Source organism: Cajanus cajan, chromosome 8 (genome assembly GCF_000230855.2).
Source record: "Cajanus cajan strain Asha chromosome 8, NIPB_CcT2T_4, whole genome shotgun sequence".
Taxonomy (NCBI): Eukaryota; Viridiplantae; Streptophyta; class Magnoliopsida; order Fabales; family Fabaceae; genus Cajanus; species Cajanus cajan.
Genome location: NC_138524.1, coordinates 27,246,428 through 27,318,516, shown reverse-complemented (window position 1 = coordinate 27,318,516; position 72,089 = coordinate 27,246,428). Strand labels below are relative to the sequence as shown.

The 72,089-nt window shown below is 34.8% G+C and overlaps 3 protein-coding genes across 3 annotated transcripts; 1 reads left to right on the top strand and 2 right to left on the bottom strand.

Moving 5' to 3' along the window:
* Positions 1–4,022: 4,022 nt before the first annotated feature.
* On the top strand, positions 4,023–9,638 carry LOC109811746 (NADH--cytochrome b5 reductase 1). Its single transcript, XM_083062764.1, has 9 exons — positions 4,023–4,223; positions 5,183–5,324; positions 5,659–5,749; positions 6,061–6,138; positions 6,788–6,868; positions 7,642–7,731; positions 8,356–8,421; positions 8,802–8,888; positions 9,332–9,638. Exons 1-9 carry the CDS (start codon positions 4,058–4,060, stop codon positions 9,422–9,424), a joined length of 894 nt encoding a protein of 297 aa, XP_082918890.1. The 5' UTR covers positions 4,023–4,057; the 3' UTR covers positions 9,425–9,638.
* An 8,256-nt stretch (positions 9,639–17,894) lies between these two features.
* On the bottom strand, positions 17,895–24,083 carry LOC109811748 (LOB domain-containing protein 4). The gene is made up of 2 exons (XM_083062782.1): positions 23,631–24,083; positions 17,895–18,302 (listed from the first exon to the last, which is right to left on the bottom strand). Exons 1-2 carry the CDS (start codon positions 23,805–23,807, stop codon positions 17,973–17,975), a joined length of 507 nt encoding a protein of 168 aa, XP_082918908.1. The 5' UTR covers positions 23,808–24,083; the 3' UTR covers positions 17,895–17,972.
* Positions 24,084–29,490: 5,407 nt separating this feature from the next.
* LOC145950369 (uncharacterized) lies at positions 29,491–39,512 on the bottom strand. The gene is made up of 7 exons (XM_083061458.1): positions 38,819–39,512; positions 38,498–38,642; positions 38,251–38,402; positions 38,104–38,155; positions 37,520–38,021; positions 30,256–30,741; positions 29,491–29,661 (listed from the first exon to the last, which is right to left on the bottom strand). The coding sequence occupies exons 1-7, from the start codon at positions 39,510–39,512 to the stop codon at positions 29,491–29,493; spliced, it is 2,202 nt and encodes a 733-aa protein (XP_082917584.1).
* Positions 39,513–72,089: the final 32,577 nt, after the last annotated feature.

Below are 72,089 nucleotides of genomic sequence, written 5' to 3'. Positions count from 1 at the left end.
AATCACATTCATCTTCAAGCTCGTTGCACTGGTGATTGATAAGCCTGTGAGTTTTAGCATCCAGACAATGTTGACCATACAAAACAAGGGGGTGGAGTGAAGGTTCATGTTAGAGGATGGATGGTGATGGGTTTCTCATCCCTATAGAATATATGAAGGTATTATTACATGTTATAGTATGGGGATTTCCTTGTGGAATCATACATCGAGGGCTCCCAAGACTCCTCATTAATCATGGTCTCCTCCACTAGATAGTCATGCTTGGCTTCTTCCTCAAAATTAACCCTTAGGATTTCAACATCCTCTCCTGGTGGTACTATAGAAACAAAAGCATTAGGGGTACGATGATCAAGAAAAACCAAGGAGATGTCAACACTCAAAGGTATGACCAACGCAAATGGATGAATTTATTGTGGTGGTGAGGTTTTTAGTAGATAGACATAGTGCTTCCTTAAGCATTTAATTCCCTCTTCAATAACTAGATCCTCATTCTTCTTTCTTTATTCTTCTACCTCTAGTTGAGATAGAGTACCTTGACACACTTGAAGAGCCTTTTCTATTTTTTTCTATGTTTGAGGCTTAACAAGGCCTCAAATAAGATGAGGCTTCTTGGATTTTGGGGGAAGAGTGGCTTTTGTTGTATGCTGAGGTGGTGGTGGTGGTGATTTAGGCCTAAGACAAGAGAGAAAAAATGATAATGGTTTGTCATCCGAGTCAAATTAAGACTCATGTACTTAGATTTGAAGAATCTTAGATATAGAGGTTTTTAATTTTATGTGTTGATGGAGGAGAGGCTTGTATTTGAGTTTAAGGAGGATTTGGTGGTTGGGTGAGTGTTTGTGGTTGAGGGTGGCTTTTAGTGGTGTGATTATTGGTTGTAGGCTAGCTTCTTCAGTGGAGGCCCCTCCTTTAGCTCTATTTTGATTGTCATCAAGTTCTATTTCACTAGAGGAAATAGGTGAGCAATCCCCATCCACTTGAGGGTAGTGATAGACACATCTCCAACATCAGAATCTTTCTCCAAGGTTACTATCAATGTCGACTCTCTCAATCACCTTCGTGAAAAGCATCTCATAGGGAATGGGTGCCCTTTTACTCTTCTCTTAGTCTTTGTGGTTGAGACAAGACTTCTAGTGATTATAAATCAAACTAAGCAGATTTATCTTCACACCTAGACTAAGGTGGTATAGATAGAACCTATTGACATTTGAGACATTATCCTTGGAACCAGACCTAGGGATGAATGTGTTGAACAACAAATTGTAGAACAATTTGCACAGGGGCTTCAAGTTAGCAACCCTCAAGAATTTCTTCATCTCTATCTTCTCAATCGGTCTTGGTTTTGAGTAGAGTAGAGTATCCACAGTCTCTCAAGTAATAGCCTACTCCCAGAAAATAGAGTAGGATATATTGTCTTCTCGACATTCTGTCATAGTGGCGATGATCAAGGGAGTAACCCTAATCATTTGTTGGTCCACCAGGCCCACCATTGCATTAGGCTCCATTTTGATAGATGCCCAAAAGTAGGCATATAGAGCAGGGAACTAGTCACACTTTGTCTCTGTGAACTTTGTCCATCCAATCGTATCTACTTTGGTTATGCCTTAAAAGGAATGACCTAAATAGAACCAAATCATTTTGTCCTAGCTTATTAAGTCCGATAAGCCAAATGAGCCTAGGTTAAGTTGTTGCACAAGCTAACTTATAAGCCTATTAAACTACTAAGTGGAATAATCTAAACTACAATCAATCTATAAGTCTGAAATGTATTATAATATAATAGTATTTCACTATTTTGTGTTTTCTTATAGAATTGTAGTTACAAGCTTAGAGTTAGGGCTAATCAATGTGAGAGCTTCACTGTTCCCACTACGCCCCTGATAACTTGACCCTATGACTTGTCATCTTTGTTCATTTTGTCGAAAAAGATGAAGACATAGTCGTGCTCAAACCTGTTCTCAAAGAGTCACAATAAAAGTAAAAGTAAGGATATTAATGACAAACGCTAAGGTACTAAAAAGGCTAAGAAAACTAAGTCTAATATCTTTGAGGTATGGAATCATTATGAAAAGGTTGGTCTAGTTGATGGGGTGGATAAATACAAATGAAATGGTGAGAAATTGTATACATGTAAAACTATTAGGTGTTTCATGGTAGTATATAGTATCAATTAATCATGTTATATATATTTTTTTTTATTTTTTCATTGTAAAAAAAATATTATTTTTTTAATTAGGACAATTTGGCTTGATGACCCGATGGCTTAATGGCTTGACATGGGCTAGGTTGGGTCAAACAATGGCACCCAAAAAAAAAATAAGTCAAGTCAGTCTAACTTAAAAAATAGCATTTGACCCATGTAGATCAAGTTGGGTCAGGTCGACCCAACATATTTGACACCTCTATCTTCAAGCCCCCCTACAAAAAAAAATGGACACAAATAAGAACAAAAAAAATGTCAAACTATTGAAAGTAAATCAAATGCAAACAAACGAGGGAGCTCTTAATTCTACACCTAGAGCAAGATAATTCACTCTCATTACCTCAATAGATGGTTGAAAACAACAAGAAATCTCTGAGATGGTTCCTTCCTTCAATATTTGTATTCTCTTGGTGGGTTTTTAAGTTGAAAGAAAAGATGAAGAAGAAACATCCGTATAATGAACTAATGCTTAACCCCTCTCAAAATAACTTCCTAACCAGCATAAAACTAGAGTATAACATGATATAAAAATAGATTTAACCCAAAATAACTCTCATATTATACAGATTATATTTTTTTTACAAACTCTTCCTAATTTTTATAAAGTATATTTAATTAATTTTTAAAAATACATATATATTATTATTAATTATTTTAAAAAAAACTCACATTTAATTAATTTTCAAAAATACATATTACTATTTTATAAAACTTACAATGTTACAAGTTTCATATGTCACACATACAAAATTAGTTCTCCTTGTGACCGATTTTATATTCACATATAAAATCGGTTTTACGAGCAATTTTAAAAGTAATAGTCTTATTTATAAAAATATCCCAGCATGAATTTCAGTATAACCGATTTTAGAACCTGATTTGATATCTTAATTTTCCACTAATGTATGTATTTACCATTTTTTTTTCTTTAGTGTGAAAATATCGGTTTTTTTTCATATCTACGTACTTGTAACATTTTTGTTAGAATTAAAAGCTGACTAGCTATAACCACTTTTCAATTAAAAGCTGACTAGCTATAACCACTTTTCTTGAGGTTTTCTCCTCCAACAGACTTTTTGTTGAGATACAAACAAGTCCCACCGATAAAATAAAACAAGAAATAACAACTTATATAATACAAAAGGTTTTGCTTTTGGTCATTACCCAAAAGGCCTCTCAATCATTGAAGTATGTTGATGTTATATAAGTTGTTATTTCTTGTTTTATTTTATCGATGTGGGACTTGTTTGTATCCAACAATCCTCCCCTCAAACAAGGGACCTAACCTTTCACGCAGTGGAATCTGTCTTTATATAGCACATTATATGTTATGAGTTTTTATGGGGGTGCAGGCTCTGATACCAGAGATGAGGTTATTTTATGGTATTTGTCTTAAGGAATATTTTATGAAAGTTATTTTTTATAGTGTTATTTCACAAACATACTCCACAATGATGAGATATTGTCCGCTTTGGGCCTTAGCCTTCACGGTTTTGCTTTTGGTCGTTACCCAAGAGGCCTCTTAATCATTGAAGTATGTTTATGTTATATAAGTTGTTATTTCTTATTTTATTTTATCGATGTGAGACTTGTTTGTATCCCAGCACTTTTAAATCCAATTCTACTCAAATAAATGACCCATGGGTAAAGTATCATGATTTTAATTCAGAAACATTATCGCGTAGAATATCGTGTTAGCTGTACGTTTGTGATTATTCTTTGCTTCATTTGAAGAACAGTGATGAGAAGAAGAAAAGAATTAATTAGGTAGGAAAAAGCATAATATTATATTTATGCCTTTTGTAGTTTGCACATGCATAAAAGCATAGTTGCGATTTCCCAATTTCTTGCAAAATGTTAGAGCTACCATTCAACATGGCACTTCGGTTCCCCAATTTGGATTTCAAGTTTTTACCCTTTGGTGAGAATCTCAACCCTGAATTGCTAGGTGGTGTAGTTGCTCTTGTCGCCGTTGGCTTCTCAGCTGCTTATCTTTACTATCGCACAAAAAACCCCAAAGGTTAGCTCTACATATATACTTCTACACTTTATTTGTATCATTCTTCAACTTATTCTAATATCTCATTTCAGTTCCATTCTTAGATAAATCTTCTATTTATCACACAGATACCAATTTGCATGCTTTCCACCATCATCATCATAAAACAAATGACAACTTTATCATTACTCATTAGTAACTAAATACTTTTATGGGTATTTGTTATTACACAAAAATATTTTTTATTTTTTTTCGATAATTTGATGTTGAGAATGTTAACTTTTTGTGTTTGATTTATTATTTAAAAGGTAATATATTTAAGAAATGTTATTTTGTGAAAATGATTTTTACATGTTTCCCATGAAATCATTCCTATGAAAAAATGAGAAACTAATTTTTCTAAAGTAAAAATAAAATTTTAATACGGTAAAAATGTTATGTTACATTTATTTATTTATTTAATGTGATTAAAATCCTTATTTTTAGAAAATGTTTAAAAAAAATTTCAGAATTATTTGTGATCAATTAAACAAATTTTCATGATTTTCAAATTTAGTGACTTAATTAGTTTCACTCATCGTGTGTGTATATAGAGAATTGATTTGTATTATAAAGAGGGAATATTATCCATTATTATAGCTGATTCTTCAGTGAGCAACTCATTTTAGAGAATTTGTTGATGAAAAAAAATAATGATTGCTATTATTCATGTGATGAAATATCAACTCATTTTTTATATTAATTAAAAATAGTATCAAATATATATTATGCAAATAAAAACAATCATTAATGAATAATTTATATTAGCAATCAATAGTTTTCTTTTTATATATAAATTTGATTTTTTTCATATATACTAGACCCTAAAAGCAAATATCTACAGGATTTTTCAAGAAGCACACACGCATCGTATATTGAAAGTGTCATTATTAGACTCGTCTTTGCATGCAAATTTACTATGAAAATGTCAAAATTTTCAGGATGCTTGGACCCCAACAATTTCAAAGAATTTAAACTCATAAAGAAGACTCCACTCAGCCACAACGTTGCACGATTCAGATTTGCCCTTCCTACTCCTTCATCAGTATTGGGTCTTCCCGTTGGAAAAAACATACTTGCTAGGTTTGGAAGATTTACCATATATTAATATTGCTCTAATGTTATATATTTAACGTATTCCGTTGAATAAAACATATCATAAATTTCAAATACAATAAAAGGATAAAAGAGATCGTGTAATAAATCCATTTTATAGTGATTAATTAAGAGTTAATCATTCATATATTGTCAGTGTAAAGTTTTTTACACTGACAACTAATCATATCTTTTAAATTATTTTATTCTATTTTTATTTTATTAAATAAGCATTTGACATAACACTAATAAAATATATGATTGATTGTCACTAATAATATATAAGTGATTAACTCATTAATTAATTAACTTTTTTGAGCAGGGGAAAAGATAGCCAAGGAGAGGAAGTATTGAGATCATATACTCCAATCACATTAGATTCAGATATTGGCTACTTTGAATTGGTTGTGAAGGTACAATTTTTGCTGAATTTTTTTGCAAAAGGATAAACTAATTTACCTTTTTCAAATATATATAGTTATTGTTATTTTGTGATAATGGGTCCACTTGTTTAAACTTAAGAGAAGTGTTTTTAAAAAAATAATAATTCGTTTAGAAAATTATTTATTTTAAAAAGTTTAAATAAACATATAAAAAGTATATAAAAAAAATACTTATTTCATTTAGAAAGAAAAAACATTTTTATATGAAAAAAGCTTAAACAAATTGACCCAATAATAATAGCATATATATATACATTATCTAAATATTGTTTTCCAAACAGATGTACCCAAATGGAAAGATGTCCCACCATTTTAGACAAATGAAGGAAGGTGATTACTTGGCCGTGAAGGGCCCCAAGGTATTAATTACTTTCCTTAATTATGCAAAATAAAATTTAATTCAAAATAAATAAGCTTAATTTCTATGCATCATCAGTATATTTTGTTTAACAATATCAATCTATAAAAAAAAATCAGTAATTATATGAATTTTAAGATAATTATTATAAAAGTTACTTCTTTCATTTTATTATATTTAACTTTTTGACAATTTTAATATGTTTTAATTTAATTATCATTTTAAATTATCAGTATAACATTGCATATATTTTTTTCTATTATATCCTTAACTATTATTAACACATTATTTAATTGATTAATGAGTTGTTTATCTTTTTCAATACTTATTCTATTGGTAAGAATCCAAACATTTCATAAAATATATATTAGGAAGTTAATTATAGGAGTAATTTTACTGTATTAATTCAGACTTATATTTCTTAAGTATTATGCTAATGCCTTAAAAGTTAAATAAAATATAAACAAAGAGAAAAATAAACTTATTATATATGATAATTTGTGATTTAATGATAGTATAAAACAATTTTATTATACCATCAATACGAACACTATTTACTTACATTTTAATATGAAAAGGAAAAAAAAACCTAATCATATATAGTCACAAAAGCATAATGTAAGTGTAATGAATATACTTGCGAGTTGTAGGGACGTTTCAGTTACAAACCTGGCCAAGTTAGGGCATTTGGAATGCTTGCTGGAGGTTCAGGCATAACTCCAATGTTTCAGGTCCGTACATATATATATACTTTCACTCCTAGGAAAAGGTGTATGTATTAATGATAAAATTAACTTAGATATAATTTTTTTTAGGTATGATTAGTATTGTTTTTTTAATCATAATTAAAATTTTATCTTGACATTATATAAATTAATATCAAGATAAAATTTCAATTTCATTGGATAATAACATAAAATATATATAAGTAGCTCTACCTAAGTTTTGTGTAATATTCAATTGCGCGCATTCTCTACATGGACTGTTCAAACTCAAGGCATTTATATTCTCAAATATGGAGCTTATATTTTATTACATAACTAAGCATTCACATTAAAAAATATTTTTGGTTAAGTTTAAGAAAGTTGTTTAGCTTATTTTAAGAAGTTTTATGGTGAAACTTATTTATTAAATTAATGCAAATTTTGATCTCAACAAAAGCTTTATTAACATTTTATTCATGATTATTAGATATGTGAATCCTATAATTGTTTGAAATATCTCAATCTCATGTTGACTGTCATGTTAAAAGAAAAAATAAATTTTAAATAGTGTTATTTTAACTTTTCTTATTAAGTATTTTTATTTATATTTTGAATAATATTTTATTAAAATGCTATTGTTGTGTTCATCATTTTTACAAAATTATTTGTCTTCATCAAATTACTAATGTTTTAGTATCTGTAAATAAAATTAATAACTTAAAAAGACATTTATTATGTAAGGGTTCGACTAATGAATAGAAAATGAGCTTATGTTACTTTGTCCCAATCATTTATTGCAGCTCATAAGAGCCATTCTGGAAAACCCGAAGGACAAAACAAAGGTGCACCTCGTTTACGCCAATGTAACAGTGGACGACATTCTGCTAAAGGTAGCCTCGTTACGATTTGTTGCCATTGTTGTATGAGCAACATCGACTTATAAAAATAAAAATAATAATAAAAATCGTATGAGCAACTGAATAAAGAACCTACATAATCACATCTGCTTAATAAATCAGTTACAGCATTGTAGCATTTTTCCTATTTTTCTACATCGAGTGGAAAAATATGTTTCAGTACGTGTCTAATCTCTATATATTTTTGTCAAATATGATTAAAAATTGTATATGTTTATATCGATGAATTTTGTCTAAAATCTTTATTAAAAAGAATGGGTCCTCTTAACTTCAAAAGATGTGTAATATCTTATAATAATATAATATTTATCATTAAAACTCGATTATAAACATAATATATGTTATTATATTATTAAAAATATAGGTATAAATTATAATGTTCAATCTAATTCAAAATTATTATTAAAATTAGTTATATTTATATATATATATAGTGATATTTTTTTTATATTTTATGTATGTAACTCTATTGTAGTGGTAGATTTATAAACTTTAAAATTCAAGATGAATTCTTAGAGAAGAGGGATTGAATCCACTAATTTGAATTTAAAGCTAAGTGAGTTAAGTTGCTTTGGGCTGATCTGTTTGGTGCTGCAGGAAGAACTAGATAACTATGCGAACAAATTTCCTCAAAGATTTGAAGTCTATCATGTTCTTAATAAGGTTGGTTGCTCCATATCCAAATATATATATATATATATATATATATATATATATATATATATATTATATAACATATGCACAGGGCCATTATTTTATATAATATATAAGAATATAAGTTATTATACAAATAGACATGCTTTAGAATTAACTGCATGGTTTTTTTTTTTATAAAAAAAGTTAAAATAATAATTTTGCTACTGGAATTTTATCCTTAAAATGTAGAAGTAATTTTATTTTTAACAACTATTTTCTCTCGGCAGTAAGAAATAATAAAAACCTTCATTGATTATAATTAAGTTTCAGACAAAAAAAATTGAATTCATATCCATCAATATCTTTCTTTGTAGATTAAAATGTTTGATATTTTCCATATGTGGCAGCCTCCTAGAGAATGGAATGGTGGCATTGGTTTTATATCGAAGGAGATTATTAAATCACATTGTCCTGAACCAGCTCCAGATATTCAGGTTAAATATATTAAAATTACCAGCAACACTCTTTATCACTCATTTATTAATACTATTTTATTATTGATTATAAATTTTAATCAACAGTAAAAAAATAATAGAAAAAGAGTGTAACATTAATTCCTTTCCATATATTAACTATATACACACTATGAGAAATGTTACATATAGTGACACACAAAAAATGTCATTATAAATATAATATATGTAGGTATATATTTATTTAACATATAATTATATATAATTTTAGTGTTGATTATATTTTGAATGAGATTTAATATTTTTTGTATAAAATTATAGTGTATACTCATACTTTTTAACAAATATAAATAAAAGTACTTTTTAATGATACTTATGTTATTATAGAATATGTGTTATTATATGTCAATTTTTTTTATAGTGACTATTCAAACCTTATATTTAAAAGAAAAATGATTATGCAGATACTTAGGTGCGGTCCACCACCAATGAATAAGGCAATGACTACTCACCTTGACGCACTTGGCTACACATCAAAGATGCAGTTCGAGTTCTAATGCTTCAATTCTAATTCCTGTAATTCTTGCAACACCATTCATCGCTTGTATCATACATGTGTGTTAAACAAATTAATTTCATCATGATTCATTTCATAATTGATGGAAGTGACGTGAATGCTATTGTGATCTTATTGTTTCATTCCACGTGCCGAATAGGCAAATTTACATAATAATATGCCAAATGAAACATTAATAAAAATGTTCTTTTTTATCTCCTCCCTTTTGAATTTTTTTTTTATTAAGAATCAAGATTCAATTCTAATTATTTGATTAATCGAGGTGAGTCTTTTATCGCTCATGTCAATTCAAATTAGTTCATTAAACTATATTTATATTTATATATAAAAGTGATATTTTATTTTTGTGTACATAATTTTTTTTGAATATTTTTATCTTTATAAGTTATAAATTTCTATTCTACTTCAAACTTTCTCCTCCAACCGTCTATTCTAACATTTTTATTTTTAAATTATTTTTAAAATATATAGAGACATAAAGTATTTATTTTAGTTTGGCTTCCAAGTGAGACTTTTCCTTTGAAATGGTTATGAAATTAATAACGGAAATTGAACAGAAATCTTTTCCCACGAGCTCAATATGTATTGCGAATTGAGTCACGTTCCTTATTGTGTTAGTCATGACCAAGCTACGTTTTATAAATATTTAAATACTCAGTTAGTTTCAATAATTTTATTTAGTTTTTCTTTTAGTTCTTGTTGACGTGTGAATAATTGGGCCTAGTGGAATGAACTTCAACTACTTTAGTTTAAACAATTTTAAAATTTGAACTTCAGATAGAACAATTTGAATGTTGAGAGAAAATTTGTCTCCTAACCGAAAGATTGATTCATTCCGTGTAGCCTTCTTCCAAAATTCTTGTTGTAAGTCTCTTCTTTTTTGTAGTTCTCTAGTTGTTAATCTTGTACTCTCTTCCTTTTTGTTCAAATTGTTCATCCTTTACAATCCGATTATGGTTTGCAGCATGACTTCCAAGTTTTGTTGCATTCCACTCCTTTAGCCTACATTTGAGTAATTTTAGCTTTTCTTTAAGAACATAAGCTCCCCTACCCATGAACAGAAAGATCCTTCCATGTTTCTTTTACAAACACCTCAAAATCCTTATCCCTTGAACTAGTGATCTAGAGAACAAAAAGGTTTCAGCCCCCAATCAGAGTTTGCATTTTGCGTCTTGATTGGGCAATGATTAGATATGCTTTTATTCAGCACAAATTGTGAGGTTCTAGGTCATACAATGAACCAGTCTCTAGAAACCATGAACCTGTCAATCCTACTCTTTGTTGTTCCATTTGGCTTGTACCATGTGAAACCTCTGCCAATTAGAGGAAGATCCTTTATTTCCATATTGGATATGAAGTTATTGAAATTCCTGATATGTGAAGAGTCATAAATCCCACCATTTAGACTAATTATTTCCCTTACATTTCTCATGCTATTAAAATCCCTTGCTAGACACCATAAATTTGTAGTACTACTCTCATTTTCTTCAATTAGCTCTCTCCATAGACATGCCTTTTGAGATCTTTCACAAGGTGCGTATATATTAACTATGCACTTTCTTTCCATTATCTTTCCATTCCCCTTCCAAACCCAAATAGTCAGCCCCTTCAAAATGTGAGTTTATCTCGAATTTTTCTTTTCTCCATATGCATAGTAATCCACCTCCTAAGTTGACAATAGGTATCATCCTCCATTCAAAATCTCCTTCTCCCCATAACAAGTGGCATAATTTTACTGCGAATTTTTCTTTTTTAGTCTCCTACACACATAATAAATGAATATCCTCCTTGACTATCAATCTCCTTACATGACGTCATTTAATGTTTCCACCTAGCCCCCTAAAATTGAGAGATAAGATCTTCATTAATCACCATCTTGATTTCCCTTATGAGATTGGTTAATTAATTTTAAGCTCTCCTACTGATCTCCCTCTTTTAAATTCATAAGTTTCTCAATGATCTACCCCTCATCATGGTTATATATATGCCACACTGATTACTTTTCTGATCTCCCATAGTTTTTTGGCCTCTGCCATGTTGTGTTTCAACCAGAATACTCTATTGAAATTGATATTACAATCAAAGGTGGAGTTACTTAGAGAGTGAATGGTGTGTCTTACCTATTCTAAACACATCATTGTTGGAAGTGTCCCAATCCCCACAGACTCTAGGTTTGGAATTTGGGAGAAAACATTGATCAGTTCTATTCAGCTCCTGTGAATCATCTTTTGTGCATGTCTGGATGACTGTCGGTTGCATTTTAGTAACAAAATACAGATAGGTGTATGGCTATTTTCTCCAAAGGTGACTCAGCTTTTGCATCTTTATGCTTTGACTCTTGAGAGTTTGAAGAGGTCTTTGTTTCCAACTGTGTAGCGCCCAGACACAATCGTTGTATACCCTATTCTTTGCCTTGATTATGAGATTCTCCTGCTTTTCCAATTCGGTCACCATTCATTTGTGAATGGGGTGCTAGGTCTAGTACACGCATTTTCGACATTAGGCCGAATGCAATAGGCCCAGTATTAGAGAGGATTGTGTTATCCCGATCTTTGTTAGGCCCAATTAGCCCATTCTTAGAATTGTCAGCCCCACATAAGCCTTTAAGAGATTTCTTTCTGTTGTTGGAAGTGTAATTGGTCCCGTTACACCGACATTGATATGTCTTTAAGCCTGGCACATGTTGATCCTCCTACTCCTACCTGTCATTTCTTTTTGCCACCAAATCTTCCCCTTTATTTGTTTTGACAGACAAATCATACTCATTTGTTGCATGGCTTATTCTCTGGTTGCTCGTTCCCTCTATACCTCCCTTTAGTGTATGGTCAACTATAGTTGTTCCACATATTTGAATTTGATGTGACCTGTAGAGAAGAGGTTTTAATCAGTAGCCTCATGAAGTCGAATCTACTGAGTGTGGTTGTGTCATTATCTATAAAGACTAGTGTGCCTTGCGTACTGACAATTTTAGAGAGGCATTCTTGCCCCCATGTTTGAATTGGGATCCCACTACACCTAACCCATGTTAATCTATTTCCTGGAATGAGATGAGGTTCCCACTTCTAGATAGAATGGAAAAAGGACCATACACCCATGGAATGGGCCTCATACTCTTTGAGATTATTTTCTTCCACACTTGAGATGAGCACCATGTGTCGTCTCCCATATATCTTATCTTTGCATCTGGCATTTTGTTTAGAATTCTTGCTTCATGCAGCCTGTTGAAGATTGTTAGATCTTTGAGTCTTCCAATCCAACATTTACTTATCCACTCGGTGTTTTCTTCCTTAGCTGATAAGGTTAAACAAATCCAAGATTCATTTTCCTTTTTCTATTAGGGGACTTGTTTAGCCTTCCAAATTTGTAACGTTCCCAGTTTACCTTGTTGGATTGCTTCAACATATGACTCAGATTAATTCGCTATTCTCCTTTTTCCATCCCTGCACTGTTTGTTGTTGATCATGCCTTCAACTGCTTGTCTCCTTCTGTCTTGATTCTGCCAATCTCCTCTGTAGTATTTGGGAATATTTGCATGCATTTTGATACGCCTTTGGGAAATTTTGGAAGAAGAAGGTTGATACTTTTCCTGCTGTAGTGCCCTCACCGTGCCTTATCATGCTTCAACTCTAGTCTATTTGGTAGTGCCATGCCAATGTTGAGACATACGACTTTTTGACATTCGCTTGGATTTGGTATGGAAGTTGATCCTTTTAATTATCTAGGGGTCTTTATTTATAAAGGGATGCCTCGTGCATGTTTTTTGGAAGTCGCAATTGATAAGCCCAAAATGAAACTAGCTTCATGGAAGGGTAAGCTACTTTCTATCATAGGGCAAGTTCAACTAATCAGTTCAATTATTCAAGGCAGTTTTTTTGTACAACTTTCATGTCTATACCTAGCCCAAAAGTGTGATTAAACTTGTGGACAATATGCTTAGGAACTTCTTTTGGTCGAGAGACCTATATACTCGTAAACATGTTAATGTGTCATGGAAAACAGTGTGCTTGCCGCTCAAGGAAGGGGGCTGGGTCTTCAATCAAATATCTTGTTAAATGAAACAACTATTCTCAAGCTTACATGGACCTTTCTCCATGGCTTGTAGGGATGGACGACTTTCATGTGTGCCAGATTTTTATGTAATAGACAACCTTTGTAGTGCTTTAAATCTTCATCTATTTGGCCGTCAATATGGCATCACTGGGGTTCACTTCATCAATACACATGATGGATTCTAGGAGCTGGTAAACAAATGAATTTACAGGTAGATGTTTGGTGCATAAAGGTATCTATTACTAATTGCCTAGGTCTAAAGGAAAAGCATAATTGTGTTTTGTAGGCTAATGTTAGTGCCTTTATGGTAGATAACACTTGATGCATCCCTTCTTGTCTGTTGCACAAAATTCTAGAGCTGAAACAGGCATTGGTGGCCTACACCCTTCTTAGTAGAAAGACACACTAATATGGTTTTTTTGTGGTTTTAGTGAATTAACATTCAAAAAAGCTTATCTATTTTGTAGACAACAAATACAAGCTCTTTTTTGGGATGATGTCATTTGGTCACATTCCATACTGCCTTCAAGATCCTTTATCTTTTGAAGACTTCTACACTAGAAGCTTCCCATGGATTAAAACCTCCGTAAGCGTGGGATAACCATGGTCTTTATGTGTAGCCTATGTGGTGTTGTTGAGGAATCTTTAGAGCACCTATTTCTTCAATGTTATTTTGTTCAAGTTGTATGGTCTTAGCTTTAAAATGTGATCAACACTTGCATTGATAAAACATTTCCCGAGAGTCTTCTCGAGATCCTTTAGAAAAAAGTGGAGTAGTCAGATGAAGACATTTTTTCTTCTACCTTAATGCATGTTATCTCGGTTGCATGGTTCTATAGAAACATTCTTCACTTTCAAAACAAGCGTATTAACACTACATAGGCCATAACTTTGTTAATATCATTGAAATCCATTTCCGTTTCAATTTCATTAGGTTATTAACATGCATGGGCGGATATAAACATCATCCACAACTTGGGTTGTTCTTTCCATCTACCTAAGGAGTAGAAGATTATACAAGTAGATTGGCATCCACTGACATTGGGGCTCATTAAATGTAACACTAACAGAACAACACAAAGTTGTCCACGGTCATGTAGGTTGTGGAGGTATCATTCGTGATCACCATGGTGCATATTCCTTAGATATTTCTCTTATTATATTGGCATTTATTTAGCTCTCCATGCCAAACTTATGGTAGCTATGATGACTATATCCAAGGCTTATTACTCATCAAGGTGGCACAACATTTGGTTGGAATGTGATGCCAAACTGGTTATTTTGGTTTTATCCAACGAGCATGTTGTCTCCTATGACCTATAGAGTAATTAGCACCACACACTAGACATTACTTCTCAAATTCGTTTCTTTGCATCTCACATTTTTTGGGAAGGAAATATTTGTGCAGATAGGCTATAACTTCATATGGTTTGTCTGATAGAATATCATATGCTTGATAGGATTATCTCCTTAGGTTCTACAATGAGACCTTTTTACGTAATTGCAATTGTTTGCCTTATATTTTTCGAGGGGTTTGGCCTAGTCCCCCACACCAATGTATCTTTATTCTTTTTAACAATATTGGATATGCTACACATGATTGACAGGCCTAAGGGTGTCATAATTGTTGGGATGTCTAGTGTCTATAGTGATGCATGTCATCCCTATTTTTATTATTTAAAAAAAATATACAAATTACAATATTTCAAGTTGAAAACAATAGGTTGTTAGTTTCAATAAACAGAAACCCTGATTTAAAAGTGCTTGAAAACACTATTCATAGGTCTTCTACTTCACTTTGCGCTGCTCTTCCTTTTATTATTATGATACTTCTCCATACTATAAAAGAGGTTTGACCTACAGTTAGGTCAAAACTCATAGATGATTCCTTTAACTCACCTTCTTGATATTTCATCATCCTTCATGCAATCTCCCTTATAGGTGCAATGAGACATTCTAGTCTTTAGTGTGGACACTTCATCACATGTCCCATTGTACGCAAACATGCAAGATGTTCTAGAACTAATGAGAGAAATCATATGCTAAACATTTTTGTTATATGTACAGTCATGAGCATTGTAAATAATTTAGTTATTTTATTAAGTAATTTATTATTTTGTTATTATTTATGGTTTTTTTTATTTGTAACATCCAAGAATATATTGAATATGTGGCACTAGGGGTGCCACAGACCCAAAATTACAGTAAAATACAAATTAAGATATAAATAATGTATGAGCGAAGCTGGACAACAATCAAAAAGTTTTACATATTTAATCAGCTCCAGACAATAGAAATTGTGGCTATAGTTAAGCGCATTAGAGAATACGTGTAGCCTGGCAGGTTCGCTCAACCACCGCATCTAATCTCAAACTTGACTTTTCCAACCATTTTGCATGCATTGAGATGGACACACTATCCATTGATCAAAGGTAAAGTCCATGAGGTCATTAAGTTTCAGCCACAACCACACAGTAAGGTGTAAGTTGACTTTCAATTCCTCCAGTGCAGTTACCCTTCTTCTGAAAATCATGTTATTCCTCCCATTCCAAATACACCATGCAACAACACTCCTAATAATGTCCCATCTTCTGAAAATCTTGTTATTATTTATGGTTAACATTTATTTTATTCATTTTAGGTACTTGAATCAATTACAAGTCACGTATTAAGAAAAATACAGTTGTATGGATTCTTTGGGGAAAATGTAGATACTTAGACTTACATATAGGCATGCATGGATGAATACCAAAGGAAAACATATTTTCTCCTTACATCAACAAGTTAGTATAAGTTAAAATACATTAAGTAATTAATTATATCGATATTGCTACTAATTGGTTCGTTTTGTTTCAGATCTCATTGGAAACTCATTGTCATTACTCATAGGAAGTATGTTGTGGTTATGTTTCTTGCATAGGCAACCCACTAGTGAACCCTTATTACACTGGAAGGTTGAAATTCTTACAAGCTTATTTGATTCTATACATTATCATCTTTTAATAAATTGTCTATTTAATTTAACCAGTGTTGTTGGTAGCAATATTTTGGGTGGTAAGTCTAATGCAAGAGAATGAACATTACTTACATTTATCCTGATGTAAGTTATTTACATTATCGTGCATCTTTTAATACGTTAGTTAGTTTCTTAACAAAGTTTGTAATATAACTAAATTTAATTCTCATTTTAATGTAATGTACAAGATGACACTTATGTGTATGATTATTATATTATGCAATGTATATTAGATGAGAGTCATAATTAGAGAAAACATTATTAATTCTCGGGATTAGATAACATATTTTTTTTTACTTTGACAACATAATATTTATGATACATATTGTGCACTAAAATCTTTATTATGTTCCAATTGTTTCAAAATGTTCACCCATTATCTGAAATGACATTTTGAAAATACAACAAGATTGGGCATTTGTTCTTCAAGTTAATAAGAAATAATTAGGATAGTATCTATTTTCTTTTAATATGTCATGCTTTAGCTTGTTAAAGCTTAAATTATAGTAATTTAGTAGTAATGTATGAAATGAATAAGAGATCTGATATTACTTTTGATAGTAAATATTTCGTATTAATATTATAGTTAAAAAAAAAATACGATATTTTTAGTATGAAATGAATAATTAAGAAAGTTTAGTGGATAATTTAAAGCTGTTTGTGCTTAATTTGGGGGAACATTGGCAATTAGTTTGATTTTAATGATATTTAATTTTATCATTTTTGACGAAATGTTAATTTAGATGCTTCGTGATATCTGTCCATCTGTCCGGGGTATCATTTTGTATTACAGTACAAATAAAATATTTCACGTAGAAAGATCAAATTTACATTAATTAAGGTCAAAACTGACGTAGAAATGCACCAATTCTATTCAATCAAAAGGCCAACTTAGTAACCCCATTTTAACCTACTTAAAATCTCCCTTTCACACTTGTGAATTCCTTACTATAATGATGACATGATTACTCAAAATTACAAGTCGCAGACATTTACATTAAGGTTAGAGAACATAATCATCATCTCATGTAATGAGGAGATCATTTAAGTCTTCAAGTCCATAACAAAAAGAAATCATAAAGTGAGAGTCCATAGCAAAAAGGGTACCAGAGGCAGACAATAAAACGAGCCAAGCCCGTGATAGTAATAATAAGAAGAAAACAAATAAAGTGAAGATAGCTAGCTAGACATGCCCATTTTGTCCACTCCAATAATAATAATAATAATAATAACAAAATTTAAGTATAATTTCTTAAGTGCAAGTATAATTGGTGTTATTTTTTTTTATCAAAATTTGAGTTTTGCTTTGGTATTATACACTTGAATTTAATATAAAAATTTCATTAACATACACTTGTACATATTATTGAAACAAAACTCTAATTTTAATCGAAAAACAACACCAACTATATATATAAAGAATTATACTTAAGTTTTGTCATAATAATAATAAACTAATTACCTAACATGACCACAATGACTCCCCCATGTTTGGCTGATCAACGACCATGTCCATGTCAAATAGAGACTTGGCGAGCCTACTTGATGGGGACAAGTTCTCTGAGGATGTATTGGAGGCTGGTTTGTGTTGATCAGATGAAGTTGACACGTGGCACATTCTCATGTGCACAACCTCTGCTTGTGCTAGTGCCAACTGGGTTTGTAACTCATCAACTTGTTGCTGAAGAGAGGATATGGCTCCCACGCATCCATACACAGGGTCCATAACCCTTGCATTCGCTTCATAAACCATTGCACTAACAGCATCACTACGTTGTTGCTCAGGTAATTCCTGCCAATTTTCACATGGAAAACTTATTTAGAATCTCAAATTGATATTTTGTAAAAGTAGCTGAAAGAATTAAAACAACTTGTATAGAAGTTATAAACTAGTCTTATAGACGCAAAGAGATCGAAGTTTTGAGCGACTTCCCATAGGTAATGCATGTGTTAGGGACTTTAAGATAATAATCATATTACTTTTATATATTCTTATATGTTTATACATAAGAATGATAATAATAAAGTTTAAATTTAAAATGAGTATATAGTGTCTGAATCTTTATTACTAAGCTAATCTTAATGATTATGGATAATAATCTTTTGAACATATTGTGAGTAAGGATGACAAATAAACCCGTACCCGTGGGTAATACCCGAACCCGTCCCGACTTTGACGGGGAATACCCGCTTTGACCGGGTACGGGTACGGGTATGGGTAAAACCCGATAAAAAAAATCGGGTACGGGTACGGGGTCGGGTATATACTAACCCGCCCCGTCCCCGTCCCCGGTTAAATATCCATCCCCGGTTTAATTATTTTAAAAAAATTAACATTTTAAATATTATTGTAAAATCTAAACGTCACGATGAGCAAGCAAACACTTAGGTTAGGGTTTCAATTTTTCAAATCTGATTCGCAGTCCAGACAACAACCCCTTTCCGCTTCTCTCTCTTACTCTTCACATTCACAGTCACCTTCTCCCATTTCACCCCATCCGCCACCGCCGCACCCGACGCTTCCGACGACATCGACTTCATCCGCAACACCACGCTATACCCGGACCTTTGCCTCTCCTCCCTCCCACGCTTCGCCGCCGCGGTGCACCGCAGCCACGCTAACCTCGCCCGCGTGGCCGTCGCCGTTCAGGCAGATCCTTGCATCTTCAATCGGGGTTTTGCTTTTCGAATAGGATCCAGATTGTTGAATACTTCTAACTTTTATTTATTTGATTTTTAGTTTAACGAAAAACCTACCATGACATTTCCTCCTGTACCTATTTCTATATTATTTGCTTCTCAATGTTGTTTGTGTTCATGCCACTCTTATAGATTCAACATAGAGATGCATGTACCTATTTCTATATTATTTGCTTCTCAATGTTGTTTGTGTTCATGCCAATCTTATAGATTCAACATAGAGATGCATTGGATAATTTAAAAAAAAATTATTTTTTTTACGAGTACGGGTACGGGTACGGGTATACCCGATACCCGACGGGGACGGGGATGAGACAAAATTTACATACCCGACAGGTATGGGGACGGGAACGGGTATGGGTTTCAGTCGCGGGGACGGGGACGGGTATCATGAAACCCGTACCCGCCTGGCCCCGTTGCCATCCCTAATTGTGAGGTGAATATAGAATTACTAAAAGAAAAATTATCTTGTAGTAATAAATTCTAAAATGACATAATACTCGTCATTAAAAATTATTTTTATCTATATTATAAAATATAATATATATCAGTATATTATTAAAAAGTATTGATATAGACTATAATGATAAATAATTTATATTGTTGAATTTTATTACAAATCAACATTAAAATTATGTATAGATATATGTAAAATAAATTTATACTTGTAGATATTATATATATAGTAAACACTTTATATATGTCACCACCACATGTAACATTTATTTTATTGAATTTAATTTGTCTAAAAAAGTTATATATCACATTCTGTAAGTTATTATGATATGCGTGAATGTAAATGTGACTAAAATATTAATCGAGTATAATTGGGATAGATAATTAAAGTATGTGAGCTATTATAACTTTTTGATACGGGTTTGATGGATAAAACAAATTATGGAAAATCAACTAGCCATTTTATATCTTGAATAGTGAAAGTGAGACTCTCTCTCTCGACATAAAAAAAAGAGTAAAATAAAATATAAATGATAAAATTAAAAAAAATATATGTGGTTAGCTTTAGAGTAGTGAAGTAGTTAATTAAACAAATTAGTTAAATTATATAAAAGTTGTTAAATAAATTAATTAAGGAGTGAAAAGGTAAAAACAATATGGACACCGAAATATTATATAAATTAGTGTTTACCACCATCAATTTTATGAATATATAGTAGATAAATTTTGGTTATGCACTCTTACATTTAACATTTTTAACAAAATTTAATTATTTATATTTATTAAAATGTTACTATAAATGAAGTTAATAAGTTATTGTAATATATTTTTAAAAAAATATACTATAAATAAAGTAACATTTTTTTTATCTTAATATTATTTTTTTATAATTTTCTTTCAAAATTAAGTTATACATCGAGTAAAAGAATGATATATAAAAAATATATTTCTTTTATCTCTAATTATTTCGTAAATTAAAGTCTCACATAGAATAAAAAAGTGATATATAAAGAGTATATATAATTATACAATAAAATATAAGATAAATAAACTTTGATATATTATATAAATTTAGTGGTGACTAACTTATGATACCTTCTCTTCTTAAAAAAATTTAGAATATCTTAAGTCTTAAAAAACTTGTAGACAAATATTATAAAATATAAGTGACAATACAATCTAATTATCATTTTATAAAATTTACAAAAACTTAACAATATTATTAAAATATTACAAAATAATACTTTGATAACATTTTTTAAAATATTATCATTAATTTATAAAATGTTAAAATTCTTTAACAATATAAATTTTATTTAACATTTAATAAAATGTCACAAAAATATATTAAAAATATTTACTCGTAAGTTAACAATATTTTTCTAATATTGCTAAATTGACGAATATTATTTATATGTTATTATATATGCTATATGTATGTTTAATCAATTTTAATATTGTTCGATATTACATTTTTAGCAAAAATATAATATAATATTTAGTTTTAACATCAAAATTTTCAATCCAATTATGGAACATGAATGTTTTCTAATAATATATAATATCTTTTAATATGTATTGCAATTTTAAATAACAATATAAATGTAAAAATTTAATTAATGAACTAATTAATGAAAATGATATTAAGGACACGATAAATTTTATTTTATTTTTATATTTACTTTGATAGCATTTGGTATATGAATATAATGAAAAGAATTAGTTTATTTGATTCGATTCTCATTAATTTATAACAATAAAATCGAAATGTACTGCCTTTTTAATTTTAGTTGATTTTTTTAATGTGTATTAAAATAATAATAAAAATAATCTATATATTATATTCGATCCTATTATATTCTTAACTATCGAACTTCACCTTTATAAAATAATTTGCTAATATATGTTACACCAGCAAAGAAAGAGATGCTGCTATGTCATCAAGGTGTCATGCTTACAAAATAACATTCCATATATCATTAATTTAATTACTATTTGAAATATGTTGATCTGGGGAATCAACATCACTTTGGGACATAGAAGCCGTCTCTGTCAATGTAACCCATGATTTTAAAGATAAAAGAGAAAAGGTGAACGCAATGAACCTTTTTTTTCTTTCTAAAATAACATTGATTACCCGACTCAAGACTGAAAAAGCTAAAGAAGCTATACAAATTGCAGTACATGACCAATACTAATCATGTACCAGCAACATGTCTTTTCCCACTTTTATTATCTTCTTAACACCATGTGTGGCTTTCAATTACTATATGAAATATTAGATAAAAAAATAGATATAATATATAAATATAAATATATTTGATATATAATTGAGATAATTTTATTGTTGATTTTAAATAGATTCAACAATATATATTACATATATTATTATTATAATATATCAATACTTTTTTAATAATATATTAATATATTATATTTATAATATAGATAAAAAATATTTTTAACAATAAATATTGTATGATTATAAGATATATATTTTTGTATAATATATATTTTTTTAGTAGTAATTATAAATGAAATTTATATATACATAATACATTTTCTTCTATATATGTGCTAAGGGATCATATGATGTACTTCTAGCAGCCTATATAGGATCTTACTTTAATAAAGAAGATCAAGTATCATGCAGTTAAATTTAGGCCGAAGAAACCAATATTAGTCGACATTAATTGCAACCATGACTTAAGTCTTAATCAGATTTTTTTAGAATTTAAATTCTAACTTTAAATATAAAATAAATTATTAATTTTTATTTTTATTTTTATTTTTTTTTATCTTCTATGCATTAACAGCTTTTAATAATCATTAAATCTTAAACCCTAAATTTGATAATAACACCAAGGTTAAAAAATACTTTGAAGCTGGGACCGTGTGGTCTTCAACTGTAATTAGCCACTATTAAGCAAGTAAAGGTGGGAAAAGGAAACAAAAGAACAAAGAAGTCCTTTCATTATAATTGCTATATTTGTAAGGTTAACATGTCAAGGAAGGAACATATAAAGACTCTGGAATCTGGATCATTAAATCAGCCAGATGCTAAGGAAATAACAATAATTTATTAAACGATTAGAGGCCTTAAGCAAATAATAACAATTTATTAATTACTAGTGTCATTTGTGTTCTTATTTAATTACAGCAGCAGATAAATAAAAAACCCTAGACAGATTTTAGTTCTCTAATAGACGTTATATAATGAAAGTATATTGCATAAAATACATGAAAATAATCTGCTTGATGATGGGCCAGTGTTAGTGTCTATATGTTTTTTTTTTCCTCTCTTTTTCTGATTAGCATATGACATGTGTATGTTATGTTAACCGTGGTGATCAGATTCTTCCTAATATAATACCTACTTTTAGCAAAGCTGCTATGATCTTGCAAGTGGGACTTCTATGCCCATGATTTCTTTGTTTAATAGTGAAAGTGCTCAACGCCATTTTTCATCTCCCAAACTCACAAAATCATTTTTCAAATCAAAGATTCTAAATCCAAGTAAATTATATTTTTGTATCTTTTGCAAATTTCACCAAAACACAGACATGTTCCTCATGGGGTAAAGGGCAATGGTGATTAGTGTTTGAGACCAAATTTGTAGCTGCAGCTTCTTTGCCCAATTCTTTTTGTTTTTTTGTTATCATGTACTTTAGCTATTATGTTTTACCATATATAAATGTTGCATAAGTGAAGTCATTCAGAATTGTGTATAATGTTTTAATATAACACTTCTTTTAAAAAGTGTGTAACCTATCTTACTAACAAAAGCAGATAATTTGTAAGAAGGTTCAGACAAATCCAAGTTGCAACAACCAACCCTATTTTTCTCTAATGTAAGTGATTGGAAAATTTAATTTTCTGGATAGTATTTTACTATGATAAAATGACAAAAGTATATATCATGACCATATACTAAAAGCATATTAATGGGTTCTGAGAATTGAACCTGTAGCATTTTGTTGACATTGCTAGCCCCAAAAACCTTGTGAACAATAGCAAACTTATGAGGCTCATCTGCAGGGAAATAAGGAGCAAACACACAATCGTTTGCGCATCTCCTTCGAAGTAGCTTGCATGCTGCACATGGTGACGTTGCACCTTGTTTTCTACCACCCTCCTTCATTTCTTCAAGTTGAAGAATAGGTCAATGTGCGATTAGCCCTTTGAGCTGAAAGATTTTGTTGAAACTGAAGAAATTTAGTTGAGTAGGGTAGGTTATTGGACTGATAATGAACAAAGGAAAGCTTAAACCATTGGAGGGATCTTAAGGGAGTTTGGACATGATGTTATATAGAGACGTATTGGGACAGAAAATCTTGGAAGGGTCCCATGAAAGAAGAAGCTCCAGATTTTGCTAGACAAAATCATGGATGTTGATAAGATCTTTCGCCCCACCTGTATATTTTTAATTTTTGACACGTTATTTATTTTACATTTTATACTAACCATGTCTTTTTATAGATGGATTTGTAATTGTAAATGAAACTCTGACGTTAAATAGAATTGAGTATGTTAAATAATATATAAGTAAGAAAATCTTGTAAATCTGATGTTATAATATTTTAGGTTAATTATGGTGTGAAACTCACTTATGTACTTTATTTATACTTTTTTAATGAATTTTTTTTTTCTGATGTTTAATTCTATGTTCTCAACATTATATATTTTATTAAAACAATTTTTATTCAAAAGGGACATGTAATTCTCTTTCTTCGTAATTTTGATTTTTACAAGGTGAACAAAGAATATGGATCAATTTTGTAGCAGGATGCTAAAGAACATCACTATCATTCTGGTTTCTTATTTGGCGTTATTTGTGGGTCGGATACAAGAGTTGGCAGTGCAGGGTTACAACAGGGGATGCATCATTTTATAAGTAATGGGAATGTACTTTACTTTGTTTTTTTGTAAAGAGTTTCTGCACAAGATCATGATTTTTATCTCGTATTGGGTTTGAGTACCCTACTTAGATTTCATATTAATAAATATATTTTCTTATTAAATAAAAAGTGAAAAAATAAACAGAAACCAACTGACAAAAAACAAGAGAAAAGTGCATATGATCAGACTCAACTTATAATCAAAACAAATGAACATGTTCAGCGTGTTGGTATATATATATATATATATATATATATATATATATATATAAAATGGTGCACGGTACAAAGTAATGATATGTAAATAGGTAAATTCTCTTATGGACTATCAAACCAAGTGGTGTATGGGTACACCATGAACAATTACCACTAGATGCATCTAAGCTTACTGTTTACCAATGCACCTTATCACACTGGATTCAAATTTCAAATTTTTTACTAATTTTTTTTTAAAATTACCCAAAAAAAAAAACACGTGTTACGGAGTACTAATGGAGCTGCTGTCAATTTCGGAACGGGCCGTTCTGACCCGTTCTAAATGAAAAAATAACACATGAATAATGCACCAGAACGGGCCGTTCCAGAAGAAAAAAAAACACGTGATGACTGGACTAGAACGGGCCGTTCCGAAACCAGAACGGCCCGTTCCAGATTCAAAAATAACATATCATTACTTAAACCAAAACGGGCCGTTCTGAATTCGGAACGGCCCGTTCTAACTCATATTTGACATAAGCACTTTTTTTTTAAACAAAATAATATTTTTTTTTCATTCTACTAAATTATATTTAAAATTTAAGTATAGTTTTTCAATTGATAATATTTTTCTATTAAAATTAGATGTTTACATTAATTATATGCGTAAATTTATAATTATAATTAGAAAATAACACCAAACAAAATCTTCTATTATAAATATAATTTTCTCTCATATAAATTATTGCAAAAATTTGTTAGTTTTACTTTTATATCTCGATATTTTCCTCTTAAAAAATGATGTTACCAAATATTTTTGAATTTGATTTACATTAGTTTAATTGCTTTTAAGGTGCATAGACTTTCGTGGTTTTGTTGTCAATGCTACAAACAATAGGCGTTGATTAAATGTCACCTAGTGTGAGGAGAGATACTCATTTTCTGTTTGGATTTACATTGGGTGCTAATGTATGTGACGTTAAATATAAGTTAGACAAAGGCCTTCTGCCTAATTAGCAGACACGAGAGAATAGGAGACTCTTTGCCTCAATCACATCAAGCATCCTATGAATGAAGCCCAAAACTAGGCTTAATAAGCTTAAAACCCTAAAAGTCTCATATTAAGACCCATAATACAAGACCAAACAATATAAACTCCTATACTACCAAATATATGAGAAAGATGGTCATCCATGTAAAGCCCAAGTAAAAAGAACCCTAGACCCACCAAACCCATTGGGCTCACTAAGCTCAGAAGCAAACAAAAGCCCAAAGGCCCATGAAGTCCAAAACTAGGCCCAATAAGCTTAAAATCCAAAAAGTCTTATACTAAGGCCCATATAATACAAGACCAAACAATATAAATTCCTATACTACCAAATATATGAGAAAGGTGGTCATCTATATAAAGCCCAAGTAAAGAGAACCTTAGGCCCACCAAATCCATTAGGCTCACTAAGCTCAGAAGCAATCAAAAGTCCAAAGGCCCATGAAGCCCAAAACTAGGCCCAATAAGCTTAAAACCCAAAAAGTCTTATACTAAGGCCCATAATACAAGACCAAAACAAAAGCCCAAAGGCCCATGAAGTACAAAACTAGGTTAGTGAGCCCAATGGGTTTGGTGGGCCAAAGGTTCTCTTTACTTGGACTTTACATAGATGACCACCTTTCTCATATATTTGGCAGTATAAGTTTATATTGTTTGGTCTTGTATTATGGGCCTTAGTATAAAATTTTTTGGGTTTTATGCTTATTGGGCCAAGTTTTGGGCTTCATGGGCCTTTGGACTTTTGATTGCTTTTGAGCTTAGTGAGCCTAATGGGTTTGGTGGGCCTAAGGTTCTCTTTACTTGGGCTTTACATAGATGACCACCTTTCTCATATATTTGGTAGTATAGGAGTTTATATTGTTTGGTCTTGTATTATGGGCCTTAGTATAAGACTTTTTGGATTTTAAGCTTATTGGGCCTAGTTTTGGGCTTCATGGGCCTTTGGACTTTTGATTGCTTTTGAGCTTAGTGAGCCCAATGGGTTTGATGGGCCTAAGGTTCTCTTTACTTGGGCTTTACATAGATGACCACCTTTCTCATATATTTGGTAGTATAGGAGTTTATATTGTTTGGTCTTGTATTATGGGCCTTAGTATAAGACTTTTTGGGTTTTAAGCTTATTGGGCCTAATTTTGGGCTTCATGGGCCTTTGGACTTTTGATTGCTTTTGAGCTTAGTGAGCCCAATGCGTTTGATGGGCCTAAGGTTCTCTTTACTTGGGCTTTACATAGATGACCACCTTTCTCATATATTTGGTAGTATAGGAGTTTATATTGTTTGGTTTTGTATTATGGGCCTAAGTATAAGACCTTTTGGGTTTTAAGCTTATTGGGCCTAGCTTTGGGCTTCATGGGCCTTTGACTTTTGATTACTTTTGAGCTTAGTGAGCCTGATGGGTTTGGTGGGCCTAAGGTTCTCTTTCCTTGGGCTTTATATAGATGACCACCTTTCTCATATATTTGGTAGTATAGGAATTTATATTGTTTGGTCTTGTATTATGGGCCTTAGTATAAGACTTTTTGGATTTTAAGCTTATTGGGCCTAGTTTTGGACTTCAAGGGCCTTTGAGCTTTTGTTTGCTTCAGAGGTTAGTGAGCCCAATGGATTTGGTGGGCCTAAGGTTCTCTTTACTTGGGCTTTACACGGATGACCACCTTTCTCATATATTTGGTAGTATAGGAGTTTATATTGTTTGGTCTTGTATTATGGGCTTAGTATAAGACTTTTTGGGTTTTAAGCTTATTGGGCCTAGTTTTGGGCTTCATGGGCCTTTGGACTTTTAATTGCTTTTGAGCTTAGTGAGCCCAATGGGTTTGATAGGCCTAAGGTTCTCTTTAATTGGGTTTTACATAGATGACCACCTTTCTCATATATTTGGTAGTATAGGAGTTTATATTGTTTGGTCTTGTATTATGGGCCTTAGTATATGACTTTTTGGGTTTTAAGCTTATTGGACCTAGTTTTGAGCTTCTTGGACCTTTAGACTTTTGATTGCTTTTGAGCTTAGTGAGCCCAATGGGTTTGGTGGGCCTAAGGTTCTCTTTACTTGGGCTTTAGTATAGGAGTTTATATTGTTTGGTCTTGTATTATGGGCCTAAGTGTAAGACTTTTTGGGTTTTAAGCTTATTGGGCCTAGCTTTGGGCTTCATGGGCCTTTAGACTTTTGATTGCTTTTGAGCTTAGTGAGCCCAATGGGTTTGATGGGCCTAAGGTTCTCTTTACTTGGACTTTACATAAATGACCACCTTTCTCATATATTTGGCAGTATAGGAGTTTATATTGTTTGGTCTTGTATTATGGGCCTTAGTATAAGGCTTTTTGGGTTTTAAGTTTATTAGGCCTAGTTTTGGCCTTTATTCATAGGATGCTTGATGTCATTGAGGAAGGGGCTTCATATCTCGCTCAATTGAAAAACTATACTTAAATTTTAAATGTGATTTAGTAGAATGAAAAAAAAAAAACAAATATGTAGTCAGAACGGGCCGTTCCGAATTCAGAACGGCCCATTCTGGTTTAAGTAATCATATTTTATTTTTAAATCTGGAACGGGCCGTTCTGATTTCGGAACGGCCCGTTCTGGTGTAGTTATCACGTGTTTTTTTTTCTTCTAGAACGGCCCGTTCTGGTGCATTATTCCTGTGTTATTTTTTCATCTAGAACGGGTCGTTCTGGTTCTAGAACGGCCCGTTCTGGTTCCAGAACGGCCCGTTCTGAAAGTGAAAGCAGTTGCGTCAGTCATTGTAATACGTGTTTTTTTTTGGGTAATTTAAAAAAAAAATTTCAGTAAAAAATTTAGAAATTTTATCCTGTGTGTGAAGGTGTACAATATATTCTCTCACTAAATCACAATCTCAACCATTCATTGTTTTTAATATTATATCTATGGTGATTTTAGATGCACCACCCATGGACCACTTGTCCAACTTCACTATCAGAGACATCACCATGTAAATATTATATAAATACATATGTTGATTATATATATAAGATGAGGAATCTGTTAGGAATAAGTATAACTAAAATTATTTCATTTAATAACTCATATTTTATATCAAATTTTAACGATTCAATCGTTAAATTTAAAGTTCTTAATGCTTTGCTAAACCTATAAATTTTAAAAAAATTAAAGATCATTTGATACTTCGTTTCACTAATTCAATTTGAATTAATGAAATGAAATATAAAATGATTTTCAATTTTTTTAAATTTGCAGACTTGATCTATGTATTAAAAACTTTAAATTCCATAGTTAGATTGTTGAAATTTGATGTAAAACACAAGTTATTGAACAAAGTAAGTATAGATAGACTTATTCCTAAAATAGACGAATCTCTCATCTCTCTTTATATATATATATATATATATATATATATATATATATATTTTTTTTTTTTGATAGCAAAGATAATTATATTAGTTAGGTACAAGGGGTACCATAAACCCATACACAATATATTTAACACACCTATATAACTACCTCTTCCTTCCTAATGGGGGTTAATAGGTAATTTACATTTGAACCAGTATAAATTACCAATTAACCCAAACTTACAACTTAATTTGTATGAAAGTTATTTCCCCCTAGCTTGCAGCAATCCCGTAGTACCACGGTTTGACCTCCCATTTAATCAACCATCCCTCACGTCCATGATCAAGACATCATTATGTTGCCAAATTGGTTTTCATACTTGATGTGGTATGACCTCCCGTATCAGCATTATCAGCTTCAGCTCATTAGAGTTGGTTAACTCCACATTGGTCCTATTTTCCTCACATACCTCATGTATATCTCGATCAGATAATTGAATCTTCTTGGGTGATAAGTAGTGCACTTCCCCTTCTGACTCCTTTTCCTTGAATTAATGGCATGATGACAAAAGACAGGGGCCTGGATTAGTCACCCATTGTGAGAAGGAATAGTTGAAGCTTTCGTTCATACTGGACAACCAGGACCATGAAGCGAACAACATGTCTTCCATCAACCTATCTCTATGCACCAGACCTTCCTTAAAGACACATAGGTTCCTCATATTCCAAATGCTCCAAGTTGTGGAACACCACACAACCTTCCACTGCTCAATTTGTACCGTAGATTTTAGTAGTCCAGGAGTAGCTAGAAATTGTTGTTCTATAAGTTAAGGCCAAGGAGTAGGACAATTCAACCATACAAGCCATTGATTCCATATAGTGACTACCATAGGACATGTACAGAACAAATGTGATGTAGTTTCAAAATCGGTGCTGCACAATACACATAATCTATGTTGGGGTTCCACCAAAATATTCCTCCTAAGAAGGTTATCCTTGGTTGCTAAAGCATTGGTAAACAATCTCCAAACAAACATAGAGACTTTTGGAGGTATATCTAGTTTCCACATACATGCAAATAGTTCTTGTCTTCCATTAGTTGACGTTTGTGACATTAAGGTTTTATAAGCAGAACTTACTGAGAATTCTCCTGATGGTTCCGGCTTCCAATTCCAAGAGTCATTCTTCAACTTCTTCATAGAGAAGGTATTTAAAATCTGAAGCAGTGTTGAAATCTGATCTTCCTCCCAAACAAACCTCTCCCTCCTCCACCTAAACTTCCAAACCCATGTGTCATCCTCCCACTGCCCCATTTTGTGAACTGTATCATGTTTCTGTTTGGAAATTAAGAATAACCTGGGATATAATACAGCTAGACATTCTTGGCCAGTCCACCCATCCAGCCAAAACATAGTTTGCTTTCCTTCCCCCATTTTCCAATCCTTTGAATTATCAAACCATTTGTCTTCACTGTCAGCTCCACAAGCCTTAAGCATATCCCTCCACAAAATTGAAGTCGTAGCATTGTCGTAACTTGTGCACAGGTTAGGCCGATCATCACCATACTTTGACAACAACACTTGTGCCCACGTTGAGTTAGGTTTGTGAAATAGATTCCACCTCCACTTTGCCAGAAGAACTACATTAAAGGTTGCAATATTTTTTATTCCAAGCCCTCCCTCCTCTTTTGGCCTTGTAACTTTTTCCCATCTCACCCAAGATATCTTCCTTCCGTCGTCTTAGTAACCCCATATGAACCTCCTCTGAATATAGACAATTTTCTTTACCACACTCTTTGGGACTTTGAAAAAAGAGAAATAGAAGAGTGGCAAAGATGTTAGGACAAAGTTGATTAAGCATACTCTCCCTGCAATGGAAAGAGATTTGTGTTTCCATTTAGACAACTTCTTGTTATACTTATTAAGTATAGGACTCCATGTCTCTGTTCTCCTAGGGTCTTCTTGATGGAGGACCATCCATGTAGCTTCATGTGAGACCCATCACTAAGCCAATGGCTAGGAGAGTGGAAGAGGATAGGGAATTCAAAACCTTAGAAGACATGCTTCTCAAGATTAAAATACACTAATCACTCTCCTAAGCTTTGATAGCCTAGGATTTATCTTTATGCCTATTTTGCCCTTGTCTTTGATTTTTCCATTTTTACCCTTGTATTTTGGGGTATCTTAGACATAGGATCTATTTTACTTGTATTTCCAATTTTACCCTTGTATTTTGGGGTATTTTAGTCATAGGATTTATTTTCTTTTATATTTCCCATTTTACCCTTGTATTATGGGGTGCTTTAGATCATAGGTTTTTATTTTTGGGCTAAGGTATTTGATTAGGGTGAGAACAAAACCTAGACATATTTTTTGTGGCTCTTGGACCTATTTTTGGTGTTAGAAAGGCTTAGGCCCAAGTGGAGGGCAAAGGTTGCATGGTCTTATCATGCACCTAGATGTAGCCTAACTAATCCCAAAGATTCCATCCTTGGCCACCAAGTTGCATCTAGGGTTCATTTGCATTTCATTTGGTGTGCATTTGGATTGTGTATTTCGTCCATGCACTCTCCAAATGCAACCCTAAATGCCTCCCACTCCTATAAATACCCTAGGCTATGCATCATGTAAATACTTTGGAATATATGAATTTGAGTGAGCATTTTTGCCTCAAATCCTCTCCTTAGTCACTAGGTCTACATGGCTTACCTCTCCTATCTCCTCCCTAGAGTGATTTTAGGGTTCCCTTGAGTGGCCTTCATCCCCACTTGATGAAGAGAGCCAACTAGAACACCCAAAAACACCATTCTCCCAACCTTTCTCCTATTCGCCCAAGACTCCACCCTTCACACCCACCGTCACTTAGCCTCACCCTTGAAGGAACGTCCACCCTCTAAGGTCACCATCTTGGCCTTGGCAAGGAGCTCCTCTTCACCATTGAATGTTTTGATCATCCCCTTGGTGGAAGGAGTCCATCATTTGGTATGAAGAGCTTAGGTTATCTTCAAGGGTAACTAGCTTCCTTTCCATTTCTTTGAGTCATTTTTTTTTAGTCTTGGTTTGCATCATCTTTGAGTTCATTGTCATCCATGAAAACCTTGTTAAAAATGTCTTCTTATGTTGCTCCATGGTTCATTTCTTATTCATGAGCCTCCTTTTGTGCTTTAGGATTTTTCTTGAGTTTTAGGTTCTTGTGTGCCATTTTTGTATTTACTCTTGTTGCTGGAAAAATATATTATGAACATCAAGAACATGTCTTCCATCTCTTTTTGATCTTTTTACCTTTAAAGTTTTTTCAAAAGTTATGTTTATCTCACCCATCTCAAAAAGACAAAAATCTATATGTATGATGCACCCATTTGATGTATGAGAAAAATGAAAATATTTTATGTATGTGCTTTTCCATGAGGTGGCTGAAAATTTACTGCACCATTTAGAAGTCATTCATGCATGTTGATTAGTCCTTGGCATGCTCCAAATTTGTATTGAAATCTATGTGTTATTTGCCTCCTACACATACATGATTGGCCACCTTTCCATGCACATCATTACATGATTATTCCTTTGTCCTTTGCACACATGTGTGAGTGGTTAAATTTTGTGTGTGAGTGCTGGAATCTTTGACAAAAAATCTGCACAAAAAGAAAGAATTAGTACAAGACACACTCCACTCACAATATGCCTCATCACCCACTCATGTGTTGTCACTTGTCTCTTTAAATTTGACTCTTTTATGTGCTGCATTTTTAATCACCCACAAGTGTAAAAACCAAGCAACATTTAAAAGAAAAATAGAAACAAAATCTGGACAAAAATATTGAAAAAAAACGTGACCAAAAAGGCCAAAAGAAAATAAAAGGATTTGTTGCTAGACTTGTGGACATTTAACCTAATTACCCTTGCACATTGGAGTTGGACTTGGACTGAATTTTTGGACCTTATTGGACCCTCTTTGAGACACAAAACCGTGGCTGGACCTTTACCAAAAAGGACTTAAGTTTACAATTGCAAAAACTTTAAAGACTTATTCCATTCTAGTGCCATTCTAGGATTTTCTCTTTTGAGTGCTAGCCTTTTTAATGTGTCTTAATTTTTGCTTGTCTTTCTTGAAATTCTTATGTTTGTCTCATTAATCTCTCTTTGAGTTTAGCTTTTTAATTGAGCTTTTTCAGTTTTTATTCCTTTGGCCTCCTTCTTGTTCTTGGTTGGTTTGTTGTCTTTGAGTGTAGGTGAAGTACTATCTCCAAGATACCCTTAGCAAAATTTATTTGGGGGATTGAGTGGAGACTAAATCCGTGAGGTCCCAAGTGCTTTGGAGAAGGATATCATATCTCAAAGAGTGCAAACACCAAAGGAGAGGACTAACTTTGTTTGTTCCTTGTGAAGGGGAGCCAAATTGGAGGAGTTGAAGACTTGAAAATTTTGTTTTCCTAATTGTTTCTTTCTTGTGAATTTTCGGCCTTTTGTATTTTGGCCTTTGCTTTCTTTTATCTTGGTTTGTAATTGGCCATTTTTAAACCTCTTCATTTTGGTTTTAGTTCGTGTAGTTGAAGGTGATTTGAAAACCTTCACCTAGGACTTTGACTAGTATATGCTTTAAGTGTTTTTCTTTTGCATGTTTTAAAGCTTTTAGTAGTATAATTGCTTAGGACTTTATTTTTGTCTCAATTTCCGTTTAGAAGGTTTGCTTTTGCCTACTAGGGGGAACGTGCACACACACACTTTATTTTTGTGCCAAATTGTTTTGTGAGAAAAGTAGAAAAGGCTTAGTGATTTTTACTTGATAAGGCTTGATTATTAAGTGATTCCTAGTAGTCCACCTCCCTTTGATAGTTCACTTTGTAAACTTAGGCCTTTTTATACCTATCTTGCACCTTGAAAACCATTTGTGAAAACCTTTTTATCACTTATTCTTTGTGAAAACCTTTTTCAAACCTTTTTGAAAACAACTTTGTGAAAACCTTTTTGATCAAAGATGAGTGATCATTCTAGTGTACATGGTCATAACTCATGTAGTTCTAGGTCTAGTATTAGGGATGAACTTAGGCAATTAAAGCAGCACCTAAGAAAAAAAGAAGAGGAAAATATAAAAAGAGAGGAAGAATTAAGAAAAAGAGAAAAATAATTTGAGAAAAATAATGAAGAAATAAAAAGGTTGCATACTAGGCTAATTGTGGGAGGAAAGGCTAGTGGTTCAAGACCAAGAGTCACTTCTCCTAAATCCTCAAAAGGCAAGAGGCATATGATACCCTCAAGTGTTCATGAGGAGGAAGGGCATCATACCCAACCTCCAAGTGATATCTTCTATAGTAGTCATCACAATGATGATTACTATCAAAGATCCCCAAGGCAACATAGACATAGGGAGTCCTCCAATAAGGAACCTAACACCACTCTTCCCCCATTTCATGGCAAGGATAATGTTGAAAATTATTTGGATTGGGAAATGAAAGTTAAACAACTTTTCTCTTGCCATGGAGTGAGTGAAGATAGGAAGGTTTCTTTAGCAACCCTTAGCTTCCAAGGGCATGCTATGTATTGGTGGACCTCCTTAGAAAAAGAAAGGAGAATAAACCATGAGCCCCCAATCCAATATTGGAATGAGCTCCGTAGTGCCTTAAGAAGGAGGCATATTCCTCCATACTATGATCGAGAGCTTATGGACAAGCTTCAAAGGTTGAAACAAGGATCCTCTAGTGTGGAAGAATATAGGCAATCTATGGAGTTGCTAATGACGTGGGCTGGGATTAGGGAGGAAGAGAGGACCACAATCTCTAGATTTCAAAGTGGTCTAAACCTTGAGATAAGAGACAAAGTTGAACTTTTTCCATATAGAGATTTGAATGAACTTGTTCAACTTTGCTCAAGGTTGGAGCATCAACTTAAAAGAAAATCTTTTCGAAAAGACTCCACTCCCTCTTATCCCAAGAGTTTTAAGAAGGAGGGCCACTCTTCCCAACCTTCTCCCAAGGAAGAAAAAGAAAAAGAAAAAGAAAAATCATCTTTTAAGGCATCTTCCAAAGACACTAAAACAAGTGACATCAAGTGTTTCAAGTGTCTTGGCCGTGGGCACATTGCTTCACAATGTCCCACCAAGAAAACCATGCTTTTAAAGGGCCAAGATCACTGTAGTAGCCTTGATGAAGCTACTTCCTCATTGTCAAGTGATGAAGAAGAAGTTTTAGAATCCGAGGAAGAAATCTTACCTTGTGAAGGAGACTTATTGTTGGTTAGAAGGCTCCTTAACAATCAATCTAGTAAAATTGACCAATCACAAAGAGAGAACTTGTTTCAAACAAAATGCAAGGTCTTAGAAAGCACTTGTTCTCTCATTGTAGATAGTGTGTCTACTTCTAATTGTTGTAGTACTAGATTGGTTGATAAGCTAGCCTTAACTACAAAACCTCATCCTAAACCTTATAAAATGCAATGGATCAATGAGGAAAGAGGTGTTGTAGTTAACCAACAAGCAAGCATACCAATCTCTATTGGCAATTATAAAGAAGTTTTATGTGACATAGTGCCACTAGAGGTTAGTCATGTCTTGCTTGGGAGGCCATGGCAATTTGACAAGAAAATAATCCATGATGGCCTCACCAACAAAATAAGTTTCCAACACTTGGGAAAGAAATTTGTGTGGTGTCCTCTATCACCTTCTCAAGTGAATGAGGACCAACTCAAATTAAAAGCTAAGAAAGATGAGGAAAAAAGCAAAAACAAAAACAAAAACAAAAGAAAAGAAAAAAAGAATTTTTCCTTTGAAGAAAAAGGGCTAGGTTCTAGAGAACTACCTTAACCCTCGTGCCATCCTCATTCTTTTTGGTGCCAAAGAAATATGGAAATAGAGGATGAGCACCTTTTTTTTTATTTTAAAAAAGCCATCATTGAATAAAAGGCACCCAATCCCTAAGATAGATGATTTAGTGAATGAACTACATGGGGTCAATAACTTTTTCAAAAAATGGTGATGCCTCTTTGGCTCTCTCCTTCCCCTGGTACTTTCATTCAACAAATTGTGTACTTAAGGATTGCATAGCTAAGTTTTAAGTAGTTTCTTTCCCTAATTGTGGTCTCACATCTCTTGAAGGTACCAATGGAATAATTGAGCTTGAAGATTTGTGGTCAAATCCTTCTCAAGAAGGAGGGGATGATGGAGGACCATCCATCCAGTTTCATGTGAGACCCATCACTAAGCCAATGGCTAGGAGAGTGGAAGAGGATAGGGAATTCAAAACCTTAGAAGACATGCTTCTCAAGATTAAAATACACTAATCACTCTCCTAAGCTTTGATAGCCTAGAATTTATCTTTATGCCTATTTTGCCCTTGTCTTTGATTTTCCATTTTTACCCTTGTACTTTGGGGTATCTTAGACATAGGATCTATTTTACTTGTATTTCCAATTTTACCCTTGTATTTTGGGGTATTTTAGTCATAGGATTTATTTTCTTTTTAATTTCCCATTTTACCCTTGTATTATGGGGTGCTTTAGATCATAGGTTTTTATTTTTGGGCTAAGGTATTTGATTAGGGTGGGAACAAAACCTAGACATATTTTTTGTGGCTCTTGGACCTATTTTTGTTGTTAGAAAGGCTTAGGCCCAAGTGGAGGGCAAAGGTTGCATGGTCTTATCATGCACCTAGATGTAGCCTAACTAATCCCAAAGATTCCATCCTTGGCTACCAAGTTGCATCTAGGGTTCATTTGCATTTCATTTGGTGTGCATTTGGATTGTGAATTTTGTCCATGCACTCTCCAAATGTAACCCTAAATGCCTCCCACTCCTATAAATATCCTAGGCTATGCATCATGTAAATACTTTGGAATATATGAATTTGAGTGAGCATTTTTGCCTCAAATCCTCTCCTTAGTCACTAGGTCTACATGGCCTACCTCTCCTATCTCCTCCCTAGAGTGAGTTTAGGGTTCCCTTGAGTGGCCTTCATCCCCACTTGATGAAGAGAGCCAACTAGAACACCCAAAATCACCATCCTCCCAACCTTTCTCCTATTCGCCCAAGACTCCACCCTTCACACCCACCGTCACTTAGCCTCACCCTTAAAGGAACGTCCACCCTCTAAGGTCACCATCTTGGCCTTGGCAAGGAGCTCCTCTTCACCATTGAATGTTTTGATCATCCCCTTGGTGGAAGGAGTCCATCACTTCTCCTAACGGAATGCCCAAATAATTGAAAGGTAGTTGGGTCACTCTACAATTTAGTAGGTGTGCAAATCCATCTATCGTATTCCTTTCAACACCTATACCCCCAAAACTACTTTTGAAAAAGTTCACTTTCAGACCAGCCACCAATTCAAAGCACCTTAGAATACTCTTCATAGTGATGACATTTTTTATTATTGCTTCTCCCATAAAAATTGTCGTCTGCATATTGTAAAATAGATACTTCAACCTTCTTCTCTCCAACCTTCACTCCTGAGAACAGATTCTTTCTACGAGCTTCCCTCATCATTCCAGTTAGACCTTCCACCACAGTAGTGAAGAGAAATGGCGACAAAGGATCCCCCTGCCTGAGTCCCCTATTCATTTGAAATTCCTCAAAGGGACTACCATTAATTAACACCAAAACATGGGCTGACTCTAAGCATACTTGTATCCATTGAATCCATTTGCCGTCAAACCCCAACCTTTTTAACATATATAAGAGGAACTCCCAATTTATTGAGTCATAGGCCTTCTCACAGTCCACTTTAAAGAATATGCAACTTTTCTTTTCCTTTTTGACTTCATCCGGGGTCTCATTTGCAATCACCACACTCTGTAGTAAATTCCTTCCTTCTAGGAATGCACTTTGTCTATCATCGATTACTGATGGTAGTACTTTCTTCAATCTATTAGCCAAAATCTTGGCTAGAATCTTGTACAAGCAACCAACCATTGAAATAGGCCTATAATCACCCAAAGATTGGGGATCATCAACCTTAGGGATTAACGTGATAAATTTTGAGTTTTTGCTTTTTGGTAATTTACCATTTGCATGAAATTCTTTCACCATTCTCACAATATCCCCCTTCAAAGTTTCCTAGAAAGATTTGATAAACTTGAAATTAAATCCATCTGGGCCTAGGCTCTTTGAGCTACCACAATCCCAAACTGCCATTTTTATTTCCTCTGTACCTATAGCCACTGTTAATTGACACTTCGCCCTGTCTGAAATCTGTTTGAACTGAACACCGTCTAGAAGTGGCCTCTCCCAATGTTGTTCCATAAATCTGTTGTGAAAGAATTCCTTCGCTTGAAGCTTAACCTGTTTTGGATCGTCTATCCACCTACCATTGACAACCAAGCCATTTAATGAATTTTCTTCCGTCTCCAATTTACCATCCCATGGAAAAATTTTGAGTTCCTATCCCCTAGTTTTAACCAAGAAACTCTGGATTTTTGTGCTAATATTGACTCATTTCGTGTGGCCACTTCCCAGAATTTTTGTTGCAGCTCCCTCTTCAATAGATTTTCCTCCGATGTTAATCCAACTGCTTCTTCTTTTTTATCCAAGTCATTCATTTTCCCTGAAACAACGTTGTGTTGAGTCTGTAGGTCATTTGACTTCTGTATGTGCCATTCTCTCAATGTGATTTTGAGTTGTTTGAGCTTCTCTTTAACCACAAATGCCCCCACCCCTGTACATTCATCCCTAGCCATGTTTTTTCCACCAAGGATCGAAAGTCTTTATCGCTCAACCAACAGTCTAAGAATTTGAATGGTTTGGGTCCCCAATCCACCTCCTCCACGTTCTTTAACAAAATTGGACAGTGATCTGAGATATTTCTATTCAGAACCAGTTGCATACTCCCTGGCCATTGATCAAACCAGTCTCTAGAGACCAAAATCCTGTCAAACCTGCTTTTTGCTTTCCCATTTGGCCTGTACCACGTAAATGATCTACTAATCAATGGAGCCTCTACAATGTCCAGATCTGAGATGAAATTGTTGAAATCTCTAATCTCTATTGTACCAGCATTCCCACCGTTGACTCCCACTCTCTCTGTAGTCTTCCTTACACTATTAAAATCCCCCATCAAGCACCACCATTTTATTTTACTTCTTTCTCTTTTTTCTTTCAGATTTCCCCATAATTGTCTCTTTTGAGAGGATTCACATGGTGCATATATGTTGACGATTACTATTTGAATCCCTTTTTCTTTCCAAAATCCCACCAATCCTAAGAAACCTGAGCCTTGAAAGTGATCCGTGACTTCTAGTTTTGCCTCACTCCATAAACATAGCAATCCCCCAACTGTATTAACTGTAGGGATCATTTTCCACCCCATATCCCCTTCTCTTCCTTCACCCCACATCCATTCACATAACTTGTCAGATATTTCTGTCCTTTTTGTTTCATGTAGACACAAGATATCCACCTGTTGTTCGCTAATCATTTTGCGAATAGTACGCCACTTCACCTTCCCTCCTAGACCCCTCACATTGAAGGAAATGAATTTCATTTATTACCCGTAAAATTCCCCTCTCGTTTTTTATTACCCGTTTTCCATCTTTCTTGTTGGTCCCTCTCCTCTAGTTCTTCCAACTTTTGAATTGCTCTATTCTCCTCCCCATTGTAGGTAAGACCCATAGCTCTTCCTATTTCCCAAATTTTCTTTGCTTCTGATACATCTTTGTTCAGCTAGAAAATTCTATTATAATTTCTAATCTCACAATTGGAGAGAGAATTGCTGAATGAATGAAGATCTAGTCATACTTGTTTTCTCCTTGCGACGAGAATTGTTCGTACAGGGTTGACGTTTGTTGTAGGCACAATGGCAGCTCCCACCTCTGTAGATGTTTCCTCCCTCGTATCTTGTTCCTCCCTCATCTTTGCCGCTGGCTGCTTCCCCTTATAGCTACTGTTGGTTTCTGATCTTGGATGTTCTTGGTTATTCATTTTCCACGCACTCTCATTATCCGAATCAAAGGAGCATCCCATTCTTGAAATAGATTCACTAGTCTCCTTTGTCATACTCAACTGATTCCCTTTTCTACTCACCTCATGTACCCGTCTCACTTGTAATTGATCACTGTTAGATTGCTCTGTGACCTTATATTGTTTACTAATAGGTTGTGGGCCTTGATTACCTCTAATCTCCTCTTTGGCCAGATTTTCAATTGGGTGAGGCCCCGTCTCTATGATACGAATTGGGCCGACCGGGTTAGGCCCATTCACTTGTTGTGAGTTAATAAGAGGAATAGAGGTGACTAGCTTATTGCCTTTCGTTGCACTTGAAGCAATTATATTGGCCCCATGAAGATTCGTATTGGCCTCGGTATTGTTAACTCTGTAGCTAGTGACTTCCATCCCACTCTTTAGGTTTCCTATTTCATGCACCTCTTCCTGCACCGCTTCCTCCAGTACAATCCTTGTGTCCTCCTCCTCACCTAGTTTCACCAAAATGCGACTCTCCGTACTGTTACTTCTATCGATGTGACTATAGACTAGTCCACCTTCTTTGTCATGGGTAAGCTGTTGGTCCAAGACCTTTGGGTAACAATTAGATATTTCATCTTCCTTCCAGCTATGATTGTTCTCCGCCATGGCTACACATTCCCCCTCCGGCCATGTGTTCTTTTCTGAGCATTCGGAGGACGACGAGCATAGATTAACAGCCAATTCACTTGCAGCCGACGATAAGGTTATACCATCATTTCTCCAAAGCTCACACTTACACTGGCTAGTGTTCGTTGTCACTTCCTCTATAACTCTTATTTGTATTATCACCCCGTAATTTTAATCTGATTGAAATGCTGGATTGGCAATATAGAGGAAGTTTTGATCAATAATTTGGCGTAATCTAGTTTATTGAAACTCAAGGTGTCGTCGTCCAACAAAATAAGAGTCCCAAAAACACTAGTTACTTTTGCGAAGAAATCTTGACTCCAGAGGTGTATAAGGATGCCACTACACCTTACCCAAATTAATCTATTCCCAGCCGCCGAACTCGAGGTCCATCTGCGTATGGAATGAAACAGTGACCACATACCGCGAATAGCTTCTGAGTGAGGTTCTTTGAGATCTTCATCCTCTACCCCGGATATCAGCACCATGTCATCTCCCATATATCTTAACCTTATATCCTTTTTTTCGTCAAAGATTTTAGTTTCCTATAGTCTATCAAATAGAGTCACGTCCTCAAGCCTTCCCACCCAACATTTGTTAAGCCAACCGGTGTTTTCTTCTTTTATCGTAAAGGCTGGCCCGTTCCTCCCACCTTCTACTGCTTGTTTTTGTCTCTGTTTCTCCCTCTTTTCTCTCCATACCGCCAGCAGACCCCTCGGACCTTGTTGGAGGACTTAAGCATAGGACCTACCTTCTATTGTTGGGGTTGCTGTCTTTATATCGGGGCCTTCTTCCTTCCGTCTACCACCCTTCTTCGTCTGTCTTCTTTCTTGGCCTGTCCATACCCCCCGCTTGTGTCTTGGTATGTTGACGTTCATCTTGACATTGCCAAACCAAATCTTATCTAACTCTTCCTCCACACACCTAGCATTTTGAATGTTGGTAAACCTCACAAAGCCGTATCTATGTCCCAATCTGTTCCTCCGGTTTGCAATAAAAACCTCCCAGACTTTACCCCATTGTTGAAACACTCTCCACATGTTCACTTCTTTGTAGCCATCTGGAAACTTTTCAAAGTAGAAGGTGGTCACCTGTTCTGATGATGGTTGGTGCGAGCCCATACCTGTTTCTCTGTCTTCCATATTCTCATGATTCATCATGTAAGGGTTGTGATGATAATGTCATAGAAACTAGTAATCATAATAAAAAGATAATAACAGAAGACTGTGTGTCAAGCTTGCAAGATGATGACATTATGGTGGTTGTGGATGAAATTCTCTTTATATATATATATATATATATATATATATATATATATATGAGGGGAGTTATAATTATACCGGTATAACTTTTACTAAGTGTTACACCGCTCAATAACTTTATATTAAATGTGAATTTTGTAAATTCAACTGTTAGATTGAAAGTTCATATCTCTTAGATCATATATACAAAATTTTATATTAATCCAAGATGATTTGATACTTCATTTTTATAAAACAAAATTGACATAATATATTCATTCCAAAATACACTAAAATGTGAACACTTTGATCATCTTCAAGTTGTTGTTCAATTTTAATAAAATTTGATATACACCTATAAAGTGATATAAATTTTCAATCTAACAGTTGGATTTACAAAATTCACATTTAATATAAATTTATTGAGTGGTGTAAGACTTGGTAAAAGTTATACTGGTGTAATTATAACCGCTCTATATATATATATATATATATATATAATCATAGTGACAATTTATGATTTTCGCAAGAATTTATAATCACAGAAGACAACAATTCATATTTTAATTTTAAAACAATACTCCCTTTATATCAATTTTTTTGACTTTTAATATTAATACATATGAATTAAAAAAAAATTGATGTAAGTTTGAACTAAAAGGTCCTGATGCCTAACATCTCATAATCTAAACATCATTATCTCATTTTTGTCAAAAATTAATTAAGTAAATAGTACGTTGATAGAGAAAATACTTATTAAATATGGATATAATCTATAAAAAAAAAAAGTATTAATTGGACTTTGAAAATTTTAAAAATACACCTACTTTGGGACAAAAAGAGAAGGTTGAAACAACATAAGTTTTGGGACGAAGAGGGGGTACCAAAATCTATTGTAATAGTTGGTTGAGTATTTCAAATTTCTTGGTTATCTAGTCGTTATTAGATTGTTCATAGATGTTTAGTTTTACATACTTCACATTCAAATTTTTCAGTCATTTATGTAAGATGTTTGTAGGAGATTTCACATTGACTAATTATATAAATAACCAAAAAACTAAGTGTGCTTTAGAGGTATTTATTTTACCATCCATGTTAGTCTTTTAATTTCTAGAAGCCCCACTTACATCCTATGGGTTTTACCCATTCAAGTGGATCAATCTAGCTCCAAATTGGTTAGTGTACATGGATTTCATCTTAGATCACATGGCCTGAAGTCACTACTCAGATTCAAGTCTATTTCCTCCTAGTAAGTCACACTCATTTTGATTCATGAGCAACATGTGCCTTCTTACGGTAGAAGGAGTCAACATATCTTAGATTGGTAATGTAGCAAGTTTGACCTACACAAGTCTTGTGTTACTTGTAATACCTTAATTTTTTTTCCAAAATATAATTGTTATTTATTGAAAATAATTTATTATAAATTTTTAATAAATAATAGTTTGTTTTGGAATCGATGGGCTAAAAGTGAGTTTTCTAAAGAAAATAAGGGTAAAATGACTTTAAGAGAATAATTTTTTTATATATTTGTTAGACCTTGCCCCTATTAGCCCAATAAGCCTTATGTTACTTAAAAGGAGTATAATAGGTTAAACCTAATACTTTCTTAGAACCCTTGTGCTATTAGAAACACAAGTGAAAGACCAAAAAAGTTATGAAGTGCAACCTTGTTGGAACCCTTGCCTTGTAGGAGCATTTTCAAAGTAAATAAGAGTGAATTATTTCTCTTAAGATGTCTTTCAAATGTGTGTAGTGATTCTCAATCCCTTATGTTGTCTATGTATGATATTAGAGGAGTTTTGAATACCTGAAAGCTGTGTTGTAATGTATGTTTTGTTGACATGTTTGGATGAATTGGAAATGCTTAAAGACTGTTGTTTGTTTTTTATTTTGGTATTTTGAAATTGTCTTTGGAATGCTTGTTATTATATATATATATATATATATATATATATATATATATATATATATATCAGTTTCCTATAATTGCATTTGGGATTGATTTGTGAAGTGTATGCTTTTGGAATTCAATCGAACAAACTATTTTGATGATATTATGTGTAATTGAATGTAACATGTAAGTTAAAGATGTTGGCATAAACCTAAGATAGGGACCATGAATAATTGAACTGATATAGGATAAATTAGGGATGAATTTGGTAACCTCAAGGCACACATAATTGGTTAAGGTCCTTAAGTCGAACATGGTTGTTTAGGACTAGTAAGCCTTAGACTTATATAATTAATTGGAATAGATTTCAGTGAAGAGATGGGAAGGAGGCTTGGTGTAATCCCTTTTTCATAAGATTGAAGATGTTTCTTTGAGTGTATGGGTGTTCTCAAGGTGAGTATGGTCATGTAAATATGGGTGTGCTCTAGGTGAGACAATCACATTCATTTTATGATAAAAAGATGTGAGAATAGAACCACAGGCATGTTGGTTAACACGACCATATTTGAATTCAAAGTAAAAGCTTGAAAAAACAAGCAAACTCATGCTCATCTTCGCTCTACATAGCATGAATATGTTGGTATTGGTTTCCTTAGGGACTTGAGTATGTTAAAGTTGGAAATGATTGAGAAATTAGGGAGAAAACTTAGTATAGTAAAATAATGAGAAAATTGACTAGTGTTAATTAATTAACAACTTGAAAAACAATTGAGAATATAAAATGAGAAGAATTGTAGTTGTTATACTTAATGTTTATCTAGTTGATATGAAACAATTGAGAAGTATATTTATAAATCATTGAAAATTGATATTGAGACAATTGGATCATGTGAATCATGTTGACATGTGACATGCATCATATTCATTTGAAACTTTTTTTTTTGTATGAAGTATTAATGTGGAATCCACTGTTAGGGAGGCCCCTTAGTAATCAATGTATCTAGACCTTAAGGGTTAGCTTGGTTTGAGAATATCAATCACATTCTATGACTTGTATGGGTGGACCTAATGCAAAAACTTGACGCCAATGCACTTTAGGAGATCTTTGCCCTGGTGAGACAATTTGATAGCAAACATCTTTGACCAAGTGGCTCTATATCCTAACATGTACTCTTAAGCTACTCTATGAGCTTTTGAGTAACATGTAATTTCAAACTTGGCACCACATGATCATGATCACATCAAAATATGAGATTTTTAAATCAAAAGACGATTTTAGGTCCTAAACATCTCCATTCGATCATACCAATATGAGTAATCTTCTTCATTAAAGGCAGGAGGCCTGGTGAGAAAAGCTCTTTCTAGTAGGTACTATTCTTCACTACTTCCAATAACAGATCTTTTAGCTTTAGCACAAATAGATACTCAACCTTATCAAAGATAGAGCTTTGATACCAAATTGTGGAGAAAAGATAAACACTAGAACAAGGTTGAATAGTATGAATCAAAACTCACACATTTTTCGCAATGAAGTAGTAATGCTAGTTAAATGAATCATGAAGAGCGGTCAAATGGAACACCAAATATTTTTATACTAGTTCATATCAACCACCAAGAATATGTCTAGTCCTCAATTTAATCAAATTGAGTTCTAGTATCTTTAAACAAAGATATAATTATTCTTCCAACAAGTCACTTCTAGCTCAACCCTAAGTATTCTTTGACTTGCCTTTTTAAGCAACTATCCAAGTATTCTTTTAACAAGTCTCTCTAGGCTTAACAACCAAGTATTCTTTTACAGTTAAGCCTCACTAGGCTCAAAACAAGTATTAGTTTTTAGACAAGCCTCTCCAAGCTCAACCTCATAACAATGGTTATAAAGGTTACACAAGTGTTGTTTTCATCTCACTTAGACGTTTTAGAACTAGTATGGAGTAGTAAGAATTTACAAGAAAGAATAAATTTATAAAGAGTATGTTTCTATACAAGTGTATCTATATGTTCATTCTTTCTTGTTTCTTGAGCTTTAAATCTTCTTATATAGTAGCTTGAAGAAGATGATTGTTGCAACACTTTGATCCAACTCACAAGTTTTCTTTGTCTATATTCATCATCTTTCCCTGTGATGACATGTAACTTTTTGACTCATTTAATGTGAGCATTAAATGTATTTCACCAAATGGTACCTCTTATCTGATCAAGGAAGCTACTAATCAACTTTTCATACCAAATGAAGTTTGTAGAAGAAATGTTAGCGCAATACAGTAATAGTAGTGACTTTATATGCTTTTCTCCATAATTTTAAAGACCTTTGTCCTTGGTCCTGAAAAAATGTATGATTTTGTTCTCTTTAAAAAAAATTTGGTCCTGAAAAAATGTATGATTTTGTTCTCTTTAAAAAAATTGAGTTCCAAGAAATTTTCTTGTTTGATCTATTAAGGAATGAAACATTTAAGAAGCTTTTGTCATCATTAGTCTCAATATATAATAAGCATTTAACGAATATGAGACAAATTGTATGCTTCGTTTGGTTTACATCATCTTAATTATAAACGATATGCATCTTGCACTTTGTTTGATAACTATTTTCAAAGAAATCTTGTTGAAGATGTTTTTGAAGACATTTACTCTTATAAAAATGTTTGTTTGTTAGCATTAAAATTCTTAGCTTGGGGGATCTAAGATCGTCCTTTGACTTAATAGATCCCTTAGAAATACATGTTTTAATGTCAGCAAACTTCAATATTTTTTTACAAAGAAATATTCTTAAGATTATATAAGAAAGGTGATAGTATAAGACCAATGGTTAGGATGACATGTCTTTTTTAACAAGTCTCTTAATCAGAACATTTCGTCTATCTAAGACGAATGCATTAAATACATTATTTATTATGTATGATAGTAATATCATCTATGTTTATGTTATTTCTTAACAAATCAAAGTAATAAAAAATTATTTGGTACTTGAAATAAAAAAGGAACGAAGATATGCTTTTTGTCAAAGAAAGGATAAATAAATATCTTAGACCCTGCAAAGTCATTGATAAAGTCATTTTTTATTGACACACGCAACAATTCTTCCCGTTATGTATCTTAAAGGTGGTAAACATCATCCTTGATCTGATAAGAAGTGACAATTTGGTGAAATACATTTAATATACCAACGAACGTCTTATTCTAACAAGAGAGGAAGGCGAAGAAAAATGACGCAAGGTTACTATGAAACTTAAGGATTTGCAACAATCATCTTCATCAAGAACCTATTTTAAAAAAGTTTAAAGACTTAGAAAGAAAAAGAACCAAATGAGAATAATTATTCTATTCATTCTTTCTGTGTAAAAGCTTGGTACTTAATTATTGTATCAGATTTTGTGAGTAAGATGGAACACATGTTATCTTTACCCAACTTTAACTTTGTGTTTTAGCTTGAAGCCTAAAAAGTTTTTTTTGAAAGAATACTTGGTTGTTGAAGCTTGGAGAAATATTGTTGTTTAAAAAATACTTGAGTAGTTGCTTGAAGAGGAAATTCAAGGAATACTTAGGTTTGAGTTAGAAGTGACATGTTAAAAACTACTTGTATCTTTGCAAAAATAGTAGAACTTGATCGAGTTGATAAAGAGGTAGATTTAGTCTTAGTGATTGAGATGAATCAATATAAAAACATCTTATGTTATTTATCCCTTGCTTATCTCTTTGTCTACATTCCTCTAAGGCACACAATACTACTTCATTGTTTCAAAAAAGTGTTAACATTTTGATTGACACTATTCAACACCCCTTCTAGTGTTTTTCGCTCCATAATTTGGTATCAAAGCTTAGCCTTTGATGGGATTGAGCATCCAATCATTCTAAAGGAACATCCTAAGATGGGAGGTTGTAAAAGTCAATACTTGGCTGAAGGAACTTCTCTTACAATGCCTCCAACCTTTAATGAAAAGCACTACCCATATTGAAAGGGCAAAATGAAAATGTTCACTAAGTCCGCCCAATATCACTTCTCGAAGATCATCATATCCAACGATGTTCTAGTGACCAAGCTAGAAAATGAGTACACACAAGAAGGCTACAAGATCCTACAATTCAACACAAAACCAAGATATATCTTGGCTTGTTCTTTGTCAAGGACCAGGTACAACATGTTTTGCAATTGAAAAATTGCTAAAGAAATGTGGGAAGCCATCAAGGTAACTTATGAAGGAACTGAAGATGTAAGGCTTAGAAGAGTTGCTACTCTTTAGAGACACTATGAGTTGTTCTATTTGAAGTAGAACGAAATCATTGATGAAATGTTTGGAAGATTATAGACTATTCTCAGTGGGCTAAAATTCCTGTGAACATTTTCCAAAGCTAAAAAAAACCTAAAGATCTTGAATATCCTTCCAAAGGTTTGGGATTCAAAGGCTACTGCCATTTTAAAGGCAAGTGTCCTTAAAACTATTACCCTGGACAAACTTTTGGGAGCTCTAAGAGTTCATGAAGTTCATTTAAGTAATGGAGATCACATGAAAGCTAATTATTATGTTGATCTAAGTAATACTGAAACCAAGAAGAAGAGGGACAATGGAAAAACTCTAAAGGTGTAATCTAAGGATAACAACTCAAAGGAAAGTTCGAAAGATTCAATAGACAATTAAATATCTCTTATGTTTAAGAATTTTAAGAACATGTTGAAAAAGAAAGCAAGACCGAGGAACTTCCATCAAAAGAAAGATACGCTCAAGAAACCAATCAAGGAGGAAAACAAAGAGATCATCTATTATAAGTGTAAGAAGCCTCGACATACGAAAGATGAATGTTGTACACTTAGAAAAAAAAGTGGTCTAGTAGAAAGAAGGCTAAGAAGAGTCTGATGGTCACATGGAAAAATCTGGATAGCAATAACAAAAATTTAGATGATGAAAAGATCAACATCTATCTTATGATAGATATAGACAAAAGAATGATAAAGGTTGATTCTGACTCTAGCTCTCATATTTTTTTCTAAAAGATGAACCAATGATTCTGATGAAGAAGTGATGTTCTATGAAACATTTTTGGAAAACTCTCACATGATTACTCTTGATTACAAAATGTTTAAATAAAAAATAAAATAATGATTTTAAAAAATAAAAAAACTCAAGAATGATTTGTCATATATTACTAAGGAGATTCAAGGTCTCAAATGCAAAATCACAAGCAATGAACCATCTAAGGTTACAACATTGTAAGATGAAAACATACAACTTATGAAGGATTTTGCAAATTTTTTGAAGAATATTCTATGTTTAATATGCTTTGAAAGTATAGAAGATTGTCATTGACAAATGTGGTCTTGGAATTGGGAAAGAGGAATCTAAAGCTTCTTCCTCAAAACCTAAGACTATTTCTACAATGTCTATGGTAAAAATAATCATCATAACAATAGATGTAACCTAAAAAGAGAGCAAAAGAGAAAGTCTAAGGTTAAAGGTACTAACAAAAAGAATGTAAGAAGATGTGAGTACCAAAGCCTCAAATAATTTTTGTTATAGATTATTGATCAAGCTTAAGCTCAAGATGAAGATATCAAATGTTTTGGTGATCACAAATATGCCGTATATAGTTTTGAAAGATAAGAGTGCAAATTGTAATTTGGGGTTTGTTTTACTTTGTTGCATGTGTTTCTTTGTGCATAGTTTAAGTGTTAAATCTTTACTTAGCTTTAATTTTTCATTTAGATTGATGACTAATGATAATAGAAAGGTTTAAAAATGATTTGAAAAAAAGACAAGTAAAAAAAATTGAGATGTTAAGTTTTCACAAAAAATAGTCAATTATCTTTAGTAATAATTGATTATTTGCACTATTTTTCAGTAAGCTAAGAAACCTTGTTGTGATAATCGATTAATATGCAAAATAATCAATTATTTCAAAAAAAAAACTTTCTGAAATAATCAATTATCACTCAAAATAATTAATTAAATTTAGGGATGGCAAAACGGGCCAGCCCGGCCCGTTTTGGCCCGGCCCGCCATTGGCCCGCCAAAAACGGGGCGGGCCGGCCCGGCCCGCCAATGTAAAACGGGCTGGAGATGCTGGCCCGCCCCGCCTAAGGGTGGGCTGGCGGGCTGGCGGGCCAGCCCGCTTACAAAAATAAAAAATAAAAAAAAATGGAAAAAAAAAATTTATTTTATGGTTAAATAAATTTTTTTTTGCTACAAATAAATAAATATAATCATATGAAATAAAAAATGCATACATATTGTACTTAATATATGTTCAACAAAAACAAATTACAAACTTAAAACAAAATCAAATAGAAATTAGTCCATTTACACCAAAATCAAAACTAAATTATAAACTTACAAATTATTTATACACTAAATTTTTTGATAGTCCACAAACAAGTTTAAATACAATTAATTAACTTTAAATTTTTATTTTAAGAATATTAGAAGCTCTCTTGAAAGAAGATGTCTCTACTTTTTTTCTTAATCATCTTCATCCTCATCTTCTACATCAAAATAAAATAAACATAAAAATAATTAAATTAAAAAATATATATATATGCGGGCCGGCGGGTTGTGGCGGGCCGGCCCGCTATTTGGCCCGGCGGGTTGGCGGGCTTGGCGGGGCGGGCTTGGCGGGTTGGCGGGTTAAAATGCTTGGCCCGGCCCGCCAATTTTTGGCGGGCCAACAGGCCAGCCCGCGGGCCATGGCCCACTTTGCCATCTCTAATTAAATTGTTCTTGGTGGATTTTCATATTTACGAAGAACAAAATAATCAATTATTCATAACAATAATCAATTATTTTAATTAGAAAACTTTATATATTGGTTTTCATTAATTATCAGAACTTCAAATTATGAGAAATTTGCTAAAAATATACTTGTGAGTGAACTCTAAAAAATATTTCTTGAAAAGAGGTTTGAAACCCTTTTATGGGAACCTCATGTATGAAACTAGAGTGAGTTTGTCATCATCATAAAATTGAAGACATTGTTAAGCAATTGGTTTGATTCACCTACTTTGAAATGTTTTGTAGATCAGGTGAATTTGTTATTTAATCTCTATAACTAGTTTTCTTGAGTAGGTTTCTCAAGAAAAGGGATTCTCTTAGTAGGATGCTATAAGAAATTGCTTCTTGGGGTTCAAGAAGTGATTCTTTAATAGTCTAGGACTGAATTGCATGTGATAGTGTGATTATAAATCTTCTAACAATAAAGATTACTGAAAAATCTCAATTAGGTTGATTGGAGACTGGAAGTAGGTCAAATTTGTGACTGAACCAATTTAAATTTGTTGTGCATTTTTCTCTATCCCTACATTTGTCTTTACATTCTTGCAACTCTGATTATATGCCTACTGATGTGATATGTTTCATTAATGTTGGATATAGAAATTAGAATATGAATTTTCATTAACAAGTTGTCTCAACACAACATCTTACATATAGTTGTGAATCAATATACTTCATTAGACAACTTTAGAAAATTTAAAAAGAATGTTTGTAAAATCCAATCCACTCCTCTTTTGGATCAACCATCTTTTCTTACAATTGGTATCTAAAGCACAATTCTTGAAAGTTAATTAAGTTTCTTTAAAATAGCTAGTAATAACCTATCGTATTATAATGAATGAGTTTCAATACATAAACCTTCTATTTTCAATGGTGAAAAATATGTATATTGGAAAATTAGAATGAAAATTTTCATTGAAGCAATTGATATAGCCATATGGAATACGGTTGAGAATGAATCATATATTCCTATGAGTGAAGAAAAAGGTGAAAAGAAAGAAAAACATTAGAGTGAGTGAAGTGAAAATGAAAAAAAAGAGCACAATATGACTATAGAGCTAAGAACACATGATATCTACATTATCATATGATGATTTCTTTAGAGTATCTTATGGAAAACCTTAGGAGAAACTAGATTGTTGTAGCTTCTCCTTCAAGTTCCTTCCTAGATCTTTTTTTATTGAAACTCCTCAAGCTTATTCAAGGTCTCCAATGTAGGAGGAAACCTTTGAAATCACCTTCAATGATGAAGGAATCTCTTCAAGTGGTGTCATTTCAAGGAAGAAGATAAACCATTTCAAATCTCACCACACTCTTAGAAAGAGGATAAGAGAATTTGAAGTAAATCAAAGAGAGATTTTAACTTTTGAGAGAAAGAATTCTAAAGAGAAAATAACTTTTCAAACTCCAATAATACTCAAAATTTGTACAAAATGGGACAAAACTATAATGTATAGAGTTTAGTTGGCTTATGGTGCAGCTTAGACTAACCATGGTTAGCTATCTTGTACTTAAGCTTACCAATTCTAGTTAAATTTCTAGAAATCTATTTAATTGTCTAGAAGCTTAGGGATTAAGCTAAGTTAATCCTAGTTTAACATAACCTAGGTTAGCTTAAGTTAACTCTAACTACTTAGCCTAGTCATTATAACTATTAAACTAATGATTACTTTTAACAAGTTGTTAAGATGTCATTATCAAAAGCCATGTGACTTATTTAACAACTTGGATGGCTAGATTGGCTAGGTTTGGACGTCAAAACCACTTGCATGAGCAAGTGAACATCTAAACCTATGGGCCATAAAAATATTTGGGCCATCCGAGTCTCATAAGCCTTGCATGAATTTAGCTAGTTATACCTCCCCTATACTATTGATTTCACCCTTAAGTAAAAAAATTACAAGGACAAAATTATCTATACTATTTGCCCCAGGATACAAGACCAAAAACTATCCTAATACAATCACTACTAAAATGAATTACAAAAAATTGTATAAGAACTATAGGAGTCCTCTAAGGTAGAGTAGGCCTCCAAAGGTAGGGTAATCTACAAATTAAGGGTAAGTGTCCTACAATTCTTCAAACTAACTTTATCATCCTTCATCCTTCTTAGTCTTAAATCTTCTAAAGGGATCCTGGAAAGTAGCTTTCCATCATCCCCTCTATCTTTAAAAGGATTTATCCTCAAATCAAGTGGTTCTTCCACATAGACAATATCACTTACAAGAAAAATTAGGGAAAAAGGATTAGAGATAATATATTCATATAATATGTGTGGAAAGTGCACCCTATGAGGACTTCATTTTGTAGTCCTAACAAGTTTCCCTAGACTAGGAAGGATAGACTCTCTAAGAATAAGGATAGGATCCTCACTATAGTTTAGTCTATGTGTAAAAATAAATCCTAAAAATGTGAAGGTACTTAAACTATAGAAAACTAGGAAAGCACTCCTACAAACTAAAGTATCTTGCTTGAGGTACCCTATGTAGTAACCTAGGCATCTACAAGAACACAAAGTGAACATAACAAGGAAACTACCCAGAAAACCCTTAATCATATTATTTTTTAGATACAAAATAGAAGGTGTAAAGAAAAGTTTATAAAGCTCATATATTCTAATTTTGTCTTGAAGGGAAGTAGTCAAGTTAAGTTTAAACAAGTTTGAACTTCCCTTATGATTAAAAATAGAAAATAAGACACCATAAGATGTATCTAATAAATAGTATAAACTAAAGGTTAGGTGCTTTATTAGAACAAATAATGTAGAAGGGACCCTAAACAAACAATGGTTATCTACTTTGGGCACCATCAAAGTAGTAGCATATGAAGTAGAACTAGGTGAAATCCACTTCTTCTTCACTAGGCTAGGAACATTAAATCCTTTCTTTTCAAAAATATTCAATTTTTGGATCTTAAGCTCTAAGTTCTAGCAACAGTAGAGGAAGAGCTAAAATATTTTTGAAGAAGAAAAGTCTTTTTGCAATCATCTTTAATAGAAAGGTGACTTTCCGTTATCTCCAAATTTTTGGAGGAGACACTATCCTTCTTACTCTTCTCTAAAAGTGGTGTCTTCTTTTGTTTTTCATTTGCTTTTGGTCCTCAAACACTTGTGAAGTTGTTAGAGGATGGAAAGGAAATTTTTATTCTTTATGAGTGAAGATTATTTTGTTGGTATGGCCATTATTTATAGTATTCTAGTCAAATTACCATGGCCTGCCAAGCAAAATATTACAAGCTTCCATAGGGATTACATGACATAAAACTTTATCTTTATAATCCCTAATGGAGAACTTTATCTCCACTTGTTGGTTCATTTCTAATTCCTCGCCTTCATTAAGCCAATGAAGCTTATGTGGGTGAGGATAAGGAATGGTAGTGAAGGTTTGCTTGTTGACCAACCTTGTTTTATAACAATTGGAGCATGAGCCACTATCAATAATGGGAGAACAAGGTTTTTTGGAAACTGAATTTCTTGTTTGAAAGATATTCTCCCTTTTATCCACTAAAATATCACAATTGTGAGGATAAACCTGTTCAACACTAGTATTTACTCCTTCTTCTTCTTTATCACTACTAGAGGTAGATGAAGAGGAAGTAACCTCCTCTTGGCTACTATAAGTGTTTATGACCTCATTGTAGACCCCTAAAATTGTCCGGGTCGGAAATAAAGCTTGAAGACCCTCGAAGACTGAAGGAAGATCATCCAGAAGGACTCCTAGAAGGCCCAAGGAGGGTTCTCTATAGGTCTAGAGGTCTTAGGATACCCAAAAATAAGAAAAGTGGGAGGAATGAAGTCAATACGGCCTCTCAGGGGTTCACTACGGCCGTATTGAGTATTTTGAACTACAATACGGCCGCAGCGAACTCAATACGGCCGTATTGAAGTCTTGAAACTTCAATACGGCCTCTCAGGGATTCACTACGGCCGTATTGAGTATTTTGAACTACAATACGGCCGCAGCGAACTCAATACGGCCGTATTGAAGTCTTGAAACTTCAATACGGCCGCAGCGAACTCAATACGGCCGTATTGAAGTTCAAAAACTTCAATACGGGCCGTATTGATCCCAGGGGCCGTACTGCGCCTCATTCCTATAAATATGACGTCAATTGGACGTCATTTGACACTTTCACACACAGTTTTAACCCTCTCCTTGAGTATTCTGGGGTTTTTTGAGCAGTGCTCTCCCTAGAAATCACTTGGAGAGTTGATCCGACGAAGTTCTTGAGCCCCGAGCCATTTTGCTTGAGGATCGAACCTAGTCGAAGGGAAATCCTCCGGATTTCCAAGTCAAAAATTATTTTTAGGAAGGAGTGAGCGGGCTTGTAGAGCGAGGGAACGCCAAAAAGCTTCCCAGTTTTACTTGATATATAAAAAGCACACTTCAAGAGGTTTCTTTTCTAAAAATCCCTTCTTTTACTGCTTTCTGTGTGAATATTTAACTGTCATCATGTAGATAGTTAATTTATAATTGCTTAGAATAAATAGGGGTAATTTAGTAATTTTATATTGTTATTTTAGAAATAATCTGTCATAGGGAACCCGAAAGGGGCGCTGTGGGGTGCTAACACCTTCCCCACGCGTAACCGACTCCCTTACCCGACTCTGGTTGTAATGGCCGAAGTCGATTTTTGAATCGATTGCCTTATCTCTTTTTCCAATGTTTTGAGTAAAACATTGGTGGCGACTCCACGAACCCTCCTTTTACGAAAACCACTAATCCATGGAGGGTCCCGCTTGGGATTAAAATGGATTGGTGAGACTTTTAATAAATAAATTGGATAAGATCGACAAGGTCTCAGTTTGAGAATAAATCGTTCTAATAATCCAATACATTTTCAAAACCAAAATAAAAAGCGAGCTCGACCGTCTTCGCGACCGCCGAGGCCCGTTTGGGCCGGTGGCGACAGATGGCGACTCCGCTGGGGAAGCTTCGAGAGTCAATCCCATTTAGTGACAGATTATTTTTAACAAATAATAGTTAAAATTACTTCATTACCCCTTTGCTTGTATGATAACATGCTTTATTTATTTGGCTTTAATAACTGTTGTATGTTTAAATTCTCGCAATTGTTTGAAATAAAAACTGCACACAAACCTTTGCACACAACAGTTCCCTCTATACCCGGGGGCATGAGTGATTAACCATAGGGAGTGGATGTTAGTACGGCCGGTTGTCGAATGGGTCTATAGGTGCCCGTAGACCGTTGTCGGAAAACATCACTCAAGGTGATAACCATGAACTTGAGTCCGACGGTGCGTTGGAGCTTTCCATCGACCTACGATGAGAGGAATTGGGTCCCTATAATGGGGGCACCTTGGGGGCCTTGGACTGGTGAGAACAGTTAGAACCTACCTTGAATATGCACCATTTCTGCAGGATACCCCTACCTCGTGATTCGCTCGTGACTGTTCGTGGATGAGTGAATTGTTTGTGTAAATGTTTATGTGCAATTGTTTGTGCATTAATAAATAACCTCGTGATAAGGTCTAAAGAATAATCCCCATGCATGAAAAAAAAAAAAAAAAAAAAAAAAAAAAAAAAAAGAGCATGACATGAGAGGAAAGACCATGTGTGAAAATATAATAAAAGTGAGGAGCATGTGCATCATTACCAATAAAGATATCATGCATCCTCATAAACCATGCATTCTAGGTTCACCAATACCTCTTGACATGAGTAAAAGAGACCCATAATTATCGAGATTCTCTGTTGAGGAGAGATCATAAGTCAAGGAGGGTGGTAACACTCTGTTTTAAAAAGGCAGCGCCTTAAAATGGAGGGTTATCAAGCTCATGTCAAGAGCGTATTCATTTCATAAATTAATTAGATTAAATATTCATTTTTAGAAAGTGGCTGGTCATCTCTCTGTCCTCACGCGCGCGCAGAAAATCAAGAAAATGGAAGCGCTGGGGGAGCAAAATAAGAAGCTCACAACCGAGCTCTCTCAGCTCAACAAGAAAATGGACGCGTTGGAGGAACGAAATAAGGAGCTTACAGCCGAGCTCTCACAGCTCAAAGAGCAAATGGCGCAAATGATGGAACTCATGCGTCACCACAACATACAAGGGGCTGAGCACAGTGACCATGAGTCCCATCATGTTGGAGGAAGAGTGGAACAAGAGCTGAAAAGCGGGAAGCTAGCTAAACCTTCCCAATCATTTAAAGCTAAGAAGACCTTCGGGAAGAAGAAGGAGAGAGAAGTCAGTGCCATAACCATCCCTTCGTCTTCTTCCACTTCGAAGTCAGGAGGATCGCAATTCAAACCTGTGAAGAAGTTTGATAAACTTCCGACCACATATAGCGACATCCTGCCGAAGCTAGTGGAAGCACGTCTTCTAGCTTACGTTCCATTAAAGAAGATTGATCCACCTCATCCCAGTTGGTACAAACCACAAGACAAATGTTTATACCATTCGGGGGCATCGGGGCATTCAACGGAGAACTGTAAAGCTCTCAAATACAAGGTCCAAAGCCTTATTGATGCCGGGTGGATCACTTTTGACTCAACAGCGCCCGACGTGAGCAAGAATCCTCGGCCAAAGCAGGATTAGAAAGAAGAACAAGCCACGATAGGGCCCCTTCATATTTTTCTTTTCTTTTAAGGACTCATGATCAGTACCCGAGATCATGAGAACCTTTTCATGTAAATAAGGGTTTTTATACAGTTTTAATACATATCAATAAAGAGGCATTCACACATTATTCTCTCATTTTGTTCTATTCTCTCTCTCTCATTAATATTAATAAACTCTAAACCTAAACAGAACCAATAAATAATTGTGTCTGTAATTGTTCGCTCTGACCGGGATCCGAAAGTTGAGGATAAATGGGTTGAGTTGGACAGTGATGAGGAGACCATTTCTCCGGATCTGCAAAGATTGTTAGATTAAAAAGCTCGTCAAGAGAAATTGGAAATTGTAAATTTGGGGCATGGCCGAAAGATATAAGAGGTCAACATTGGGACCCATATCAGTGATGAAATAAGGACACATGTTTCCACTATGATTATAATAAAATCATTCTTCATTGCTTCTTTTCTTGCTTATAATAAAGTTCTAAACCACATTATTTTAACCCTGTTTGAATAAACATGAATGAGGTTAAAATCGTCTTAAAAAATAAACCCACATCATTTTATGTGGAAGTGTGTGTGTCAACTTGGAGCACCTTTTCTTGGCCTCAATAAGTGCCATCATGGATAAAGAAATCCTAAAGATAATAAGCTCGGCAGGAAACCCAAAAAGGGGACTATGCAAAATGAGAGCAAAAAGACCCGCTAGGAATCCCACAAAAGGGTGACCTAGGCAAAAGTTAGGGTTACAAAATAAAAGCAAAAGACCCGCTAAAACCCCACAAATGGGTATTTTAGGCAAAAGTTAGGGCCGTCAAAAAAGAAAAACAAAATAAATCCATGATGGTACCATCAATTGAATTCAACAAGGGGCTCAAGAAAAGCTATCCAAGTTGTCAAAGCACAATCATTAATAACAAAGATGTGCTTAATCTCATAAGTGTTTAATCAAACAAGCTTAAACACATAAGCCTACCTTGGCCAAACATTCTTACAAAAACCATTTTTGAAAAATAAATCCCCTCTAAAACACAAACTTTCGAAAAAAATATATCTTTCCTTTCTCTTCTCTCTTGTCCCAAAAGATTTTAGAATAATCTAGTGGAAGCATGGAGAAATAAATCATCACTGAAAATGGATCTAATCTGAATAATAAAATGGTGGAAGAACTGTGCCAAGAATTCAAGATCCAACACCATAATTCTTCCCCATATCGGCCAAAGATGAATGGGGCAGTCGAGGCAACCAAAAAGAACATCAAGAAAATAGTGATGGTTGTCTCATTTAAAGACTGGCATGAGATGTTACCCTTCGCTCTTCATGGTTATAGGACTTCAGTACGCACATCTACAGGAGCTACTCCAGTCTCCCTCGTCTATGGAATGGAGGCAGTTCTACCCGTCGAAGTCAAGATACCTTCTCTAAGGGTAATTATGGAAGCAAAACTTTCCGAAGAAGAATAGGTTCAAAGCCGGTATGACCAGTTGAACCTCATTGAAGGAAAATGGCTGAACGCCATATGCCATGGTCAAGCCTATCAGAGGAAGACCAAAAAGGCTTTTGACAAGAAAGTCCACCCTCGAGTCTACCATGAGGGAGAGTTGGTAATGAAGAAATTGCTACCAACTCAAAAGGACAAAATCGGAAAGTATGCCCCAAATCACGGAGGACCATACATGGTAAAACGAGCCTTCTCAGGAGGAGCATTGATCCTCACAGACATGGATAGAGAAGAACTTCGATACCCAGTCAACACTGACGTGGTAAAGAAGCACTATGCTTGAAGACGTTGCTTACATAAGCCCGCTAGGATGAAAACCCAAAAAGGGCGTCCTAGGCAAAAGTTAGGGCAAAACAAAAAGCCCGCCAGTACAAGGGTACTAGGCAAAACAAAGGCAAAATCATCCCCGCTAGGATACGTCCTAGGCAAAAGTTAGGGGCAAAAGAATAAGATGTAAAAACAAAGCAAGCAACGATCACTTGAATCGAAAACCAAAAGGCGATTCAAGTGATTATCTTCTAGAAGCAAGCATCTTGCAGCATCTACACTCCTGGCTCAGGCCGAAGCAATTAGGGGAACGTAAAGAGCAACAATTACAGATATAATTGTTAAGCCCAATGTGTATAGCCTACCTTGGCCAGCCATTCTTCAGAAATTTCCTTCTGTATATCTTTCTGTAAAAACACTTGTGAATATCAATAAAAATATCTATTCATTTCTTTTCTCTCTTGACCATGTGATTATGCCTCTAAATTGATGTTTCAAAAATTGTACGAAACTCTCTTAATAATCGGTCAAATAAAGAAAATTGGAGGGGTTCCTATAAAATCCATAAATCTCCTGCATAAAGGCTCATAAAAATACTCCCTCGCGTCAATGACAGAAAGTCCTCCAAGAAGAAGAGGATAGGGAGAGCCACTCACTTTTCTAAATAAATGAACAAAAATAAAAAATTTTATTGCATTTGTGCATCACACATTAGTTGCACATTCAAAGACCTTATCATGAGGTAACCGCATAAAAAAATAGAAAATTGCTTGTGTATGACAGCAGCAAGCAAAATGCAAAGATTCAGAAAATCAACAGCGTCATACAGAATAACTAAGCCTGGAGAGGCTTGCCGAAACAATACTCCCACAGAATAATTGAGCCTGGAGAGGCTCGCTGAAATAATACTCTTTCAAAATAACTGAGCCTGGAGAGGCTCGCCGAAATAATACTCCTTCAGAATAACTGAGCCTGGAGAGGCTTGCCGAAAAAATACTCTCAGAATAATTGAGCCTGGAGAGGCTCGCCGAAAGAATACTCTTTCAGAATAATTGAGCCTGGAGAGGCTTGTCGAAACAATACTCATTCAGAATAACTGAGCCTGGAGAGGCTCACAGAAATAATATCCCCCCAGAGAAACCTCAGCTCGCGCTCAGAACAAATCCCCAGCGAGAGCTATCAAAGCAAGATCGACAAAATTCCCAATGGAAGTACGATCTCCTAAGCAGAATATCCAAGTCAAAGGACTTAAACTTCCTCAGTGAAGATAGCTCTCCAACTCAAGTGTTGAGTGAGGCTAAGCCTGCAGAGGCTTCCTAAATAATACTCTGGGATACATAAGATCCCTCATTCCCCAATCGCCTACTCAGAGGCATCCCTGCAAAAAGAGAAAAATCAAAAAAATATCAATAAGTATTCCCCAAGCGGAATCTGGCACTCAGCCGAACACTAAACTTCAAATCCCCAGTCGCCTACTCAAGAGGCACTCCTTCAAAAAGGAAAACCCAAAAAAGAAATCAATAACAATTCCCCAAGCGGAATTTGGCTTTTTCAGCCAATCATCAAACATCAAAATAATTCGCCTACTCAGAGGCACTTCCTTCAAAAAGCAAAAATCATAAAAAGATCAATAAATCATTCCCCAAGCGGAATCCGGCTCTCAGCCTATCATTGAACATCAAGATGATTTGCCTAACAGAAGAGGCCAATCACAACCAATGACAAAATCCCCTGGCGGATAACAGCCTACACAGAGGCAACAAAATCCAAAAATTAAAAAGAGTTACCCGAATAAGGATAACCGGGATACTCCACCAACGTCCAAAGGACGTCAGCCAATCATAAGGCACTGCTCATCTCAGAAAGAGCATCTTCGTGTCTACACCCCAAGGAAACAGAAATTCCTCAATGGGCGCCAACTACTCAATGGAAAGTTGGGACACAAGAACCTATGAGTAACTGCACATCCCCTAGACGGATCCCTGCGTTATCCAGCCCTCAGTGGCACAAAAATCAAAAACAATCGTCGAAGCAGCATCGTGGACTGTGGAGACAAAATCAACATCCAGAATCCCCAGCGGATAACAGCCTATACAGAGGCAGCAAAAATCAGGAAAATCAAAAAGAGATACCCGAATAAGGATAAACCGGGATACTCCACCAACGTCAAAGGACGTCAGCCAAACATAAGGCATCGCTCAACTCAAAGAGAGAGCATCTGTGTTTACACCCCAAGGAGTCAAAAATTCCCATGGGTACCAACTAAGCAATGCAAGTTGGGACACAAGAACCTATGAATGACTGCACATCCCCTAGACGGATCCCTGCGTTATCCAGCCCTCAGCGGCACAAAATCAGAAAAACAAACCGTCGAAGCAGCATTGTGGACTGTGGAGACAAACTATACTCAACTACCTCATTTTGAGAGGCAAAGTCTGGAGAGACGATACTCAAACGAAGTCTGGAGAGACGGTACTCAAACGAAGTCTGGAGAGACAATACTCAAACGAAGTCTGGAGAGACAGTACTCAAACGAAGTCTGGAGAGACGGTACTCAAACGAAGTCTGGAGAGACGGTACTCAAACAAAGTCTGGAGAGACGATACTCAAACGAAGTCTGGAGAGACGGTACTCAAACGAAGTCTGGAGAGACGGTACTCAAACGAAGTCTGGAGAGACGGTACTCAAATGAAGTCTGGAGAGACGGTACTCAAACGAAGTCTGGAGAGACGGTACTCAAACAAAGTCTGGAGAGACGGTACTCAAACGAAGTCTGGAGAGACGGTACTCAAACAAAGTCTGGAGAGACAGTACTCAAACAAAGTCTGGAGAGACGATACTCAAACAAAGTCTGGAGAGACGATACTCAAACGAAGTCTGGAGAGACAATACTCAAACGAAGTCTGGAGAGACAGTACTCAAACGAAGTCTGGAGAGACGGTACTCAAACAAAGTCTGGAGAGACGATACTCAAACGAAGTCTGGAGAGACGGTACTCAAACAAAGTCTGGAGAGACGATACTCAAACAAAGTCTGGAGAGACGATACTCAAACAGAGTCTGGAGAGACGATACTCAGAGTCTGGAGAGACGATACTCAAAGTCTGGAGAGACAGTACTCAGAGTCTGGAGAGACGATACTCAAAGTCTGGAGAAACAGTACTCGAAGTCTGGAGAGACAGTACTCAAAGTCTGGAGAGACGATACTCAAACAAAGTCTGGAGAGACGATACTCAAACAAAGTCTGGAGAGACAATACTCAAACAAAGTCTGGAGAGACAGTACTCAAGGTCTGGAGAGACAATACTCAAGTTCTGGAGAGACAATACTCAGCCATCAGCGTCGTCAGAGGCACGTTGGTGTTAAACTTAGCTACCGAGGTTGTCAGAAGCGCCGAGGTATGCAACAACCTGGAGAGGCTACTCAACAATTTTCCACCGGAAGACACTACAAGTCAGAAGGTTGGCACATCACCCGGACAATTGGGTCAACTCCTTTACTTGTCAGCCGGTACACCAAAAGGCCGTCCGACTAAGTAAAGGGGGGGCAGCTGTAGACCCCTAAAATTGTCCGGGTCGGAAATAAAGCTTGAAGACCCTCGAAGACTGAAGGAAGATCATCCAGAAGGACTCCTAGAAGGCCCAAGGAGGGTTCTCTATAGGTCTAGAGGTCTTAGGATACCCAAAAATAAGAAAAGTGGGAGGAATGAAGTCAATACGGCCTCTCAGGGGTTCACTACGGCCGTATTGAGTATTTTGAACTACAATACGGCCGCAGCGAACTCAATACGGCCGTATTGAAGTCTTGAAACTTCAATACGGCCTCTCAGGGATTCACTACGGCCGTATTGAGTATTTTGAACTACAATACGGCCGCAGCGAACTCAATACGGCCGTATTGAAGTCTTGAAACTTCAATACGGCCGCAGCGAACTCAATACGGCCGTATTGAAGTTCAAAAACTTCAATACGGGCCGTATTGATCCCAGGGGCCGTACTGCGCCTCATTCCTATAAATATGACGTCAATTGGACGTCATTTGACACTTTCACACACAGTTTTAACCCTCTCCTTGAGTATTCTGGGGTTTTTTGAGCAGTGCTCTCCCTAGAAATCACTTGGAGAGTTGATCCGACGAAGTTCTTGAGCCCCGAGCCATTTTGCTTGAGGATCGAACCTAGTCGAAGGGAAATCCTCCGGATTTCCAAGTCAAAAATTATTTTTAGGAAGGAGTGAGCGGGCTTGTAGAGCGAGGGAACGCCAAAAAGCTTCCCAGTTTTACTTGATATATAAAAAGCACACTTCAAGAGGTTTCTTTTCTAAAAATCCCTTCTTTTACTGCTTTCTGTGTGAATATTTAACTGTCATCATGTAGATAGTTAATTTATAATTGCTTAGAATAAATAGGGGTAATTTAGTAATTTTATATTGTTATTTTAGAAATAATCTGTCATAGGGAACCCGAAAGGGGCGCTGTGGGGTGCTAACACCTTCCCCACGCGTAACCGACTCCCTTACCCGACTCTGGTTGTAATGGCCGAAGTCGATTTTTGAATCGATTGCCTTATCTCTTTTTCCAATGTTTTGAGTAAAACATTGGTGGCGACTCCACGAACCCTCCTTTTACGAAAACCACTAATCCATGGAGGGTCCCGCTTGGGATTAAAATGGATTGGTGAGACTTTTAATAAATAAATTGGATAAGATCGACAAGGTCTCAGTTTGAGAATAAATCGTTCTAATAATCCAATACATTTTCAAAACCAAAATAAAAAGCGAGCTCGACCGTCTTCGCGACCGCCGAGGCCCGTTTGGGCCGGTGGCGACACTCATGATCATGGTATTTTTAGAGGGACATCGAGAAGCAATGTGGCTTCTCCCAAGACACTTAAAGCACTTTACATTACTAGTCTTAGAACTAGGGGTTTCTACCTTATGTGAAGACTTATTCATTTCTTTTTCTATGGATACTTCTCTTTTAGGGTGACTCTTGGAAGAGTACTCTTCTTCCTTTAGAATCTTAGGGTGTAAAAAGGTAGAGGATTCCTTATTGTAAGAAGTTTTCCTTTTCAATTTGTTGATCTACCTTAATGCAAAGTTGGACTAGTTCATTTAAATATTTATAAGGTAAAATTTCAACCCTATCTCTAATCTCAAGATTAAGTCCAGTTTGGAACCTTGCAATGGTGGTTCTTTCTTCCTCCCCTAATTCATGCCCTCATCATATAAAGCTTCATGGTTTGTCTGTACTCTTTTACACTAAGATTTCTTTGTTGGAGTCTTTGGAACTTGTCCATTAACTCCCTACCTTAGTATGAAGGTATATGCCTTCTCCTTAAGGTGCTTATAAGCTCATTCCAATATTGAATTTGAGGTTCATCTCTAAATCTTTTCTCTCTTTCTAAGGAGGTCCACAAATATATGGCATTCCGTTGAAAGCTCAAGGTAGCCTTGGGAAACTTTTTCTCTTCACTCACTTTGTGGCAAGTGAAGAGTTATTCCACTTTCATCTCTTAATCTAGATATTGTTCTACATTGTTTCTACCATAGAAGTGGGGAAGGTCAACTTTAGGTAAAGTTTACATGTTGGACCAGGCTAGTTTGCTTATGTTCATGCTTAGGCCTTTCTTGCCTAAGCGGTCTTTGATAATAATCATCATAGTGATGATTACCATAAAACCCTTCACTTTGAGTGATGTGGGTTGTCGAAACCCAAAAAATTCCGATCTTGCCCACAAATAGTTTGGACCCCCGTTTTGAAAATATCATTGGTTAGGGAATGCCCGAAAATTAGACTAATCCCTAATCAATAGCTTTTGAAAAGGTTCAAAGGAGTTTCCACAGATATTTTACTCAAAACATCAAAAAAAGAAAAGATTTTTGAAAAGTCAATTATGGCCTTCAAAGCCAGAATTGGGTTCAGGGGTCATTTACGTGTAGGGAAATGGTACCCTACAATGCCCTAAATCGGCACCCTATGATGAAATTAGCATGATAAAGAATAATAGTTTGAATATTTATTCCCTTTTTTTAATGGTTATTTACATGTTACGATTACTTATATAAAAAGAGTAAGGGGTTTAGACCTTGCACGTTTGAAAATGGTATATCTACATGATTACTGTTTATTTATGCAAAGTCATGTATATAAAGCAATTTGATAAAAGAGAGAGATGGAAATTACTGAAAACACCTCCAAAGTGAAATGGACTGTTCCAAATTGGTTTTGGTCAGTGGAATGGGTTGTTCCAAATTGGTTTGTTAGGGCCAAAATTTGAATTTGGAATGGCCCGTTACAAAAGTGAAACGACCCTTTCCAAACTACTATTTTGTTCATAACAACATGGGTCAAAACGGCCCGTTCTGGATTGGGAACGATCCGTTTTGACCAAGGGATTTTAGGCCTAGTTTGAAACAACCCGTTCTAGATTAGGAATGGCTCATTCTAGACTCCTAATTCAACCTTTTTGAGATTCTAGGCCTCCTAATGCTATTCTGGTCCGTTCTGATGTCACATTGGGCCCTTAAGGTCCTTATGTATTTTGTGTATTAGTCCCTTGCTATGTTTGGATATCCCGAACGAAATTGTACTACCCCTCATTACTTATACTTTGGATGGCCATGTATTGCCTTTCCAAAGGCAAGTAAAGATGTAGACATTTTATACAGATATTTTCTTTATCTCTTCGTGTAGGCACTTCCATATTGTTTTGCTTCAAATAGATGGGTTTGCCCATATCCTTGCTCTTTAGAGTAGTTGAATGTTGGGTTGTGTACTCTATTAGGGCACAAGGATGGAAAAATGTACCACTTGATCTTCTATCCTTGTGTAGATGCTCTATGCTGCTTCTTCTAGTCATGGGTCCTTTAATGGTGTGGTGAAGATTTCTTCTAAGTTTGTTGTAGAGTTAGTATATTATGAGCTCAATCTCTCTAGGTTGGACTAGTATTAGGGCTTCCAATCGACTCAAGTCATGATGATTCCCTTATAACCTCTTTGCAGGCTAATGAAGGAAATAAGTATCTTTTGAGCTTAGCTTCTCCAGGCTGGACTGATATAAGGACTTTCAATCGTCCCAAGTCGTGGTGATTCCCTTATAACCTCTTTGTAGGCTAGTGAAGGAAATGAGTATCTTCTAAGCTTAGCTTCTCCAGGCTAGACTAGTATTAGGGCTTCCAGCTGGCCCAAGTTGTGATGTTTGATGATTGATCTGAGTCAATGATTTGTTGAGAAATGCCCCTATGTTGGTGGGTGAAGGAGTTTTCTATAGGATTTTGATCTTGTGGTCCTAACTTTTCTCTGTTTGAGGATTCTGGTTGGTGTCCTCTTCAGCTTGCTTGATCGTTTGAAGGGATGCCCTATGGATGATGGGTATAAGATGCTTGATGTACCCCTGGTTTGGGCTATCTTTGCTGATTGAGTTTGAAGGTTAGCAAGAATGTTGTGTTGCTCTTGTTGTGTTAGTATTATGATGCATCTCCAAGCGTCTTTATTGGGGATGGATGACAGGGATTCTGGTGTTGTTCCCACCATGTGAGTATTGTGATGCCTCTCCAGGAATCTCACTATGGATGAGTGAATGATTGGCAGGAAAATTTGTGTTGTGCCTACTAGGTGAGTATTCTGATGTCTCTCCAGGCGTGTTATTGTGATGATGAGTATTATTATGTCGACCTCTCTAGGTCACCTACTATGATGTTAAGTATTGTTGTGTCGACCTTTTCATGCCTCCTACTTGTGATGATAAGTATTATTGTGTCATCCTTTCCAAGCCACTTGCTTGTGATGGTGAGTATCATTGTACCAGCCTCTCCAGGCCGCTTGCTTATGATGGTGAGTATTATTGTGTCGGCCTCTTCAGGCCACCTACTATGATGATGAGTATTATTGTGTCGACTTTTGCAAGCCACTTGCTTGTGATGGTAAGTATTATTATATCAGTCTCTCTGGGTTGCTAGCTTGGGATGATGAGTATAATTGTGTCGACCTCTTCAGGCCGCCAGCTTGGGATGATGAGTATTATTGTGCCAACCTCTCCAGGCCTCCTGTTGTGATGATGAGTATTATTGTGTCAGCCTCTTTAGGCCGCTTGCTTGTGATGGTGAATATTATTGTGCTGACCTCTCTAGGCCGCCTACTTGGGATGATGAGTATTATTATGCCAGCCTCTTCAGGCTGCTTGTTGTGATGATGAGTATTATTGTGTCGGCCTCTTCAGGCCACTTGCTTATGATGGTGAGTATTATTGTGCCGACCTCTCCAGGCCATCTATTATGATGATGAGTATTATTATGTCAGCCTCTCTAGGTTGTTTCCTTGTGATGGTGAGTATTATTGTGTCGGTCTCTCCAGGCCAACTATAGTGATGATGAGTATTATTGTGTCAGCCTCTTCAGGCCACCTGTTGTAATTTCTGTGATCTAATTGCCTTTTTTCTTAGGCGGGGATGTTTGGTGAAGACATGGATAGCTTGTAGGTAGTGCCCATGTGCTGGTGGGAAGAAGGTCGTCTTTTCGGTGATCATAGCTTTGTCTTTGCTTTTTCTGTTAGGGAATTTAGAGAAGATGTTGAGGATGCCCTGGCAAGCTCTACTTTTAGCTTGCTACTAGGCAAGAGTGCTAGTGGACAAAATGCAAATGATGTCTACTAATGTGATGAGGGGACGCTTTTGATGCCCCTAACTTTGACCATTTTGCCTTTGTCTAGGTGGTTATTCGTTTGGGGATTGTGTAGTTCTATGATCTGAGTATTCCTTCGCTAAAGCCTTTCTAGATTTGGTCCCTTCTACTAAGGGGTTTTTTGATACCCCACATTGATTATAAGCATGCTTATTCATCTTTGGTGGGTTCTGCTCTGTCTCGTTGTTGTTGTGTCTTTGATATTCGTGTGCCCTTATAGAGCCACTGCTAGGGAGTGCCCCTGTTGGGCTAGGCTTCTGACACCTCTTTGTTGATGCGATTTTGACTCTTATGGCCTTGCTCGACTGTTGAGCTTCCTGGTGTTTGTAGGTGCTTCGACTTGATGATTCATAACAAAGAGTGCAAGAATTCAAGAATGCAAGGAAAATGCAAAGCATGAATAGATTGGAAAATAATATTTTTTTATTCATTCTTTTTTATTTTTTTCTTTTTTTTAAATTTTTTCCCTCTTGTTCATACTTGTGCCATATGCATGTTATGCAATGATGCGCCTATGTTAATGCTTGAAATGCAGATTGATTTTACTTTCAAGAAATTAATCTATGCACATTAATTATTAGCATAGATTGTTAGCCTTTAGCCATGTCAAATTTATTTCAGGTGTTACTTTTTGAACCTGAGGTTTGTGCAGTTTTGGCCCTCTTGCCTGTATCGGATATGATATATTAGCCCTTAGATCTGGTATACCTAGACTCTATTCTAGGACACCTCCAACTTCTCCTTGTGAGTGTTCATTGTTCATACTTTGTGTATCTCTCAACATTACCTTAATGCCATATAGGTCAAGAGAAAAGAAAGGGATGCATTTTTTTTCCCCAAATAGTTTGTTCAGAAAGGGTTTTCAAATATGGTTTTTAGAAGAAGTGATGAAGACTTGATTAGAAAACAGATTAATGTTGATTCCTCTTTAAGCTTCTCCCTAGACCTTTGACTCTTTGGTTCTCCTTAAGCTTATCCAAAGCCTCTAATGGTGGATGAGACTTCCAATTTTACCAAGGTTGGTGAAGAACACTCTTCAAGAGGTGCCACTCCTTGGAAGAAGATAAGCCACTTCAATTCTCACCACACTCTTATTTGAAGAGGATAAGAGAATTGGATGAATATCAAAGAGGTTGATACTTTTGGATGAGAGTAAGTTCAGAATAATTTTTGGAAATCTCTCACAAATGCATCAAAAGTGTTTACAAAGTGAAGAGAAAGGCTTATATAGTGAGGAGATGGCTTGTGGTGCAAGCTAGGCTAACTATGGTTCAAGGAGAACCATGGTTAGTGATGTGGACATAAAAGCCCAAACTCAAGAGGCCCATGATCAAAAGGCCCAAGTCCACGACGAAGAGGATAAAGATCAAGATCCAATTCAAATCTTAGGTGGGCCTATGACTAGAGGGATTCTTAAAAAAATCCAAGAGGCATTGCAGCACAAAGTGGCCCATTTGTTAGAGACCCAACAATCGACTCAACACATGGAGGAGGCTAGACTTATTACATGCATAGCTTGCTTGGAGAGCTAGGAGGCCAACTCGAAGATTTAGTTTTTATTTTATTATTATTATCTTTTTATGTCTTAAGTTTTAAAGCTGTGTTAGTTTTGTTTTGTAAAAGGCTGCTACATTTCAGGATTTGAACCCAAGACCTTAAGCTTATAATGCCTTCATCAAACCACTTGGGCATAATAGCTTCTGTTGGGATATTAGTATTTTAATTTTCTTTATTTACTTCCAAATGATGCAAACTCAAATTAAAGTTGTATTAAACATTTTGGGAATTGAGAAAAGAGACAAATTATTCAAATTACATTTTTTTTGTGAGTTTTAGCTCTGCTAGGGTTCTTCCTTGCATCAACTGATCTTGTCAAGAATTCTCCAATTCTTGTGGCGATCTTTCTTGGCTTATCAAATAATCGTATTTTTGGCGCCTTCCTTATAATCGATTGACTCACATCATTTGGTATCAGAGCCAGGTTCTGGAGGGGGGGGTACTGTTCACGTGCACTGTTCCTAGTACTGTTCATGGTACTGTTCAAATTCTATTTTTATTTTTTTTCCTATTTCATTCCTTCTTGTTATTGTGTATCCACATATTTATTTCAATGATTATCTTTCATTTAGGAACATATATTCTGCCAAAAAAAAAAAGGTTTTGTGTTTGCAATTTTGATATTGAATTTCTATTATACAGATAATAAAGTTGTATTTGAAATTTGGTTTTCTGAAAAGAAAAAAAAAATCTGCAGCAAAAGAAAAAAAAACATATATACATATATATATACAAATATATGGCATTTGTTCTTCCTTAAATTCCATGCACATTACCTGTTTGATAAAATTCCTAAGTGTCAAGTGTCTTCCTTGTTCTTTGTTAGTTGTCCTTTGTGGATATTACAATTTTGTTTTATACCTTATGATTGCTATCCTTGAAGGTGATTCTTGATTATAGATTATTTGATTCTTGTAAGAACCTTAAGTCAGAGAATAAGAGGAAAAAGGCAAGAATGAATATTTACACAAAAGCCAAGTTGAGAATAAACACGAGTGGTACATCTTTGAGTGCAAACACGTGAGAAGAGTGGTAAGGTCCTATTACTTCACATTCTTTTGTTTTCGATTTTTTTTTAGTTGAACTATTGCAGGAGCAGGTGGTGGTGGTCCTCATTCAAAAGGAGCTCAAAGATTGTTACTTGAAGCTATGACTGCACAAATGCAAAGATTGATGACACAAAATAATCAAGAGCTCTATGAGAGGATTGAAGGAATTGAAAATCAACTAAATCAAGATATCGGAGGTCCTAAAAGAAATAAGGGAAGTAGAGGCGGTAATAGAGGTCCTAGACAAAACAGACTTGGAAGAATGAAGTTGAATGTTCCCCCATTCAAAGGTAGGAGTGATCCAGATGCCTATCTAGAGCGGGAGATGAAGATTGAACATGTGTTTTCATGCAATGACTATACTGAAGCACAAAAGGTCAAATTGGCAGTAGCTGAATTCTCAGACTATGCCCTCAATTGGTGGAACAAATATCAAAAGGAAATGCAAAGAGATGAGGAACGGGAAATAGATACATGGGCTGAAATGAGGAGAGTCATGAGGAAGAGATACGTGCCAACCAGTTATAGTAGAACTTTGCGTTTAAAACTTCAAAAATTAACTCAAGGTAGCATAATTGTTGAAGAATACTATAAGGAGATGGAGATAGCATTGATGAAAGCCTGTATAGAGGAAGAAAATGAAACAACAGTGGTTTATTTTCTAAATGGCCTAAACACTGATATTAGGGATGTTGTGGAATTGCAGGAATATGTGGAGATGGAAGATTTGTTGCACAAGGCTGTACAAGTTGAAGAACAGCTCAAGAGGAAAGGTATAGCAAGGAAGAATTCTTCTAGTTCTTATAATCCAAACTGGAGGGATAGATCTAAGAAGGAAGGAGGAAATTTATCTAGTTCAGCAGTGACTCCTCCAAAAGGGAAATCACCGACAAAGCCAAATGCATCTGTTTTTCCCACTGGAACTAGAAACATCAAATGCTTCAAATGTTGGGAAGAGGACATATTACTTCTGAATGCCCAACCAGGAGGATTATGATCATGAAGGAGGATGGGCAAATCACTAGTGAATCTGAACCTGATGAAGAAGAAGTGGAGAAAGAGTTAGAAGAGGAAGCATTACAGGGTGATATACGGTAAGGAGGTTATTGGGAAGATAGAGACAACCACTTGAGCAAACCAAAAGAGAAAATATTTTCCATACTAGATGTTCCATCAAAGGTAAATTATGCTCTTTAATAGTTGATGGTGGAATTTGTACTAATGTGGCTAGTTCCAGATTAGTATCTAAATTAAATTTGGGAACCAAACCACATCCTTGGCCATACAAACTTCAATGGCTTAGTGAAGATGGAGAGATGAAAATAACTCAGCAGGTTGAGGTGTGCTTCTCAATTGGAAGGTATAATGATAAGGTGTTGTGTGATGTGGTTCCAATGGAGGCAACTCATCTCCTCCTAGGGAGGCCATGGCAGTATAACACAAAAGCACTACATGATGGATTCACCAACAAGATTTCTTTCATGCACAATGACCATAAAATTATTCTCAAACCATTATCTCCTAGAGATGTGTGTGAGGATCAAATAAAAATGAGAGAGAAAATAATGTAAGAGAAAAGAGAGAAGAGTGAAACACATATCAAAAGTAGAAAGAAGAAGAGTGAAACACTTGAGGGAAAGAGTGAAACACTTGAGAGAAAAATTAGTTGTTTAGCAAAAGAGAGTGAGGTGAAAATGATGTTTCTTTCTCACAAACCACTTTACTTGATGTACTGCAAAAATACTATTTTTGTTGCTGACAAGTCAAATAAAATTGTTATTCCTCCTAGTGTTGAATTTCTTTTGCAGGAATATAAGGATGTGTTTCCGAAGGAGTTACCAAATGAACTGCCACCTTTGAGGGGAATTGAACACCATATTGATCT

What these genes read in the sequence shown, in the direction of transcription:
- LOC109811746 (XM_083062764.1), top strand. Translation starts at nt 4,058, where the DNA reads ATGTTAGAGCTACCATTCAACATGGCACTTCGGTTCCCCAATTTGGAT. An exon ending in GGAAAAAACATACTTGCTAG is followed by an intron (nt 5,325 to 5,658) that starts GTTTGGAAGATT and finishes TTTTTTGAGCAG; the next exon opens with GGGAAAAGATAGCCAAGGAG. An exon ending in TCTATCATGTTCTTAATAAG is followed by an intron (nt 8,422 to 8,801) that starts GTTGGTTGCTCC and finishes CATATGTGGCAG; the next exon opens with CCTCCTAGAGAATGGAATGG.
- LOC109811748 (XM_083062782.1), bottom strand. Translation starts at nt 23,807, where the DNA reads ATGAAGGAGGGTGGTAGAAAACAAGGTGCAACGTCACCATGTGCAGCA. An exon ending in ATGTCAACAAAATGCTACAG is followed by an intron (nt 18,303 to 23,630) that starts GTTCAATTCTCA and finishes GAAAATTGGCAG; the next exon opens with GAATTACCTGAGCAACAACG.
- LOC145950369 (XM_083061458.1), bottom strand. Translation starts at nt 39,512, where the DNA reads ATGATTAGCGAACAACAGGTGGATATCTTGTGTCTACATGAAACAAAA. An exon ending in CAAAAATCCAGAGTTTCTTG is followed by an intron (nt 38,403 to 38,497) that starts GTTAAAACTAGG and finishes TGTCAATGGTAG; the next exon opens with GTGGATAGACGATCCAAAAC. An exon ending in GAAAGAATTTCATGCAAATG is followed by an intron (nt 38,022 to 38,103) that starts GTAAATTACCAA and finishes GGGTGATTATAG; the next exon opens with GCCTATTTCAATGGTTGGTT.